The sequence below is a fragment of the Aulostomus chinensis genome, chromosome 13 (genome assembly GCF_037954235.1).
Source record: "Aulostomus chinensis isolate RoL2024-O1b breed Wild chromosome 13, RoL_Achi_v1.0, whole genome shotgun sequence".
Taxonomy (NCBI): domain Eukaryota; kingdom Metazoa; phylum Chordata; class Actinopteri; order Syngnathiformes; family Aulostomidae; genus Aulostomus; species Aulostomus chinensis.
In genome coordinates, this window is record NC_141332.1 from 10492979 (window position 1) to 10563115 (window position 70137).

The 70137-nt window shown below is 42.6% G+C and overlaps 6 protein-coding genes and 1 long non-coding RNA gene across 12 annotated transcripts in view; 3 read left to right on the top strand and 4 right to left on the bottom strand.

Annotated features, from left to right (window-relative positions):
* Positions 1–13009: 13009 nt before the first annotated feature.
* LOC147250817 (uncharacterized) lies at positions 13010–20816 on the bottom strand. 2 transcript variants are annotated; one of them, XR_015119133.1, is made up of 4 exons: positions 20777–20816; positions 19097–19274; positions 16805–16859; positions 13010–13300 (listed from the first exon to the last, which is right to left on the bottom strand). It is a non-coding gene; the product is annotated as an uncharacterized LOC147250817 (long non-coding RNA). The 2 variants fall into 2 exon arrangements; XR_015119132.1 differs by lacking the exon at positions 20777–20816 and having other exon boundaries at positions 19097–19351.
* clint1a (clathrin interactor 1a) lies at positions 20806–33489 on the top strand. 2 transcript variants are annotated; one of them, XM_086223115.1, is made up of 12 exons: positions 20806–21015; positions 26511–26615; positions 26940–27036; positions 27423–27531; positions 28011–28175; positions 28293–28476; positions 28631–28850; positions 28936–29023; positions 29677–29742; positions 30171–30472; positions 32041–32251; positions 32853–33489. In XM_086223115.1, exons 1-12 carry the CDS (start codon positions 20975–20977, stop codon positions 33143–33145), a joined length of 1881 nt encoding a protein of 626 aa, XP_086079241.1. In that variant the 5' UTR covers positions 20806–20974; the 3' UTR covers positions 33146–33489. The 2 variants fall into 2 exon arrangements, with proteins under 2 accessions (XP_086079241.1, XP_086079240.1); XM_086223114.1 differs by having other exon boundaries at positions 20807–21015; positions 30168–30472.
* Positions 33490–35820: 2331 nt separating this feature from the next.
* Positions 35821–38281, bottom strand: lsm11 (LSM11, U7 small nuclear RNA associated). Its single transcript, XM_086223116.1, has 4 exons — positions 37665–38281; positions 36819–36958; positions 36653–36736; positions 35821–36281 (listed from the first exon to the last, which is right to left on the bottom strand). The coding sequence occupies exons 1-4, from the start codon at positions 38116–38118 to the stop codon at positions 35982–35984; spliced, it is 978 nt and encodes a 325-aa protein (XP_086079242.1). The 5' UTR covers positions 38119–38281; the 3' UTR covers positions 35821–35981.
* An 841-nt stretch (positions 38282–39122) lies between these two features.
* Positions 39123–45574, top strand: thg1l (tRNA-histidine guanylyltransferase 1-like). 3 transcript variants are annotated; one of them, XM_086223117.1, is made up of 6 exons: positions 39123–39676; positions 39763–39939; positions 40023–40192; positions 40274–40362; positions 41696–41803; positions 44058–45574. In XM_086223117.1, the coding sequence occupies exons 1-6, from the start codon at positions 39495–39497 to the stop codon at positions 44214–44216; spliced, it is 885 nt and encodes a 294-aa protein (XP_086079243.1). In that variant the 5' UTR covers positions 39123–39494; the 3' UTR covers positions 44217–45574. The 3 variants fall into 3 exon arrangements, with proteins under 3 accessions (XP_086079243.1, XP_086079244.1, XP_086079246.1); XM_086223118.1 differs by having other exon boundaries at positions 41696–41838; positions 44058–44224; XM_086223120.1 differs by having other exon boundaries at positions 39558–39676; positions 44055–45574.
* A 30-nt stretch (positions 45575–45604) lies between these two features.
* adam19b (ADAM metallopeptidase domain 19b) lies at positions 45605–64521 on the top strand. The gene is made up of 23 exons (XM_086223121.1): positions 45605–46725; positions 46900–47003; positions 47125–47195; positions 53747–53825; positions 54018–54094; positions 56174–56369; positions 56451–56516; positions 56681–56752; positions 56842–57008; positions 57147–57231; positions 57791–57930; positions 58143–58320; positions 58393–58482; positions 58579–58774; positions 59951–60059; positions 60182–60398; positions 60566–60643; positions 61103–61211; positions 61289–61418; positions 62571–62673; positions 62757–63098; positions 63186–63280; positions 63353–64521. Exons 1-23 carry the CDS (start codon positions 46617–46619, stop codon positions 63390–63392), a joined length of 2853 nt encoding a protein of 950 aa, XP_086079247.1. The 5' UTR covers positions 45605–46616; the 3' UTR covers positions 63393–64521.
* Positions 64522–68103: 3582 nt separating this feature from the next.
* gpr151 (G protein-coupled receptor 151) lies at positions 68104–69417 on the bottom strand. Its single transcript, XM_086222460.1, has one exon. It carries the CDS (start codon positions 69415–69417, stop codon positions 68104–68106), a length of 1314 nt encoding a protein of 437 aa, XP_086078586.1.
* Positions 69418–69882: 465 nt separating this feature from the next.
* Positions 69883–70137, bottom strand: part of ppp2r2ba (protein phosphatase 2, regulatory subunit B, beta a) — a 53556-nt gene continuing 53301 nt past the window's right edge. Inside the window, exon 10 of one of the 2 annotated variants that reach the window (XM_086223122.1) lies at positions 69883–70137. This exon is cut by the window's right edge and continues 2482 nt beyond it. The gene's annotated coding sequence lies outside the window, so the exon portion shown is untranslated. The other variant, XM_086223123.1, reaches the window with a different exon arrangement.

Sequence of the window (70137 nt, forward strand, 5' to 3'; positions counted from 1 at the left end):
CCCTCCTCCCCTCTCTCCCTCTCCTTCCTGTAACAAAGGTTACATTGATCATGTTTCTAAAAGAGACTCTGTATTTCCACATGGCCCTGCCTCTGATATGTTTTTCTTGGCAGGTCCCACTTCTACTTTTGTCATTCACTCAGCATATTTTAACAAATTAGAAACATTAGAAACTAGGATCGTGGTAATGTTTTGGTTTAGTTTCGAAACTCTTACGGTCCCCACAATTATATTTCAAAACACGAGTGAATTGTTTGACAGCCGAGCGGAATAAAACCCTAAAACAACTTTTTCATTAGAAACACATGCTCTTGCAATTAGACTCTAGCATTATGATAATGTATGTTTGCCTTTGGTTCATTTGTTGTCGTGTGAACGGTGACGCTGTGTGAGCGCGTGCATGCGCTTGTATTTGTATCCATGTATTTGTCTGTGTGTGTGTGTGTGTGTGTGTTCAAGTGTGTGTGTGTGTGTGTGTGTGTGTGTGTGTGTGTGTGTGTGTGTGTGTGTGTGTGTGTGAGTGAGTGAGAGGGACAAAGGGACACAGTGCTCCACATAACAGCATTACAGATGGCTGTTGTGAGTGGTTGTGACAGTGGAAGCAAGTGAGTTCCCACTCCATACAGATGTACTCTGAGTGACCTTACAAACACAGTGGAACTAAAACAGGCCCCCTACCTCTCGCTCTCACTCTGGCACACACTGTCAATTCTCACTCAGCCCTTGCGGGGCACTAAAAGTTGTTTCCTGAGCCAGGAATACATCAAGAGCCAAGAATATATAAGCAGGGAGCAAGCGAGATGCATAGCTAGGGTCCAGGAAAGCATAACTTGGACTAAGTAAATATTGGAGCGAAGGATTAGTAGCTTTTGCCACCTATAAAAGCAAGACAGGTATGCCAGCCTGAGTTAACGACCGCACGCTCTGACTTTACCCTGGATTGTTTTACCAGGGAGCTGCGCTGGACAAAGAGGACATTTCAACAAGTTCACTTAATGGAGGAAAGGGGGCAAAACTAGAAATGGCTTGACTTAGCCGAACAATCGCCTCCTTCCTGTCGCTGACATGACTGTACGAAAATGATTAAGTGAGGAGGGGGCTGAACTGCACGTTTCATTGGATGAAAGCATTGATAATGTTCCACTTGGAACCTCCTCACGAGTAAGGGAAAAATGCATCTCTCTCTCATCATCTCAGAAATAACATTCAAGTACTAAATTAGTACAAATCAGAGAAGTTAAGTGCATTAAGAGCTGGAAGTCGGTCAGAGAGCTCTTCTAAGGAGGCTTTACCGATACAGGATATGAACTTAGCCCCAGTCGGAATCTGTTCATGCATTTTCTTCTTCATCATCATGTAATAAACCCTCTCATTAAAGCAATTTTGTCTGTCAATTACTCACAGATACATGTATCAAGTTCACGAAGAAGGTTCTTTCAACACTGCATCACTTCTTTGTGACGACAGAATGCAGAGAGAGCCGACTATGTATATTTAGCATGAAGCTGATGGCATCCCAAAGTCACTAACTTCAAAAAACAGCTGAACTGTCCAAAATTGTCCTTAAACTCTCCAACTCCTCCGTCTTTGACATTGATTTAAACTGAAATACAAAACAAATTCCAACCCTTCTGGTTCATGAATGAGTGAAAGAGTGCAATTAGCTTCAAGCTAAATATATGTGGCTTGCTCTTTCTGCATTCTGAGAAAGCTGATAGGGCAGTGAAAACATTTGTTTGTCAACTCAAGGCACCTTTTTAATAAGTAAACTAAATTCAAATATATAAAAAATGTTCATAAGTACCAGCCATAAAATTGAAAATACATATGGTTATATGGTTAATTTTAGCTAAGGAATTACTGCTAATAGCTTTATTCTGAAGCCAGTCTTCAGCCAACCAGTCTTCAGGATCCAGAATCTACAATTTGATCCAGCGCGCTTGTAAAAGATAATGATGGGCATCCTTTTAATACGATCTTTAATCCATTCTTTCTTAGATATCGTGTTCAGAAACAAACAAAAGGATACATGCAGGTGATCATGTGACCTCACTGCTTGCCCACTTGTAAAATCACCGTAACAAGATTGTTGTCCTCTGCATGCACATTTATGACTCCTGTATTACTCTGAAACCTTTTCATAAAATGCCGTGGTTAACCTCATCAGGGGAAAATAAAATGAAATATGAATCTCAGATAAGCAAGTGTTTGATGACCATTCCAGACTGATGAGCAGATAATGATAATACACAATCCTCCCCCTTATTCCAACTGAAATAATTTTACACAGTCCCTTATTACTCGTCTCTTCTTTTCAAACTACAAATACATTTTTCGTCTGCAGCATTCCTTCACTCTTTGTGATGCTGAAGCTGATTTTGATTTTTCTACTTGCTTGCTCATTCTTTCATTCCTCCACTGAGCCAGCTCTTTTCTGGTGGTAGATTGTGAAACAACAAGAATGTTTTTTATCCTCGTGTGGTCTGACCCACAACATTTGTTTCCAATTTGACAGATTTTGGAACAGGAATTCATGGGAGCGAATACGATGGTTCAGAAGTGAGTTCTTTACAAAAATCTTCCACTTCTCCCTCAAATCACCCCCCCTCCTCCCTCCTCTGCTCAGAGGCTCTCTCCTTTACTTCCTTCACCTCCACTCCTCTGTTGGTTTCAGTCCAAACAAAGTCACCTCATCGAGTATTGTGGGAGATTGTAAAGTTTTCATTGAGCCCATGTGGAAATGATTTGGCTGTAATCTCCAGTAATTGTGACTGTAACACAGAAACAGGCTGGAACAGATTGGCTTCATATTTTTCTTCAGGGTCACTGTGGGCTTATCTCAATATTTAGCGTCTTGCCTGATTGAGTTATCATATCACATTTGCTGTTAAGAGCTGAGTGATGTCAACAAATGTAACTAGAGAGCATGAAATGTTGCTTTAAATCACATAGAGGAAGGTCCCTGTTTGAAGAAAGCACACATCAATGTCAGTGTGACCCGCCGAGACCTGACTTTTTAAAATGCATGACATTTAAGACTGCTGTGGAGATGTAAGTCTAAAATGTTGTTAAAAAATTACAGTGACCCTTCTTAGAGCTGAACCCAGTTTCCTCCATTGGTCTCTCTCTCTCACACACACACACACACACACACACACAAACACACACACACACACACACACATATACATGTGCACGCACAAACACACTAACACACACACACACACACACACACACTCACTTGAACACACATACAGTAGAAGTCAAGAGCCCTCTTGCTGCTAAGGTGCAAATGGTTTGTCTCTACGCATCACTGACCCAACACTGCTCCCTCACCCCATCTCTCCTCTGTCTGCTCCTTCTTGACTCTGTCCATCAAAACACCACCTCCGTCACCTCTCTCTCCTTTGCACTTCTGTCCCAGCGCCCTCTTCCTCTCTTCCCATAATTTGTCTCTTTGTCCTCTGTTCATCATACTTTCCATTTTTCTGACTCCAAATGTGTTTCCTCTTTGCTCCCTTGGCCCTGTGGCCCTCTCTCTGTCTGTCTCTCTCTCTCTGTCTCTCTCATTCTCTCAGGTCCTGATGAATGACTAATCTTGTTGCATTCTACTCAGTCATCCTTGTCCATGTTTGATAATGGCTCATTTGATTCCTCCTACTCGAGCTCGGTGGATAGTGGAAACTGCGGGCGGAAAGCCATGCAGTTATCATAAAGAGCATGTCAACTGTGAAGCCACAAAGCCTACACGTGATTAAAACCCTTCAACTCAGGGTTACTTCATCACAATCATTAGTCTTTTCTTGTCCTACCTTCTGGCTGTAAAACCCACAGAGCCTCACCCGCCCCATCCGTTAATAATATTCACTCTGCCTCTGATACATTAGCCAGTGAATGATAGGGCAAAGCCCTGGCCTAATTGCTTTCTTCTTGTAAAGTCTCAATTCATTTTTGCTGAGGAGACACAGAGATGTGTGCCTATAGCGTGCACATACATGAACCGACACATACACACAACCTGACATGCACACTTTCGCACTTACATTTACACACAAACCCCACCTTCCCACTGCCGTTTTATGATGGATGGGGCTGAGGATGCTCAGGGGGGAGGAGAGGAGAGTGACTATAAGACTGCATGTATGTGTGGATGTGTGTGTGTGTGTGTGTGTGCATGCGCGCACTAAAGCGTGTGTGTTGTTGCGAAGAAAGAAAGAAAGAAAAAAGAGAGAGAGAGAGCAAGAGATAGAGAGAGGGGAGAGAGAGAAGCTGAGCTGAGGAGCTCTGATTAACGACACAGAGAAGGGGTCCCAGAGGAGCTGGGGGAAGAGCAAAACTATCTAGGGCCAGCTGAGAAAGAAGGAGATGGGGGGGGGGGGGCATAAAAACAGAGGGAGAAAGTGGGGTTGGTGGGGGGAGTCTGTTTTCTTTTCATATGTTATTAAAGGAGATTCACAAACACATGAAACTCCGTGGATCCATCATCATCATCATTTGCAAGTATGAGCTTTATCCTTGTTATCTACCCAGAATTCCTTCCCTACCGGATGTGACACCACCCCATTAAATCTCCTCACCTTACCTACCTTCTGGAGCCTCGGGCGTCTGTCCACACCTCTGTCAGAAGGGGGCACGAGGTGTGTGTTGCCAGAGAGCAGGCCATCACCTCTCTCTGATTGCACATGAGAGGAGAGGTAATGGGAGTGTAATAGCACCTTAAGTACCCTGCTCTCACTGACACTGGCTGGATAGCATTACCCCTCGGTCTGACTATGTGTGTCTCAATGTGTCTCGATGTGTGAATGAGGGGATGTATGCAAGTTTTTTTTGTGTCAGATCTCCGTTTGTCTGCTATAGATAAGTGCAACTGTGTGTGCGTGTGTGTGTGTGTGTGTGTGTGTGTGTGTGTGTGTGTGTGTGTAGTGTGTTTTCCCAGAGGGTCGTCTGAGCCGTAGCGATCAAAGAGAGAGATGGAGGTTAACTGACCAGACCTGAGAACCTCCACAGAAGGACCTGAGGGACTCGTCTCTGTTAGCCCAGGTACCAATCATCTGACACACACAAACACACACAATCAGTGGAGCGGTAGGTGTAGAAGGGGGCAGTTTGAGTGATCCAGGGGGGATTTAAAGATCTGGAAGGCCCAAACTAACTTTGTCACTTCGCTCATGAAGCCATAGCCTTTCACACAGTATCCATTACCTCAGATACGTTCTCGACAAAACATCAAATAGTTTTATCCCAGCTCCTACTTCAGTTCTGCCACAGAGAGATGCCTTCCACTGATATAGAAGTCCTGTAAAGTGAGTATAAGTTATATAGCGGGGGTCCCTGGAGAGAAACTCAATGAATAGTCTTGTAGTAGAAAGTTAGACTGTATTCCTGAGTAGCTCAAAGTAACGACTCCCGCTGAAGGACTGACAGTGGCGCACTTGTGCTGGGAGTTACGCTGGAAGTTATGTTGTCAAAAAGGGGGAGAGAGAGAGAGAAAAAGAGAAAGAGAGAGAGGAAGAAAAAAAGAACAAGCGTGTTCAAGTGTGTGAACGTGTGCAAGTGTGCCAACGTGCAAGTGCTGAGTTGCAGGAGTGGGTGTGCAAACATGCGTGGGTCTGAGCATGTGCGTTTGAAAATGAATGAGAGATAACCATCACAGGCAGCTGCCGCGGCGAAGAGAGACGACTAGCACCAGCTAGATGCTGCCAGGAAGTTTCCTGGAAAACAACACTGACTACTTGTTGATTCAGTTATTCCACTAATTCTTCTAAAAAATAAACCAATCCATGACAGTCCTGAATAGATAGAACCTCACACTACAGCAGAGAAGAACATTTATATAAGAAGTAGGAACAAAAGAGAATGTTCTGCATATAAAGAAGAAACACATTTGAAATCACGGAAGCCGAGAAAAATGAAAGCATGTGTTAAAAAAGAAAAACTTCTCCGTGTGTTACACATTATTACTGATTCAACCAATATGGTTGGCAATATTTGTCTTATTGTCATCAATAAGAGGTCGCGTGAGAAGTACCCAGAACTTACTACACAATGCATACAAGTCAAAATCCTGTTGACACTGGATGACACATTCCCTTCATGTAGTTTATGGAGTTAAAGTCAATTCTACCAAAGATGTGCACCACAAATGAATGTTTGGAGTACTTCAATGTTTGAGGACATTTTTGGGACAAAAAAATATTGAATCTACGGGTTAGGGTTAGGGAGTTGCTTTTAGAGATTTACATCTTCAGCGGGAAAGACATGGCTGAGTACTCTGATCAGCATGAGAGATCAGAAATCATAGCGAGATGGATAAATGCATCATTTTTGGTTTATGATTGAGTGACTTTCTGCCAACACAACAATGCTGTATTATGTTTCTTCTGACATATTGCTCAGGGCTCATGATTTCCAAAAGCTCCCACCCAGTATCATGGTAAGATGCCTCCAGTATCTTTCTCATGTCCTCACAGTCTCAACACAACATATGATCTAAATAGGGACTAGGAAGCACTCACAGAGTACATACCTCTGCCAAGGAGGCTGCATGAATACAGAATATCAATAAAAGTAAAAGATCTGTTCATAAATTTTCTGCCCAAACTCCAAAAACAGACTTTCGGGATCACTGATCCAGAATTGGATCGAAATGAGTTCCAGAAGTTAAAATGTTTTTTCAACCATTTCACAAGGAGAAAAGAATTCTGATTGATTGTACTGTATCATGTCAAGACAATACCACTAAGAGATGTCTCCTGACAATTGCCCAGAGCAGTCTCCAGGATTCAGGGTCTACAATGTGATCCAGATCCTCTTCAGTAGATCATCACTTGTTACCTACGAAAAGGACGTACAGTTTTGTTTGTTTCTTTAATTCTGAAAGTAAATTACACAAAAGCTATCGGGCTGATTTTCTTTGAAACATGGTAAAAGGATGGGACGTGGACCAAGGTAGAACCCTTTAGATTCTGGAGTGGATCTTAATAGAGCCAGGCTTTTTAGTCATAACTTTTGTTTTTGTATGTGTGTTTGGTTATAAGCAGGATATTTCCTATAAAATTTGGTGAAAGTTAAAGTAGGATGGCTCAGTCTTTTTTTTATTTTCCATCAATATATCGAGGCAAAAAGAGCCCCTGAATCAGAGGTGTCTTTTCACCACCTTGTGGAGCAGCAGTAAACGCTTACAGTTGCAGTTGCTAGCAGAAGGTAATATATATTTTTGATTGTGTGTACATTTACCTCTTTTACATACAGTTCAGGGATTTATAAGGCTAGTTTCCAAGTTCAAGTATAAGGGGAAGTTGTCGCACTTGTGCCAGGTGCAATTTTCATTTTGGCAAAACGTTTATAGGACCTCTACAATGAGTCAGTGTATGATTTGTATGAAATATCCAAAAAGCAACTTGTAATAAATTGTAAAATTGATTCAAAATTCCTGTAGAAATTCAGTACCAAAAATCACAAATCAATTGAATCAGCTTCCAAATCTCACAATAGTGTCAAATCAGGAGATGCTTATATTGGCCCAGCTCTGGTGGAAAGATAATTTAGGTCATATTAACAAAGATTGATTCAATTCTGAATGAGATCCAGATCACATAGTGGATCCTGGATCCTGAGGACTGTTCTTGACCATTGACAGGATATCCCTACTGTATTAGTGGTATTAGGTATACAGTTTCTGAGGGTTATGTATTATTATCATTCCACCAAATTTCATTGAAATTGATCCATTCATTTTTGACATCCTACGAACAAGCAAATGCAAACATGCAAGTAATCACATGACAATTATTCCTTCCTATAAGGTATTTTTTGTTGCGCTCATAAAAAAAATGATGTGTCATAAAGACTGCATCAAGTGAGCATGAGACATGTTCAAGCTTGATGTTTATCTCTCTTTTACCCTCAACTTTTACAATTTGTGCAAGAAGCCTGATGAGAAGTCTGAGATGTTTGTTTCAGAGGTTACAAAACTAATTGGCAGCAACACCAAAGATGGAAAGAGTGACAGAGACGCTGTTATACTATCCAACATGCACTATATTTGAAACATACAGGGACCCTTATAGCTTGTAGTCATGGTGGCGCTAGTTTTCACTTAGACAGCGTAATGAAGTTTAACAATAGTATTAATAATGCATATAAGCATAGATGTTACAATATTCTTTTCCCACCGTGGTCATCTTGTCTACTCGGCTACATTTCCCAAATGTGAGGAATGGTCAACTGTTGTTCCTCTGAATACAAAAAGTATATCCTCGTCTCTCAAGTTAAACATGACACTAACGATGACATTGAGGGCCAGGCTGCGTGAGTAGGTAATGGCAGTGTGTGTGTGTGTGTGTGTGTGTGTGTGTGTGTGTGTGTGTGTGTGTATGTGTGTGTGTGTATGTGTGTGTGTGTGCGCGAGTGTGTGTAGAGTGTGGGGGTGGGGCACAGGACCCTGCTGCTGGGTAACATCTCTGTCAGGATGGCTTTGCTCCATCACCACCCCACATCCACATCCACATCCACATTCGCACACACACACACACACACGCACACACACACGCACATGCCTCACACCCACACACACTCCATCAGCACCCGCTCAGGGCTCATCAGTCGCAACGGAGCACATGTGGCTGGAGTATTCTAAACAAAGCTTTTATAAAGAGCTCAGCTAAGACGGCCCAATGTGACAGTCAGGGTACTAATGATGCCTGGAGACCGCTAAAGACCCCCACTGACAGACCAACGGCCTGCATGCCATGCTCAAACACATCACACACAAGTTTTTACTCTGGCATGCACGGACAAACTCTCACAATCAGTGCGGAAGGGTGGAACACATGCTCGCTGTGGCAAACACACAGATGCACACAAATTCACACACACGCTCGCACGCACACACACACACACACACACACACACACACACACACACACACACACACACACACACACACACACACACACACACACCTTGTGCCCAAGGGCATCTGTCCACAGCCTAAAAGCTCCCAACTGTTGAGGAAAAACAGCTCAATTAGCTGCATGGAGGAACTAACGAAATACATCTATACATACACACACCACCCACACACATACACACACACTCAGAATCGCATTGATCCTTTCTCAGTCTGCAGCTCTAATTGGTGTGTTGATGATACTGTGAGAGTGTAGGATCCTTCAGGCAAACATAGAATGACTTTCAGCTCTTTATATCTCGTTTAAAGTTGAAATACACCCACAAATCCTCCCAGTCGCATGCAAAAACTCTGTTCTTCCTGATATTCCTTTTTGTGACTCTTGTCTTATGTATGGGTTTAATCATTTTTGGTATTTTAATGCCATACACCTGAGATCACTGCAACAAAAAAGCATACACCGCACCCTTAAAATCACAGCATTCCACTGCCATACATATCCAATGACTTGATGACTTTGTAGTTACCAGAAGACTAAACAAAGACCATCTATCCATTATGCACATGTCCATTAAACTTATGCGAGCAAATGTTCAATAAGCGCTGCCGATTCATATATACACACACCCTCCCACACACGCATATGCATGCACATTGTTAGAGCAAATTATTGAGAGCAAATGGGGTAGAGTTATTTCCATAAAGGGTCTCAGTGGGTCTCAAGGATCTCTACTACCGCCGACTGGGAGCGATTTAGTGAAGCACACACTGGTATATTAGTAACTGAAGATGTCTGGGGAAAAAAGCTGCTCTCTCTAAAATCCTATCCCTCCACTGTGACCTCTAGAACATGCACAAGTGGGACTACAGGAGGAGCTCTCCATCTTTTTGCATCTGCATCTCAGTTTGTTCTCCTTTCTTCGACTGACTTTTGGGTCTCTTTTGTCATTGTTTTTGAGAGGATAGTTTTTTTTACCTATACATATATATTATCTGTTTTCATCTTTCCTCATCCTTCTTTTTCTCAGTTCCACCCCATTCTACCCTATTTTTCCATATTTCTCTTATATCCATCCTCTGTCTCTCTCCCTCCCTCCTTCCCTCCACCCCCCCCCCCCCCCTTGGCCCCAGGGACGGACTGCTGATAGACTGTGTACACCAGCTGCCCAGGGGCTATTTTTAAGGAGCATTTGTCCTTCTCCTTTCCTCTGGAGACTGACTCAACCCAACAACATCTCGTCCACGCACACTCATCCGCGCATGCAAACACACACAGGCATTAACACATGCACTCATTAGCCCATGAGCATGCATGCCCCACACTTTCTCCCTCACACATACACACACATCCTCCGTCCAAGGGCATTCTGTAAATGTGGGGGCAGCTTGTAGGACTGTAGCCCACTGGTTAACTGCACAGGAGCCCAGGAGCTCAGTGGCCAGCCTCAGAGGGCTCATAAACCTACACTCCTCCCAGGCCCCTGTCTAATACACTTGCCTTGTTCTACCCCTGTCTCACAATAGTTTGTAAAACAATACTGTAAAACACTGTTGCCGAGTATTGCGTCAGGCTGCTTTCATCACTAAACCCACAGCAGCCAATAGGGGCCCTTGAATAATGCATACAGGAAGTAGGAAGATTGAAGTTGCGTGGCCCCCTGCTAACTGCAGCTTAACACTGTTGTCTTATTCAAATTTGCTCCGGCATCATGTTGTACAAATATAAAGAAGAATCCTAAAAATACAGAGGAAAAAGAACAAGATGGGAAAAAACAGAGACACTCACTGCTGTGAAAAAAAAATCCACAAATGTGACATTGTTCATTTGTAACCTTGGTTGTAATTGTAAGGGAAATTGTTAACAAGCTATTAAATTATGTTCAAAGCATTAAAAAAAATCTAGGCTGCGAACTTTACTTTGAGTTGTGTTCAACCGCTGCTACTCAAAGCAAATGTAAAATATAAAATGAATCCTCAAACAACTTCTCCAGCAACCTCGTTAAGACATTATTTACTTTCATCGTTAGCCAAGGAAGAGGACACTAAAAATCTGTCAGCAGCCTGAAAAGCCTGCTCAAGTGTCTGAGCGCTGTTTAATTGTGCCATTTATCAGCCTTCCAAAAAAAAAAAAAAAGAAGCCTTCACACTCATAAATAAACACAGTGCCTGTGCAAAGGAATTATAAAAATGTCACGGGTAATCCACAAGTAAGGTCGGTGTTGATGCATATTAAGCGATTTAGTCAGTGAAGGAGTGAAGCAAAAAATATGATGGTTAATTTAAGAGTCATTAAAATTGTATGAATGTGCATTGCACTGGCTTGGAGTGGGATTTTCTCTGATCAGTAAAGACGAGGGAGAAAGAGCAATACAAGCTGCCACACACTGTGGTCTATAACTCACTGATTGATCATGCTAGAGCCAAGCGAACCTGAGAGGGAGGCCCAATCAATGTTTCTGGAGATAATGCATGTGCGTGTGTGCATGCGCTGCTTGCATGTAAAATTTTGTTACACCCTTTGTGTGTTTCATGCATATTGAAGTGTATATGTGTGTGTGTGTGTGTGTGTGTGTGTGTGTGTGTGTGTGTGTGTGTGTGTGTGTCTCCCTCATTTGAGGAAAGACAATGTTCAACATTCCACAGGGGAACAGAATCATTACTGAAGCAGGAACTCAAGCCTGGAGGCCACGGCTCTGCATGTAGCGCAGATAGATAGAGCTAGTTTCTCACTGAGACGTGCTGCTGAACACACACTACGCCATTACCAGTGCCCTGCAGTTCAAACCTCACTTCCACCTTTATTCCAGCAGGGAAAAATAGGTAAAGATGGCAAAAACAAACAAGTTATCTCGCTGTGGCAGCGCTGAGATGAAGCGGTCATTGCTTTATGCACAAACACAGCCGCTTTGTCGATATTTTTTACATTAACTTTAAGTGAAGGTTGAGTGGACATGTGCAAGGCAGTATGTAGGGCTAGACAGTCTGAATTCTCCAGGAGTCCCTCTTATTTGTCTGCTCTGAAGCCCTCTGCTGCCCTCTGTTGGTGACTAAAGTTCTCCAACATTCCCACATGGTTCAGGTACTGACATATGGCAGCTGTCTATCACTAAATAACAGGTGTGCGAGTGATTCTTCCCTCTGTCACTCTGCCATACTCCTTTGTCAATTTCCCTCATGGCAAAAAACAGACAAACTATGGCTGGGTTAATTTCCCCTGTTGGTCACACACACACACACACACACACACACACACACACTTATACAGACACATGTCGTTAGCATGGCCCACAGGAAACTATTGTTCCGTCATAATAGATGGCAATCAGAGGTGTGGTCTGATAACACCTGCTGTCACCTGATGCTCCATCAGTGTGCATCTCACTTATCCACATGCAGCAGGGATGTACTTGCAGATCTACATTACATACACATTTGGAAGTATTTCTCTTCTCTTATAGCCACTAAATTAAGGATGACATATCTGGGTTGAGATAGCCCTATAAAAACAATAGTTCATGCTCTATACAGCACTGAATCTCCTTTGATACACACAAGGATATTTCTCAGACAGGATTTCTCAGACAGGATTCTTGCGATACACACATTCTTATGACTTCCTTCCACTCAGCTGATTTGCAGACCTTCTTCTGGGTCCAGATTTCTCTCTGCAGTTTCCCTCTAGTACCAACAGTTCTGGGTTTCCAAGGTCTGTAGTCATAACAAATATCTGATACTTCCAGTGTGGAACAATAGATTTTGATTGACACCACTGGCAATGTGTAACAAAAAATATGAATATTTACAGTATTAGTATTAGTCATGGTAAAAATTCCAGTCACATCACATACATACGCTTAAACCCCCCTTGATCTATAAACAGACTGCAATGAAGGGCCTTGATTGGCTGAGAGAATGACTGACAGCTGAACGAGTGGAACCTTTGAATGTGAAACTCAAAGGAAAGATGGGAAGCGTGTTTGTGCAGGTCCCAAGGGGGGAAAAGCCTGGGTTTCACACATGCACGCACGCACACACGCGCATGCACACACACACACACACACACACACACACACACACACACACACACACTAGGTTTTGCTCTACTTTGGGCTGTGCTCCACATGAAAGCATCCATGCTTCCTGCTGTTTGAGACGAGCTGTGTGTTGCACTGCAAAAGAACATACAGGTCTGTATACCCATGTAGAGGGACAGGTCTGTGAGGACACCAGAGCAGGTGAGATTGTGTCCATCCAGACTGGCCTTTGTGGAATACTTCTCTTTCTCCTCCTCTGCCTATGTTCCTCCTCCTCTCATCCTTCCTTTCTTTCTTGATTTCTTTTCTGTCTTCCCTTTCTCCTTTTTCTTAATCTTCTTTTCTTCCTTTTGTCCCTAGAGGTAGAATTGAGTGAGAATGAGTTTCATTCACATCCTGAACTTCACTCAGGTAACAGCAAAAGATAATTTCATCAGTTCAGTTTCCATTATGCATTTTTTTTAATTTACCATTCAAACATGAATGAACATTTCCACAGGAATTATCAAAGTACAAGCACAACAATGCTGCTTTTGTTTCATTATGATGTGGGCAGTAGTGGGTAGTAACGATGTTGAACTTCCCTCCATGACGCTTGCACTCAGAGCTTCCTGCACAATTGCCCAATCAAGTGAATCCACTGATGTGAAACTTATCATCAGAAGGACTGTTAGATCTAAACGTTGTACTTCAACATTGGTGCCTTCTACTTCCAAATCAAAAACAGCTGCCATGTTGAAGCTGAGGTTATCAGAGCAAAAGGGACATCTGTGAATTGAGTAGGGCTGCACAAATGTAATCTTAACCAGTTTGCATTTCAACAACACAGTGTGTGTTTGCTTTTGGCCACTTTTCTACCACTAAGTTTCACATTTGGCCCTCAAAGGGAAAACGTTTGGGCACCCCTCATAGAGAAAATGCAATGATTTGTTACAGAATGTTACAGCTGCCTGGAAATGACTTCAGAAGTAGTAGTGCATTCTGGTTGTTACAGGTTTTCTATCTGGAGCAAAGGGACACCTTTTCTATATTTTAAGGTAATGCAGTGCCAATTCTATGGTATTATAAGAAGTCCATCTTCCTAGCAGTTAAGTACTTCCTAAACTGAAGTCATATTTCCCTCAGTCAGCCTGCTCGTGACTCATCATGGCCTCCAAATATTTCATACAGAAACTGAACATACATCGTGTTCTACAAATGGCGCTCGACAAATGTGAAGGCGCTGTGCCCTTGACTATCCCCCTGCTGAAAGTAAGTCTTAGCCAATTAACAGCGGCTTCCACTAGGTCTACATGCACACACACAAACACACACACATGTGCACTCTCACACAGCCGAACCTCACAGCTCATGGGACTAAACCTCATTAACTGCTCTGAGACAGACACTCTCTCTTTAATCAATCCTTTTCTAAGACTGTGCGCACATGGAGGAACGGTGACAATACAACGCAAGCACATACACAAACACACACATACACACACACACACATACACACACACACACACACAGGAGAGGGAGAGAGGTTTAGATACATTCAGGTCTCCCAGAGAGAAAAACATGGTCATTTGCCAGGGTGATTCAACTCTAAAACACCCTAATTACATCGACAAAGCCACTTTGTTTTGGTGCTGGATAAAATGTGAATGATTTAGCATATTATTATTATGCCTCTGAAATATTAACCAACCCCGAGGGAGTTTATCTGCTCTTTTAAATATATGCAAATTATTTTATTTTGGTTTGGTTTGTTTCCAGTGACTTTTGTGAATTGTGTTTGGATAATTAAATGAGTGCGTGCAGATGTAGAATCGCATGCAGCGCCTATACGATGATGATCTACCAGATTAGCATACAAATTAGGAAGGCTGCACCCCGACTGCTAATCGACTAACTTTTGTTTTCTCCTCAACCTTGACCTATTTGAAACATCCACCCAGAGTATGGCCTTGGAGTTGAAATGTAAACAGTTCCCTGGCTTTTAATTGATAAGACTCATTTGATATTGTCCTTCATTCCGAACACATTCCTCTTGTGTCAGGCTCTTTCAATTATGATTGTCCTCCTCGCTCGCTGCATGCTTTTCAATACACCGCTGGACTGAAGTACAAGAGATCTACTCCAACAGGCCTTGTGCGTCTACATAGTCATCTTATGCTCTGCCAGATTATCAGCCGAAAAAGGCACCATTTTCTCCAAACCAAGGTTGACGAGTTCTTTCAACTGATGCAACAAGCCTGGACAGTTGATGTGTGGCGCGCCAATGATTCAGGTCTGTCTTATTTCACTGATTGTCATGTGAATCCCTGATGGGTTCCGCTTTGTATACAGTCATTTCCCTAACATGGGATAATTTGATTCTATTACTCTAACAACAGCGCAAACAAATTGCCTATGTAATTTATTGTGCCAATAATAGCAAAAACAGATGTGGTAATGGAACCATGGCTTTCCAGCTTCACGTTTTTATGGATTTAAACTGAATATAATCATTTAAATCCATTGTGAACACCCAGCTTCCCATAGATTTGAAACTTTTCTTTTGCCCAAACAAGCACAATTATGGTTGGCAATCTTGTTCTTGCACCCCTGTAGCTCCCATAACTCTTTTTTTCTCAACTTCCCCTCAGTTTTCCCATCCTCCATTTATCAGGGTGATTTCCTGTGTGGAAGTTTTGTGTGTCTTTTTACCGCTGTGTTACACTCACCTAGAGTGTCTTGTTGGCTCTTTCCTGTGCTCTTGCCTCTCTCCATTCACCAGTGCTGCATACGCCCTCTAAAGCCCTCTGCTCTGTCCCATTTCTCCCATTGCCTCCGGTCCTTTTTGACACCTCTGGCATGTTAATGGGCCAATCAGAGACACTGTCCTTGAGAATCTCACTTTGGCTCATTTTCATACGCCCCCCCCCCCCTTCTCTCTTTCACATAGATTTATAACCTCTACTGCTTACAGCTCCAGATGTTTTGCACTGCTTTTTACTCTCTGTAATTGCTAATTCAATCTGGTAGTAAAGCAGCAGATGCTCTCAAGACTTGAGCATACCTGTGTGGGTTTCTGTGTGTGCTTTCTTGTCTATGCACAAAGCAACAGGATTTACTGTAACACCCTGACTCATAAATATAAGCCTTCACAATTACACCAAGCTCGTTTCCTCGTGTAGGGAAATAAGACAACAGCACTTTTAACTTGCAAAGGATCGTACGCAGGCATCAACTTCCATTATACACTGAATTACTGTCACCCTTAAATCACTGCTGCTGAGGTTTGCTGGTTTACTTGCACTGACAGTTGACTTTGGAGAGCTAAACTGTGGTAGGAGCCTCTCTCATCAGCTTCCTTGCACTTTTCTTTATCATCTTCTGTGCTTTTTCTCACCAGGGAAAGTGGCAACCCAGTCCAGTTTAGAGAGAAAAATAAACAGACTGGTTATCCGCAGGAATGTGAATGCTACTTTAGTCCCATTAGGAACATCTGTGTGTGTGGTTTGAGATCATAGCGAGTTTTGTGTGCACAACTTTGAAAATGTGACAAGTGGACTCATTGTTTAAGCATATTCAATACCTACATGCGGTGCCAGATATGCTCTGTGTGATTGTGCACATATCTATGTGGTGCACACATAATGACTTACATGAAAGCTTATACACAAAGAAACACGCTCACATGCCCACACACACACATACACACACACACACACACACCACAGTGGACCTGTCATGTGTCATGGAGACAGGGGTCAGATACTGTGTGATGTGTGTGGGGGTTATATCGCTTGGGAAAAGGACTAAAGATCTTACCGAGGCTGCAAGAGGGCCAACAATAACAGCCTGAAATACAACAGCAGCGAAAGAACACTCACCCTGACAGCAGGAAAACTGAGCCTCGGCGAGCGACTCTGCACATCAGAACCTCCTCTGTGGGCACAAAAATGAGCAGGATCATTAATTCATAACTAATGTGCAAAACAAAGAACATTGTTTTCTAATGACATTGTACATCTGCAAGAAAAAAGTTTTGTTTAGAAGATTAGAAGCACATGTTTGAATGGAAAGAATAATAGCAGGATCTTTTATATGCACATTCCCAAGTCGAGATGATGTTCTGACCACATTTGTCATGGGAACTTCAGCCATGTAAAAACAAAGCCTCGACCTCCAGCCGACTGACACACACTCTTACATGTGCACATTAACTAAACACACTCCCTGCTGTGCAATACTCATCAGTACCAGAAAAGTAAGAGTGCCCCCTAGTGTTGCTCACAGAGTACAACTCCATCATGTTTATCAGTAAGTTTTGCATCTCTTGAAGCTCAGAAGATGTCTGTAGCAACAGAAATAATTATCGCATTAATAAAATGTGGTTGTCGAATAACAAAAATTAATAAAAAAAACTTTCAGTAAAAGTGAGTGTTTTGCATCTGTCTGTGTGAAAATTAAAATGAGAAGGGTTGGGGTGGTGTGGCTTAGGAGCCACAGTGGCTGTCTGGTAATCAAGATCGCTGGTTGGACTCATGTTGAAGGTTTCTTGAGGAAGACATGGAACCTCTAAATGCTGCTGGTCACCACCGTCTGTGGCAGCATCTATGTGGCATATATGAATAAGAATGAGGTGACATCATAAAGTGCTGTAAATATACTGTCCATTTGAGACTGTTAAAGATCAGATTTATATCATGACTCCTTTATTTTAGACACACGCACACACACACACACACACACTACCATTACCTCCTCACACAGCCTGGCCCTCAATGTCATTGTTAGTGTCATGTTTAACTTGAGAGACGAGGATATACTTTTTGTATTCCTCACATTTGAGAAATGTAGCCGCGTAGACAAGATGACCACGGTGGAAAAAGAATATTGTAACATCTATGCTTATATGCATTATTAATACTATTATTAAACTTCATTACGCTGTCTAAGGTCTGATTTCCTTATTAAGACATTCCCTTGACCTCCATTCACATGGATAGCCTCGACCAAGCCCTGGTCCTAATCCAAACCTCAATTCACACCTTAACTTTTACTTAAGTTAGAAACTCAGGCATCATCATCATGCTGCATTAGGGCCAGGCTTTGGTCATCATGAGGACTGGGCGGAGGTCCTGATAAAGTTAGTGTTTTTACCGGAAACAATAGCCAAGTGTGTACACACATGCACACACACACACACACACACACACACACACACACACACACACACACACACACACACACACACACACACATCCTATACATCACCACAGCTTTCTGATCTTTAAGGACACAAGGGCTTTCCAATCAAATCTTTGATTGAAAACTCTGCTATCCTCAGCACTCACACACTCGCAAACACACACTCTTTGTTGACAGAGAGTGTCTTGAGCAACATCATTTACCACTTAGGCCCCTCCCCGAGGACCGTGCCATGCTTAATGCGTGGCAGATAGGTTGATAGCTTCGGCTTCTGTCGTGAAGTGCTTGTCAATCAACAGCTCGTGTCAACGTCACAGAGGCAAAGTGTTCTTGAAAGATCTTTTTACTGAGTGCCTTTCTGTCCATCCTCAACTAACTCTCTCTCTCTCTCTCTCTCTCTCTCACACACACACACACACACACACAAAAACACATTCACACATGCACAAACACACAGCCATTTCCATCTCAGCAATCACTTCTCCTGGAGTTCTCCTCTTCGGACGTGTAACAGTAATTGAGGTTGCTCCCTTGGGTGCAGTGCATTCTGGGCTGTTAAGTGCTGTTTCTTGTTGTGTTTTTTTTTTTTCAAATAGGTTGTATTTTGACTATTGTGTTGTTTCCTCCAGCTTTCCTAAGCCATGGGCCATATCATTTGAGAATAGGGAGCCTGTTGGATCTAGGGCACCCGAGGGCTTATCTTGCCCATGGCAATATCAATCAATACAACAAAGAGTTTTCATGTGTTCTTGTACACACCCAGTCACATGAGAATCACAGGGATATTCAAAAAAAAAAATCAAAGGCCATTTCTTTCTTAATTTACAGATCATTTATTATGTCCTTCTGAGTCTACTCACAAAATCCCATGGTGTTTGTATTTAAGATGACACTCAAGTCAGTCAAGGGTGCTACACTGACCTCCCTGCTCACCACATCAGGCCTGGCTTTGGTACACCCTGTGACCTCACCGTGCGTTGTTGACGTTGTCCGTCCAGAAGAGGGAGTGATTGATCTGGATTGACACAAACAGCCAGTGCCCTCCCTGGCCTGTCACACAGCATCACTGGGTCACTGTAGCATGCCTGAATGCCAGATGAGGAGGGACTGAGTGTACACAGGGTGGTGACCTGCTCGCTGTGATGTTAGCTGCAGTTTTGGAGAAGCACATTTGGACAAAAATTGTTGGTTTTGGTTTAACAACGGTGTGTGAGAAGAAGGAAATCTTAAAAATACATAGAAAATCAGCAGGACATACACCGATCAGCCAAAGGCATTAAAACTCCTGACAAGTTTCATATTGAGTATAACACAACAGCCCTGCAACAAAAAAAAATCCCTTTCATGACATTATAATCATGAATTCTGATTGGAAGAGACTATTTTATTGTAATGGTTATTTTTAAGGATTAAGTTTGTGGTGCTGTTAAACTATACTGGGGTTTGATGATAGGTGTGTTGAATATTTTGTCCATCCAATTTATATGAATAAAGGTAAAATTATTCGGAACAGACCCCATTATAAGAATTCACCGCTACCACAAAATGAAAGCTACCAAAGTAACAATCAAAAATTATTAAAAATTTCTCTCCATCAGATTAAATTAACACTGAACATGATAATCTTAATAAAGGAGTATTTATTGCAGGGCTGTCGGATCAAATACAAATACGAAACTTCAGTGGTTTTAATTCTGTGATTGATTGGTGTATATCGCATCATCAAATGCTCAATGCCGATAGGAAAAATGAATAAGACTCAAAAGTAATTGCTTTTAACACTGATATACTGAGGCGGCACGGTGGTGCAGTGGTCAGCACTGTCGCCTCACAGCAAGAAGATCCCGGCTCTGGCACGGGATCTTTCTGTGTGGAGTCTGCATGTTCTCCCTGTTCCTGTGTGGGTTCTCTCTGGTACTCCAGCTTCCTCCCACAGTCCAAAGACATCAAGAGGGGACGAGGCTGATTGATACTCTAAATTGACTGTAGGTGTGACTGTGAGTGTGAATGATTGTCTGTCTCTATGTGTTGGCCTTGCAATGGACTGGCTTCCTGTCCAGGGGGGAACCCCGCCTCTCACCCTTAGATGCTGGGATAGACTCCACCCCCCCACCCCCCCCCCCCGGGACCCTCAATAGGAACAAGCGGAAGACAATGGCTGGACCAATATACTAAGTTTTGGTTGTTCACACTACAAATTTTATCTAGTACCGGAAAAAAGAAAGGCCTATATAATGCTGCTGGCCTTTTGTTGTTTTTGCATTTATTTATTTTTTGTTAGGTCATAGCCTCAAAGATCAATTCTATGATAATAACCCAGTTGATTGCAGAGTTTCTCTTCTAAAAATCACAAAACTTGGTCAGATTTACTCAACTCTATGGGCCCCAGATGAGAAATTTTCTCAATATTCCAGTTTAATCTCACTTTTCAGTTCAAGATTGGGTTCCTTTAATGATGGTAACTACCACTAATAACAACAAACTTTATTTGTATTGCACCTTTTATACAAATAACATATCACAGCTCAAAGTGATTCTGGTAATAATTGTGCTCCAAGCGCTCAAATACAAACTTAAAATGTACCATCAGTGTCAATTCGTACACCACAACACAACACAACACAACACAAAATTACATGGTGTTGCCTTACGCAATTTACGCACTCTACATTGACGATACAGGGAAATATCCCGTAACCTTTCCAGTCCGCTTACTGGTGCGTTTGCGCCTCCTGTCTTGAGAGAGAGGTGAAGAGGAGTTTACTTTTGGTAATTCAAGGTTTGGCTTTGGTTTTCGTTTCGAGTAAAGCCATTTACCGAAGCAGAAAGATTATTTTCACAGCGCCAAGATGCTGAACATGTGGAAGGTTCGGGAGTTGGTTGACAAAGCGTGAGTATCTACTCGCTATGTGTCGTGTTATTCGTGTGTGGAGTTTACCTGTTTGGAATAAGACACGTATCAAAAACTTTGACGTCACGTCACTCAAACAAGTTAGCTAGCATGTAGGCTACTCGCGATTTCTGTTTCTTCTTACTACGAGCACTCCTTTGTGTTCTTTCGGATGGTTTGAAATGTAATTTGTGTTGTTCTAACAGAGTTAAGCGCGTTGTTTGTTCCTTTCCGCCGACAGGTCAAGCTAACTCAGTTAGCAACAAGCTAATTGCCTAGCCTGTTGGCTAGATTGCTAGCCGACTAGGCTATCCAGCTAAGCTAGTTTGACAGCTTCAAGGCTGAATAATTTGTAGGGAGTGTTAATGGTCGTTAACTATACGTAAAAACGTGTAAGGCGCGGTCTTCATTTGATGACCATTCCTCGAAATTTCGTGATTAAGTGAAGTTTACTTATCTCCGTCAAGAATGTTGTGCCGCATGTAGCTAAGTTGCTCCCTACTGTAGCTACAGTACAGTTAAGTGTAGTACAGGTTGGTTAAACTTTACAGCACGGCGCTTCAGTCGTAGCTAAACGCAATGTCTGACCGTAACCAAAGGTTTTCTGCCGAGTGGAACACGTCATGCAAAATAAACCTAGATCTCAGAGTCCCTGCTGAAATATTACATTGTATAGAAGATTGTCCTCCTTGTCAAATGTCCACTAGCTAGGTTCATTGACTTATTTCAGGTACAACACACATCTGTCCCTATTTACTTATCCAAATTTTAGTTTTTTTTTTTAAATTTAATTTATGATAAGTATGGGTGAAAATTAGAACATGAGTAAAGGAAATTGCTAAAAAGTATGTGCGGAATGTTGTCTTCCAGTTCTTGGTACATGTACACACATAAATATGCATTGTTTCATGGCAGTTTCAGGTCAACTGGAAATTATGTGAAAGTATTTACCAGTCATTATATCTTTGAACTCTGGGGATGGTGCATTTTTTTGTTCTATTTTGGACTCCTGCTGACTGAATGTCAGTACACTGTCCTGTATTGTGGTGGTGGTGTGCACTGTTGCACAATATTTATTCCCCTCAAATGTTCTTGGGCTAATTTTGAAGACCTGAGACAATAGCCTGTTCTTACGTTGATCCAAGAATGCATTCCTGCTAAATGTCTTTGTCTCCTTGGAGTATTGCCTCGGGGTGAGAATGTTGTTTTGAACATGAAAGGGATAGGGAGCCATGGTCAGACACTTTTTTTACAATTAGATTTTTATTTCTATTCCTCACCTTTTTCATGATTTTTTTTTACCATGTATTCTATGAAATATATACTTATGAATAATAAACTAATATACAATTTAAATTGTTCTAGCCAGTATTAAGCCTCGGTCTGCACCAAAAATACTCTAACGTTCAGGTAATTGTGAAGTATATTTACACAACTTTAATTTACTTAAACTTTTCATGAATTTTCTTGTTCTTCCATGACCATATAAACCTGGGAAAGTGGGATCTTCAAATATTTAAAAAAGTGTGTTCACATGATTATTTTTTTTCTTTAACATCTTGGGTGATAAATGAGTGTGTGATTTTCTGTGATTTAAGCAGCTGTTTAGCCATGATGGCAAGTCATGTAGGCTGATGTTTGTCCTGTTTTTGAACATGAGTGAAATAGGCCTAGGTGATATCAATTCTTTCATACTTGGATACTTACATTTATTGGATTTTATGCTCTGTGACTCTGTTTGTGTTGAATAAAACAGCTGAAAATCAGTAAAAGCTGAGGTACAGGTGAAGGTGTTGAGCATGTATGACATTGTTTAGCCTTCAATACCATGTGTGCAAGCCCTTTAACCATGGATTCTTTTTAAAGGCTCTAGTGACACTTGTTACCACGGCAGAAACACAGCAGTGAGCTCATTCATTTCACTAGTTAACTGCTTATGTGGTTGGAGGACATAAACTCAAGACAACAGTACTGTCATATAATATTCAATTCTTGAACTAAGAGACCTACAGTATTGAGCTGAGATGAACATGCATTTATTTTGCAGCTAAATTCCTTATTGTAATAAATTGTTTTAGTCTTATAGTTTTATATTTTTATAGACGGAGGAACATTTATTGGGGCTTATACCCTCAGTTTATCAAAGTACCCAGTATATCCTTATACTCTGACACATAACATGATTTGAAGAATAAGATAGGATTGGATTAATGTGTACATGCAAAAGGAATTTTTGACTTACACAGCAGTCAAACGGAACTCTGCATGATATATTGTGTCACGTTGAGGTTTCGCAACTTCCGTTTGATCTGTCTGATATCTAGGACAGTGGCCTCTATGTGTGAAGATAAATGTTGCATCACTATATAATTTCCTGTTTTGTTTTTTTGTTTTTCATGCTAATTTGAAGCATTGTGCAATAGCTCCAAAACATAGCTACAGAGATAAAATATCTACAAGAACTGCTAAAAAAAACACAAAAAAAAGGACATGAATCTGAATACAGCCTGATTTATGATGGTATGGAAACTGTTACAAACGCATGTGTTTGACTGAGCTTTGTTCACTTTGAAAATTGTTCCCATCAGAAGATGTCTGTCTGTAGGATCTTGACAAAGAAAGTTAGTGCAATCTGTTTTTGTTTTAATCATATGGGGATGGGGTGGGGGGGCGGGGACACCTGTTGTGGTAGTGCTCAAATAATTTTGTTGGCATCAACTACATTTTGTTTTACAAAGAAGAACACTTTGTTCCCAAAGTTGTAACCATAGCCTGCAGCTTGAAGTAGTAATATAGCATGTCTTCAGAACCACAGAGAGGGTGTATCTCTGTTTAGCCTACTGTCAAATCAATGCTGCTCTTTCAGGCCCGGTGCATATTACTGCTGATGTGGCAGTGGTAAATGGTTGGAGGTGCAGGGTTCCAATGTTTTCACTCTCTGATTTGGCATTAGTTCTAATAGGAGTTCATTAAATTATCTGCATTAAGATGCCTGCTTGGTTATACAGAGAGGTGACAACATAAAGTGTCTTTAGTGAAGTGTTGGTCTGCCACAAACTGGACCTTGGCTAGGACTTTCAAGCACACATTCCCTCATCTGGTGTCGGCTGTCTAACACATCAGTCTAAAATCTCTCAAATGTATTCAAATGGGTTTAGATGTATCGACAGCATATGAGTCACATCATATTCATTAAACCTTTCAATTACCGCTCTCTCTAAGAGGGCAAGTGGACATGACAGCCACTGGATCCCCTCAGAAGGAGCCAAGACTCCAGCCTGCATTCTTCTCTTGGTGTATGCTACACCTTCAACCCCCCACAAGAGTCTTGTGAAGAAAGAAGCATCAGATCGTATGATTACTTTCAAATGAGGCTGCTCTGTGGTTTTCACATCATTGAAATCTTAAGTGTGCGCAAGTGTTCGCAATGATATATATATGATATATTGACTGTCAATCATTTGAGAAAAAGTTGGATATCACACTGATGTGCAAGCATCACTCCAATGTCCAACTTCAACCACAGTTTGCCACTCAATTCACTAACAACTTTCTCATATATTTAAATGTAGATAGCTTTTAGTCACAGTTCCGATTGAGACACCTGCTCTTTGAATATCTTAGTGACTGAAGCTTCTGCCGTCTCTGCCCCAACAATGAACCCTTACATTTTTTCCTCCCCTCACCTTGCTCCAAAATTGGCAGCAAGTGAACCTGCTCTACATTTTTTTATATCATGCCCAGAGCATGATTAGATGGGTTCATTATACAATTTCCTTTTGGCATCTGCAGTACTTTATGCATGAATTTTTTAAAATTTATCTGTAAATTACACTTTTGTAATCTTAATACACACTAAAATGCTTAGCTGCGAACAGCAACAAAAAAAATACAAATGTCATTGACCACTTTAAGTGCCTCTGAATTGTGTTATATTCACTGACTGAAAACAACTAGGCATTTTTGATACACTCAAACAGTAAATACACTCAAAGATTGGCAGGATAACCAAGTGTTCTTTGCTGAATAGTTAATCAATAACTACGTAACTGGAATAATCCTGACCAAACCGTTTTGATCATGAGAGGTTTTAAATCTCCTCCAAAAGATATTCATGCACCCTGCATGAAAAACAATGGCATTAAAACACACCCACATCCTTTGTTTCTACTTCCAGTGTTTTTCTCCTCAGATCTTATTTTTTGTAATTATTTATTGAAACATGAAACTTGATAACACCAAACATTCGCTTGTTACACATGTAGCAGGATTTTTTTTTTTTTTTTTTACTGTCTGACAGGTAAACTATAACTGTAAACTATGACTAAAATATATTTTGTTGAAAAACAAAATGTGAATTTCCATGACAAATATTTTATTCTTAGAAGTGATTTGAGACACTTTGTCTGAGACAGTATGCGTCTTTGGTAAATGAAAAAAATTTAAGATAAAACTTTTTAAACTTTTTTTGTAAAATAATTTTAAGTGTCACAGGCATAGCAAACATTTTCCTCAGGTTTTGACATTTCTGGTTTTAGTGAGTGTGTTTGCAATGGCTCTGCTTTAAAAGCACTGTGAATAAAAATAATTCATAAATGTATGCTTCATGAAGCCAATAAAAGTCCATGCAGATTATACAGAAATAGCAGTCCTTTATGACAGGACTAAATGAGTACTACAAATTAAACAATATGCTGGACACTTAAAAGGGGACATCTTGTATTCTGAGTTCTGATGAGGGTCTCTCTTTCTCTGTACACATATAAATTTCCTTTGTATTTAATCCTCCAACGGTCAAACCTCGACTCTCTTTGGTGGGGCAGAACTTCTCATCTGAGCACATGCTGAGAACGTGGGTGTGGGACTGATACGCAATGATAAGCATGTGTCTTTATCATCATGCTCACATTATTTTGAAGCGGAAGCTACTGGTTGTACACGCACAACTATTTTAGAATGACCAAAAATTAATATAGTTGAGTAGCTGGCTGGACGTGAAGTGAGTAGTCTGTTTTGCCAACCAGTGCTTATGGAAATCTCTAAAATTAAGAGAGCTATAATTTGTACTTTCCTTATTCTTTTAATTTAATTAAAATGTCAAGCAGCAGTATTTCTCACACAGTTGGCACAGACCTGAACTCCTCTCTTTGCCATTTAGGCCTCATGAGTTGGACGCAGATTTGCATTTGCTTGTGTAGGCCCTTGTATTTCGGTTTTTCAGTACTGGCTAGATCCAGAAGAGCACTCATACAAGCATGGTCCCTATTGTTCCCCTGTCCTTTTTTAGAGGCAGAATGGACAGGTGTGTGGCTGTGACTGTAATGAGAGCACCTTTCATGTATTAGTAACCATTTTGGTGGTTTCAGTGGGTGCTATATTTACTGAATTAAAATGTCAAATGTGTCTCAAAAGGTAGTACTTCACATGGACATTATTTCATGAGGACATGCTTTGTCAAGTAATTTTCTTTTTGTAATTTTTATCCTACTATATAGAACCAACGTGGTGATGAACTACTCAGAGGTGGAGTCTAAAGTCAGAGAAGCTACCAATGATGACCCCTGGGGACCTTCAGGACAGCTAATGAGTGAAATTTCAAGGTGAGGACAAATAGTGTCTTACAGGGGGCAGGAAGATCATATTTTCCCAAAATGATCAGCCATATTGCCCTGGCCTACTTTATTTTTCCTTTTTTTTTCCATCTCTTCAAACTGTCACTTTGGTGATATGGAATGTTTGCACTTCTTGACACACTGCGGAACCTGTTGTTCCTCATTTACATGCCAGAGTTCAAAAGATTACGTCATCAAAAGCAATAATGAGTTTATTGAAGGACAAACCATTAGAATTGTTCTTCCATTGTAGATCAAATCATTAACAAGAAAATGTGTTCCCCACTCTCCATCTTCTGTGCATGCGATCAGAGCTACCTTCATGTATGAGCAGTTCCCAGAGGTGATGAACATGCTGTGGGCCCGCATGCTGAGGGACAACAAGAAGAACTGGAGGAGGGTCTACAAGGTCTGCCAACATCCCACAAACAACATACATAACTCAGAAGTTCTGCGAAGGCCTCAGCACCGTGTTTAGTCTTGATTGACCATCTGCCATTCCTCGCCAAAATGTATTCATAACAAAATTACTTATTCTAGACAATTAAATGTATTTGGGCTTTGTGATTGAAAGTAGATTGGGGTTAATAATTTACTAACAAATGCTACTGACTTACTATGGAACAATTTATATGCCTCAAATTTTTAGCATTCCCATTGATGTCAGCTCAGACCACAGGAATGTTGAGAATTAATGCTTCAACAGATTGAATCCTTCAAGAATCATGTTAGGAATCAATGCAGGAGCACTTCATTTTTTTTCACTGCTGCAGTGTGTTTTACCCTCCCCGACAGTCCTTGCTCCTGCTGGCCCATCTAATCAGGAATGGATCGGAGAGGGTTGTCACCAGTTCCAGAGAACATCTCTATGATCTGAGATCGTTAGAGAGCTATCACTTTGTAGGTAAGGCTTTGTTCTGGGTATATCGTCTCTCTACTTCATGACACCTACGTTCATCTACATTTTGAAGGAGGAACACATAGGCAAGGGTGCCAGCCAACCACAATCCACTGTCACTTTGATTTCAAGTTTTCTGTTTTAATTAGGTGAGGCCTTCTCCTGGCAGAATGTTAATTAACAAAAGCTTCAAGTACCATTCATTACAGCTCACAGCTGTAATGAATGGATGAAGGACCTAAGCACTGCTTATTCCACAAATCCTAAAACCACACACATACACACTGCCCTAAAGCTGCTTTTGTTATTCTCAGCCATGTGTGCCTTTTTAAGGTGCTGTTTACAAGCAAGAACTTTCAGCATTTCCTGTGCATGGATGTTCATATTTATCATAATTTGTATGTGTACATGTGTCAACACTTCAAACAAGACATTTTAAAATTCACTTCAACAATGCTGATTTAATATCTGTGCATCTCTGGCAGATGAGAATGGGAAGGACCAAGGAGTGAATGTGCGTCAGAAGGTGAAGGAGTTGGTGGAGTTTGTTCAAGATGATGATAGGCTGAGAGAAGAAAGGAAAAAGGCAAAGAAGAACAAAGACAAATACATTGGAGTGTCCTCCGACAGTATGGGATACAGAAGTTATTGTAAGTTAACAGTGCAGTGAGAAATATAAACCGCACTAAACACTGAAGTTTGTTTACTCTCTTGACCTGCCTCATGCTCCTGTTTGCTTATGCCACCTTGATTTCTTCCCACTACAGCTGGGGACAGGTACGACTCCAGCGATAGCCGTGGAAAGTGGGATGATGACTGGGAGAGGAATAAAGGACAGTTTCCCTTCAGTGAGAAGTTGGGAGAGATAAGTGACAAAATCGGCAGTACCATTGACGATACCATCAGCAAGTTTAGGAAGAAGGATAGAGATGACTCACCAGACAGATTTAGGTTGGTTTAAATAAAGTTATACTTTACCACATATTAGCATTCCAAATATAAACAACTGTGTTTGTGCTCCTGGTGCCAATTGTTCCTTAACAAATATTGTATCCACTGGAGGAGTTTTTCTGGGTTCTCACCAAACTTTTTTTTTCCCGCACAGTGACAATGAGGAGGACAGAGGTAGCTCATCTCACAATGGGAAATCGGGTAAAGATTTCAAAGATGAAGAAGAAACTGTTACTACGAAGAGTGTACACATAGTCCAAGCAACAGAGACTACAGCAACAAGGAAGAGGGGAGGTGTCCCATCTAGGAAAGTGGACTTGGGGGCAGCAGCCCAATACACGGGAGACAAGAGTCCAGGCACCACCACCAAACAGGTACATGGATACATGTAAAATTACTCACAGCGTAGGTTCCATATGTACCTTTTCTTGATCTCTCTGTGCATGTTCTTCATTCTAGCCCCAGTCAGCAGCACCTCAGCCTGCCAGTAGTGGCCTAGTTGACCTACTAATGGTGGGCACAACACCGAGCCAGCCAGCTGCCACAGGTGAAATAATGGAATTAACTTTAGGAGATACTCACATTTTAGGATATTTTTTCTTAGCTGCCTTTCCAGGTATATGTTGAGAAGATGACTATTAATTGCATTTTGTGTTTTTCCTAAATAAGCTGATTCAAGATACATAAGAATTAGCTTGGCACAAAGAGTGAAATGTAGGGCTCCCCTGAATGTCAGTGATTCGAGTTATCAGGATAGACAGCGAATAGTTGAAGCATTATATTAAACAACCAACACTGAGTGCTGCCTTTCAAATATGTTTTATTTACATGTTGCATGATTGCCACAAGTAAATCCAGGAAGTACAGAGTTTAGACTGAAACCAGACAACTCCACTGTGACTACAGGACTTGAGTCAGTTTGCCGTTCCTGTGGCCAGCTGCTCATGCCAGCTTCAGTTTTTTTGGGGACAGCCAGGGGAGGGAGTTGATGTATAGGAACTAAGTGCACCAGATGTTTTTGGAGTAGTCCCGGGTGAATGCAGAGGGCGGGAGGATTGAACAGATGTTTGGTCTTCCACTGCCACCACCCCTCCTCTCTCTCCTACAAGCGTGACACTGAAGGAATGCTAACTATGTTAGCATGACACCTGCAACTCGCTTGTTTAAAATTTACATGTTTATGTCCTCTTCTCATGACAGACTTGATGGGAGGATTTGCTGACTTCTCCTCACCTGCTGCTTCTGTTGGCCTTTCCTCAGGAACTGGTAGGTTTCAGGGATTTTTAGTGTGTGCATATGTGTACTGCGCTGCTAGCCATACTGCTAGAATATTCAACGGGATGCTGGGAGGGAGCCCTTGCCATATGGAGCCTGCTACCTGCTCTGCATAACAAGAACAGACACACATCAACTCCTGTTATGGATGACAAGGAGACAGGGACAGAGGAAGACATCAGTGGGGGTGGAGGTAGTTGAGAGAGGGGTAGAGAAAAAACAAGCTGGACCAGTTCAATGAAATTTTAAAACGTGGTGCCAGTGGTCACTGAGAAATGTCCTCACCAAAGACTCAACTGTTTATTTTTAATTGCTATGACAGATTCAGTTTTGTATGTGGCATTTCTCATAATACAAACATCACTATTTGGACAACAGATACAGTCAGTCATGCAACTGTCCCCTTCTGCCTGCAGCAGCACCCAACTCAAGTAGCAATGGAGATTTTGGAGAGTGGAATGCCTTCCCAGGGGGCCAGATGCCGGTAACTGCTCAGTCAGTGGACACCAGTGGAAATGACCTTTTTGGAGCCATGACAGCAGGTCTTGCCACTGTTGCTGCCCCAGCCCCAGTCTCAGTTCCAGGAGCTGTTCCTTCCTCAGCAGACCTGTTTGACTTGATGGGGCCAACTCAGTCCCTCAACTCTTCCCAGAGCCTGAACTTTAGCATGAGCAGTACACAGAGCATGAGCACCACAGTCCTGCCCCAGTCTATGTCACAGGTATGCATGAGTGCGCACACACACACACACACACACACACACACACACACACACACACACACACACACACACACACACACACAGCCCCTTTTTAATAATTTGTTGAGATACATATTACTAGACAAGTTCATGCAAGACAGTCTGTTGGTGAATAGTTGCTTGAACTCATTGGAAAATATTGGGTTCATATGAGAGATCTGTAGGTCTTTCAGATATACCGTATTTAAAGTATAATATACAATTTAGAAAAGTACATTCCAGTATACATGCGTATCTCTAGTTGGCTATTCTGCTGCACTGTAACCTATGCGGTTGCGACAAGTGTACGGCACAGATGTCGGAGGTTTATGAAGATCTACAAATTTTCCTTCATTAACAGGGATCATAGTGACCTAAGAATGGCCTACATGTGACTGAATTTATCAGTTAAATTGATGAATTAATGATTTATCAGAGTAAAATGATATCAGTAAATACAAAAACACTGCTCTCTCTCTGCGTGCTATCAAGTTCAGCCTCCAAATATCAGTGTTGTCTGAGAAAATACATTTGGACTACTAACAGATGGTCCATCCATCCATCCATGCATCCATTTTCTACCACTTATCCTGTTAAGGGTCATGGGGGGCTGGAGCCTATCCCAGCAGCTTTTGGGTGAGAGGCGGGGTTCACCCTGGACAGGTCACCAGTCCATCACAGGACCAACACATAGAGACAGACAACCATTCACACTCACAGTCACACCTACAGTCAATTTAGAGTATCAATCAGCCTCGTCCTCTCTTGATGTCTTTGGACTGTGGGAGGAAGCTGGAGTACCAGAGAGAACTTCTTGCTGTGAGGCTACAGTGCTAACCACTGCACCACTGTGTCACCCCTGATGGTTTGTGTCATACATAAAATGATCCAATTTTAAGACATGAGATAAAATGTCAAGATTAAACCCGTTGTTGAAGAATGTTGCTGTTGATGTTACTCAGCCAAAATTACCAATGCTCACACGTTTACTCAACTCACTCCACATTTTGACCACTGTCACACTGACATGATAAAGACATGCCTCATAGATTGAAATATGGACAACTAGCATAATAGTAGAGGGTTAACATGCAGCCTCACCAGATGCTTGTTCCCCCCAGAGACCACCTACTCCTCCTCCTACACACAACGAGAAAAATCCACTTTTGAGACTCAAAAAATTAAAAACCCGACAAAAGCCTGTGGATGATGACTGTACCTCCACATTGGATGGTTTTTGATCTACTTTAACAAAAGAAGACACCCGCCACGCCCTCAATCAGAAGTTGGCAGTATCAGGGTTAACTGGGTCATTAACTGACACTCAATCTCCTCATCATCCATCCATTGTCGTCTTCCGCTTATTCCTTACTAGTAAGGGTCGCAGGGGGGCTGGAGCCTATCCCAGCACCAACGCTCGAGAGGCGGGGTTCACCCTGGACAGGTCGCCAGTTCTCCTCATCATGTATTTTGTTTATAAAACATGTTGTTATATTATTGTATATTATGTTCTCTGAATCTCAGTTTATGTGTGTATTTATCTTTGCCAGCCCCTCCAGACCATGGGGGGTCCTCTACAACCGCAGCCTTCCCAGCCCCTCCAGCCTATTCAGCAGGGAGTGGCTCCTCAGGGTGCTGTAGCCAAAGCGTCACTTCCCTCCACCTGGTCAGACCACTCTGTTAACATCAGCCTCGACTTCCTTGGCCCAGGTGCGCAGGCCCCCAAGCCAAGCCAGCCCAGTCTCAATACCCTCCAGCAAGGTGAGAGCTCAGTCACTAGACCTATGTTAAATGTTTTGATCTGTATTTAGTAGCAGCCTAGTCATACCCAAAAATCATGGTTTGGTGTGTGTGTGTATGTATATGTATGTATGTATATTGTTTTTTTTAAGTCACAATTTTTCATGTATTTTCTTTTTTTTATGGAATTTTCTCAGTTTGTCTCTCCAATAAGAAAATGTGTCTGTAGTTGCAACTACCTGCAGCTTGCTTTTGAAAAAGAAAAGTTTACAACTATGGAAATGAAAATGAAAAGGTTAAAGACTTTAGTCTGGTGTATGAGTGGCTGGCTGAAAAAGGGAACTTTTTTAGGGGCTTGATGACCCTCAATATGTGTTTAGCACCCATATTTTCAACAACGTATGGCTTCATATCCGCTGTTCTAAAAACACCTGTGGTGTTTGTTGTTGCTTCACTTCAGTGTGAATTGTTAGTAATGGGCTGTACACCATGGGGGGGGGGGGGGGGGGACTCCACTGTTGTTTCTTTGTACCATTGATGTTTGATGAGCAAATAAGTGCACAAGTACTAACCCTACACGCTGTTCCCTTAACTTATTCTGTATGTTCTGTTGTTGTTATAGGCAACCAGGCACCTGCTAACATGCTCTCCCAAGGATTCTCTGCAATGAGCTTGGGAACCACAGTCAGACCACCAGCAAACCTCATGATGCACCCTGGTGCTGGATTGGGGATGGTCCCGAACCAGGGCATGATGGGGATGGGGATGGGCATGAACATGGGGATGCCCCAGGGAGGTATGACCATGGGGATGCCTGGTGCTATGGGAATGGGGATGGGAATAGGAATGAACCCTGGTATGGTCCAACAGCCCAAACCTGATGCCTTTGCTGACTTCGGCAACTTTGGGAAGTGATGAGTGTGGCGAGCCAAGCTAACCTGGAGGAGCGGCATCAGTATCTCTCTCTACGTCCATCGGTGAAGGATTGTTATGAGCTGCAAACAAAGAGTACTTGAATAATGTAAACTACCATAATATCAACACCTTGCAATCTCCTTATTTTTAAAGTAATTCTGTATAGTAATATGGATCTAAATAAATGACTGTCTGTGTGTGCGCGTGTGTGTGCGTGCGTGCGTGTGTGTGTGTTGAAACCAATGATGGGTGTAGTCTGGGGTGGCAGTCAGATGGACGCACTGTTGTGTGCCTTGTTTGATCGTAAAGAAAGAAGCGTGTCCTGCAGAGAGAATGTCAGGGGATCTTTTATAACCTCAATCAAGTGAAATCAGAGTAGCAAAAATATATATATACATATATATCAGTAGCTGCATCATTTTTCGAGATGCCTTCTCTAACTTTACTGAATGAGTTTGGATAACATGATCAGCCATTTTAACTTTCTAATGTCAAGTTACCTCTTATGTGTCCTCACTCTTCCCTTTGGCCTGTAAATAGAAATGTAGAGCCCTTTTCAAATGAAGTACTTACACGAGAGGCGGCAACAATGTGACGAATCATACACACCAAATCTGATATGAATTCCGACCTTTAACAATGCACATTGGTGCTTTCTGTGTATGCGAGGGTCCATGCGCTTCAGCTGTCTGCTACAGTACGTGATGAATGAGTGAAGTGAAAGTTAATGATTAACGTGGAGTTTCTCCATTAACAGACCATCCTTAGTGGCTTTTCTTGTTTGATATAAATTTATCTATTTTACTTGTGAAGAGAAGTCAAAATGAGATAATCAGTAAAGCCTTATACAGGGTTGTGGGTTTATTTTTTTCTTCTAAATTACAGCCGAGTGCCTGGAAAATGTTTATCTGTTCTCTTCGGTTCACTTTCTGATGATGAGATGACTGTGCGGTGTTGAGGACGGCGACCACACCGTGTACAAATAAGTGTTTGTACTCATGTCTCCGGCCAACTCTTCAGAGTATCAGATGCAATTGTCGTTATTTCACGTTTTGTTTGTTCATCGGACATTTTTAACTTCCACTTTGGTGTTGAGCTCAGTTCAGCACCCGGCACACTGACTTTAAGGTGACATGGTGAGCCTATGTGTCTCAGTAAATACTGCTTCCTTGCCTATCATCTTGATGAACATGTTAAAGAGCAGTCATACAACCTTGCCAGTTCATGTCTTCAGGTCCAGATTAATGCAAGAAGCACTTTTTGGATGCTGTCTGTAGTCCGTGATGAACAGTTGCTCCTGGTGTGCCTATCTGATGTGTTCAGTGGTTCAAGTGCCTGCTGATGGTCGCCTCCTGACCCTTGTAATGAGCGATAGTAAGTCATTCTTGGATGCCTGACAAGTTCGGTATGTCAATGATGAGATAAATAATTCAACAACTAGAGGATTGTGCCGCCCCCCCTCCCTGAGAGAATTGAAGTTATGCTTTCTATCGCTCTCTACGGGCTCAAGGCTGTGCACACTGACCCACCGTAGCCTTGCTCCCAAGTCTGAAACATTCAAATGACCAAAATCTGTTGCTGTTTTTCTACAATATATATCAGTAGATTTGTTTTACGCTTTTTGTTTTCTACTTCAAATTTATTTTGAGCTTCTGTATGATGGGATTGTTACTGAAACACTAGTATATGCAAATGAAAGAATCCTTTATGAATTTTTTTTTGCATTATTCCCATGTTTGATTTGATTTACACATCAAGATTCTTTATCTACAACATTAAACAGTTGATTGAAATTTGTTAATGGTGTGTGTCATGTGGTGTGTTGTGCCATTAGCCTCATTCAAAAGAGCTTTGAGCAGCAGAAGTGCAGCCGTGCCAGCATGTTAACTTTAAAAAGACTAAACTTCTCATCTGCTGATGAATTACTGCTGATTTATAGCTCAACTGTTTGAACGTACGCGTTCTCCTATAAGAAGGTGAGACGGCTCGAGTGCTCTGGTTAAGCACACTTGAAAAATAGTGCGATCTAAATGTGTCTCATCTCTTCTTCTCTTGGAACAAACAACTAAAACATGCCTCACATTAAACAATTGACCCCATTTTCACTCTCTGGAGAGGGTGACTGTTAAGTGGGCTACACTAATATTCTGATACATTACATGAAGAGTAACATATAGCTTAACTGCCATTGATGGAGACTGTCCTACTTATGGCACAGATGGAAGGAAAGAGGGTCAGTTAAACTTTCTGCACTCTAGCAGTTGAATTAAAAGCAAAGACCCAGAAACAATAGAGAAATTATACAATCGCTCGGTGCTGCTCATCATCCAAAAGCAACCTGCCATTTAAAAAGAGGGGGAGAGCATCTTTACAACTTCCATGAGATGCAGTAAATTGTGCTTTTATGGTTAATGTGCCCATTAAAGAGTAAAAGCAATCGGAGACGTCAAGACAAATGACAGCTTTTGAGTGCCATCTGCAATCTCTAGCTTCACAAACTCAATAATTCATAATGCATTTATGAAGTCCGCCGAGACTGCGCTGTCATTCCTGTTCAAACTAGCGGGAAAAGCAACATAAAGGGACAAGCGCTTCAGACGTCAACAAGCATGCGAGATGCTGCTGGGTTGATGCTGCCACCTGCTGGGCGAAACCCAACAGACACAAAAAAAAAATCCTAAAAGAAAAAAGCTTTAATTCCTCAGTATCAAGGTAATAGAGAAAACATTCCATATCAATATGATATAAAAGTCCTGCTTTGATTCTTCATCAACAGGTTTTCACATCTGTTATTTCACAATTGTTCAAATAGATGTTTAACTTAACTGCTGCATCATTAGAGCGGCTCAGGGTTCACCAGGATAATGCTCTCGCCCCGGATGAAGAGTTGGCTGATGTGGCGAGTGTGGACCTTCCCGTACGTGCAGTCTGTCCTGGGCTTTTCCTGTTTGGGTTTATCAGGGTCCGACTGCTTGGACTCTGTCTCTACGTCTCCTCTCCTGCTGGTAGGGTGAGCCGATCGGCTTTTTGGACTCGTTTTTGCGCTTTCAGGCTGACGCTTGCTCTTGTCTCCCTGCTGCTCTGCTGCTGGTTCGTCACCTCTCGACCTTTCCTGGACTTTTAGCTTCTGGAAGAGCTGCAAAAAAGATATCAGTCACAGTGAAAATGCTGAGCTGTGAGCTCCTACCCGTTAGCTTTTCCAGCTGGAGCTGCAGTGCTGCTGCATGCTTTTAATTGAGGATTTGTAATTTCATTTCATTCTTTTTTTCCCCTCACTCAATAAAACCAAACACGGACCATCTTCTACCGCGTTGCAGGACATTCAGTATATATGTGAGAATAACAGCTATAATTGAACAGAAATGTACCTAAGAACGAGATGACGATCATTCATTTCATTTCATGGATTTTTGAATAAGGCAGGGAGCAGAGGGACAAGATCAGCAGCTGCAGACACTGAAATCTAGATGATTACAACTGGAGCGATTCATCAGAACGAGCATATACCCGTGTGACGGTCAGAGCTTTCTGGTGGTAGAATGCTTCTCCCAGTAGAGGCTCTCCGTACGTCTCGTCTACGTCCACCATCGCCTGACGGAGAGAGGCAGCACGGTCAGAGGCTAACACAAAGTCATCCAAGTCATGGCGACAGGTATGTGTTAGCGGGACTCACCATGTTCCAGAACTTGTCGAAGGCCACCACGAACCCAGAGCACACCCCTCTAAATCCCTTGAAGGTCCTGATGTGAACTCTGACCCTTACCCTCTCTTCCACGCAGCGATAGAGCTCACCCAAGGGACTGCCTTTGCATACTGCACAAGAGGTGAAAAACAAGTTACACGTCATGAAAAGAACAGCAGTTTCATTGGTTTTCAATTGAAAGATTCAAAGAAGGACTTAAATCTTTGAAAGTACGTGTAATAAAGACCCACTAAATTGTTTCGTGAGTTTTCACCATCTACAGACAGTGAGACGTGTAGGTGCCACAGCGCCCTCCTCCGTCATCATCAACACAACCTGATGTTTCATGTTTATCCAGAAACCGAGGCTGTTCTGGAAGCCCAAACTCTTAATAGGAGACTCATTTTAAATTTCTGTCCACAAATGTGCTGCAGTTTTAATTGAATGTCTTATCAAAGAAGTTGCTACGATTAGTTTCACTGCAGTTTGAGGACTTGTGTGTTGTTATGGACTTTAGTATCGACATTACATTACAAGTCATGCAAGATTAAAAAATAAGTTGCTTTTTAATCACGAGTAAAATCCACTGGGCGTCAATCATGTCGTATGTTTAGACGCTGCTGGACTTTCAACCCTGAATCCTCGTGTCACTGCGCGGAGACTTAACTGTTTGCTGCTCGTGAGACTAAATTCAAACTAAGACTGAGACAAAAATCCTGCAGTGCGTAAGAACATTTCATGAATGGTAACTCGAGAACGACTGAACCGTGAGTGTTTCCACGTGTCATGGGTGTCACAATAAACCGTTTTTCTGCGTGGATCACGCCGTGAACCTACGGGGCATCCTGGTCAGGACATTCTTCTGGACCTTCTGCTTCCTCCGCCGGGGTTTGCAGCTGCTCTCCCCCTCCTCTTCTTCGTTCGCCGGCTTCTTCACCATCAGCTTCTTTAGCCGCTCAATGCGCTCCGGGTCCGCCACCCCTTTCATCGCCTTTTGACGCCTTTTCTCCACGTTCTCCGGCTTGGCTCGACCCCGACCGCCCCTCTGAAAGCTCTCAAACTCCGCCACATTATTAAAACATTTGATGTTGGGGAAAGGAAGCGACACCGTGGGAGAGTACAATGCCAAGAGTGGGTCGAAGTTCTCCGAGCAGACGTCGGTTTTATCTGTATCATCGCCCCCTGAACTGCAGGCTGCGTCCTGTGCGGAGGAAGTACTGGGACCGGCGGCTTGTCCAGTCTCTTTACCGGCTAGTTTGTCACGCTGGCCCTGCCTCTCACCCTCCTCCATGTTTGAAATGATTCATATAAAAGTGATTACTGAACCGAATCACCCCATCTCTCTGCTTGTTGGAGCCATTCTATGGTTGGAGCTCTCAAGTTCCCGGAAAACACGGAGGAACTTCTTCTTTTTTTCTTTTTTTTTTAAAGTTAGCCAACAGCTTTCCTGCAAATCACCCCCATCTACCGACGCAGAGCGAGTCCTGCCTGTCAGCGCCCCATTCTTGATCAAGCACTCCTCTAAATTCTTGCTTGTGTTGTACGTCGCTTTGGGCAAAAGCGTCTGCCAAATGAAATTGCAGAGTTGTAGAATTTGAGACACTTTATGAATAAGAACTTCCCAGATGAGTCCAGCATTAATTCACACTCATAACAAAAAAAAAGTGCATCTTCTTTTTTCCGCCCCTTGCCAATTTCATTCCTTGTAATGAAAGGTAGGACATGTCTTTTTTCCTAAGACCATAGCTGCACTATTAGTTTGATTTAGAAAAATATCCTTCTTATAATTGCAAAACCCTCTTTTTTAACAACACCCCATCATCGGCACACACAGATCTCCCCATACCTTGTCCAAAAATAATAAAAATCATTAATCATTGTTGTAATTATGGAATTGTTGCATATATAATCATATAATAAAAAGCAAACGGATATCTGGGGAGAATTTAATTTCATGCTAATAGCGAATATCCATGCGGAACGACAATATATCTCCAAACAATCCTAAGTTGCATCCTCTTTTTTCACCACAGGAGGGCGCAAAATACAGAAAATTGCTATAGTGGTGAAATGTGACTGCTGTCAGGAAGTTTGTCCGTGTCGAGGAGTACAACAGTAAATCAATTCAGAATAATTATTTTTTTAAATTCAAGAGAGAAATAAATATATAACAAGAATATGTGTATTTAAATTATCAGCACTGTCATTCTTAATGTATTACTTTATGTTCTAATTTGTACTCCGGAACCTTTGGTAGTACCGCATGTGTTACCACTACAACAGAAATTAGTGACGGAACATACACAAACCAGCGTGTGGAAGATGACGTTTTTGTTGAGTGACAGTTTATTATTCAAGTGTTCAAATAGTTTCATGTAATCCTACATTTAATACTGATTTAATTATTTACTCGAACAGCAAGACAGCGTTTGAATGGGTCTCCGTAGAGTAATGTTAGCTCTTGCTAATCATTGTAGTTCATGACGACTAGCATCATTACGGAGTGACGTTTACTTGACATTAGCTAGTTAGTCAGATAAAAGTTGGGTACAGTATCAGGAGTATCTATAGTCGGTAGAATCGCTTTGGTTGGATCGATGTTTACTCAAGTTTAGCTTAATTTTGTTGGATAAACAGCTGTGTGTTTTTCACTCGTGGAGCCCCTTTATGATTAATATAAAGTATTGGAGGGTGAGTGGAGCTGTCAGGTCTTGTGTTTCCCGTCAGTTTACCTGCTCTAATAACATGGCCAAGAGCAAGTATGAGTACGTTCGCAACTTTGAAATAGACGACACCTGTCTGAGGAACTGCTACATAGTAGTTAGACTGGATGGACGCAACTTCCACAAGTGAGTTTCCTTTGTGTGCTTTTTGGGAAGACATTAGTGGTTATAAATGTTACAGGTGAGCTGTAATTGTTTGCATTTGATTTCAGGTTTGCGGAGCAGCACAAGTTCAGCAAGCCCAATGACAACAGAGCCCTGGGGCTGATGGCCCGAAGTGCCCATTCGGTAATGGAGAATCTGGAGGATATTATCATCGCCTATGGTCAGAGTGATGAGTTCAGTTTTGTTTTCAAGAAGACCTCCACCTGGTTCAAGAGGAGAGCCAGGTACTGATGCGCCACCTTTGACTTGTACTTGTACTTGTTAGTCATCGCTTTTTGTGTGTTTGACTTTGTTTTCCTCCTGACAGCAAGCTCATGACCCACGTGACCTCCCAGTTCTCCTCCTCATATGTCTTTTACTGGAAGGAGTTTTTTGGGGAGCAGCCCCTATTGTACCCCCCAGGCTTTGATGGACGTGCTGTCCTGTATCCTAGCAACCGCAACCTTAAAGACTACCTGAGCTGGAGGCAAGCAGACTGTGAGTATGACAACAGTTGAATAAATCTGACCTCCAGATGAGTTCGTCTGACCTCTCTGATGATGTTGTCGCCGCTTTCAGGTCACATCAATAATTTGTACAACACAGTGTTTTGGACGTTAATACAAAAGGGAGGACTCAGTTCCAAGGAGGCGGAGGATCGCTTGAAGGTGATTGCGACTTCATTTGTCTGTAATATATCACACAAACGATGGTGGACAATGAGGAGATTCGTTTATAGAGATTATATCAACATTTTCATTCATTTGCACCCCACTGTGCATTGCATCCAGAGGGACATCAGCCAGTTGATCCTTGATTGTCTTCTAATCTCATCCCAAACACATTAACATCCAAATTTGTAAACTCTTATCAATCAAACCAGTATTTCTCCTCAATCAAGAGGGATGTTCTCCATGTGAGAGAAGTTTGTCTCTATCTTGTCAGACCTGGATGTACCTGTATCCTGTCTGGCTCCAGCTCCCTGAGACCCTGTACAGTAGGGATAGTTGAGAATGACTGCCTGATGATTCTTATTCAAACTTAAATTCTGCTTCTGATAAGATTTGGTATGTCATGTTTTCTTAAAGTGTACAGTCACCAATTTTTGATATTCATCCGCAATAGCGGTTAGTTCATTAACATGCCACTTAATTTGTTTGATTTCAAAATTAACAAAGTAAGAAGATCAAACTCCTTCTAGGTACAACTTCAAAATATAAAAATGTAATGCTTTTTCTATTTAAAATCATTCCAAATGAACAATTTTGGCAAAATAAAACAGAAAGAATTTCAGGAAGTGATATTGTCTGGCGAGGCTTGATGGATTGTTGTTATTTGTAATGAAAAATTGAAACCGCTTGCACTTTTCCAGATAAAAAAGCCGTAAATGCTGGGTGAACGGAAGAAGCAGTCAACAAAAGTTATTTGAAGAATTCTGACGCTCTAAAAATGAGAGTTGAGGAATTTACAAAGAAGTTCACAACTACCTGTCCACTGAGAGTGCCTGAGTTTTTCATGGAGTTTAGATACCATTTTTGACATTTTGTAAGACCAAACCAATAACTGTTTAATAATAAAATAAAATAATAATAAAAGTGATCTTAAAGATCTTAAAAAGCAATAGACTGCTGAGTAATACACACCATCAATGAATTAGAGATTTACAATTACTACACACGCTTTGTACCGCTTAGCTGTACGAGGTGTAATACCTCTAACTGAACACAGGGTGCAGCATCTCCTCATGCAGTGTCACAATGTGAGGCCTCTGACTGAACCAGCTGTTGTCTGGAAGGATGTTAGGAAGGAAAGTTGGATGATGTGATGACAGCTGATCATTTTTGCCTCGCAGTCCATCAAACATCATTGTGAAAACATTTGCCTCCCATGTGAACAAATAAAGCACATTTCCCAAGCGGCACTGAAAGAAACAGCGTGTGGGGTGAAGATGTGTCTCTTCTCATGCAGATATGTGCCTACTGTGTTGTGTTTCTCCTGCAGGGAACTTTAGCTGCTGACAAAAACGAGATCCTATTCTCAGAGTTTGACATCAACTACAACTATGAATCGGCCCTGCACAGGAAAGGCACCACTCTCATCTGGGAGAAGGTGAGCTGCTCGGCCGTCATCACGGAGAACTCAAGGTCACGCGCTCGTTCTTTCAACTAGAAATGCCTCATTGTGGAGAAGTCAGGTGACAAAGTTGAAGGCATTTCCTAAAAGCATCCCAGGAGACATTAAAGCGAAATCTGAAGAAATTCTGTCGAGGTGTTCCAGGGATGTTGTGCTCATGTGAGGTGACGTTGACCTTGAACTTTGACCTCCGTTTTTCAGTTCATCCATCGTCTCATTTGTGCTAAAATTTGAAGAAATCTCCTCAATGCATTTTTGAGATATTGAGATTACAAGAGTTGGAGAAATGTCTTGTACAGTGACCTTGACCTTTAACTTTTGACCACCAATTTCTCCTCACTTCATCCTTAAGTCCCGTTGGACATTTGAGTCAAAAAAAAAAAATCCCTGCTTGACATGGTCGCGATATTAGATCAACAGGAATGAGACGGATTATAACGACTTCTGCCGGAGTGGAGGAATAAAAGTTAAGTGCTCCTTCGCTTCACTCACCTCCACCAGGACTGCTTCTCCTGGAGAGATTTCTCCTTTTTCACTAACCAGTGTGTTCAAGTGGACGGTGGCATTTGCCCTCTGATGCTTCTGTCATCACTTTACTCTACAGCAGGCTTGTTCCTGCTGGTTTGACAGATATCAGCTAGGATAGTTCAGTCTTCATCCAACTCCAGAACCCTTGACAGGGAGGTGAGAAGCCTTGACAGCCAGTCTTCATCTCTCCGCGTCTCTGGAATCTTTAGGAATCGCATGGTGTGACAAGAGACAGTGAACCACGGGGGGTGGGGGGGGGGGGGGGGGGGGGGGGGGGAGCAGCACCGTCACCTTTTCAGAATTCAGGCATCGATGGGGGACTGAAGTATCAGTTTTCATGGTATTTCTGTTCACTTGTTCTGCATTCGAAGGCTCGTCGTCCTGCCCGCCGCTGTTTTGAAGACGTGTCGCTTTTGCCATGTGATCATTTAAAACAGACGCCTGCCCTGTTTTGACTTGTAAAACTCTGGGTTTGTGTTTTTGTCTGGACAAGCAGAGACACTGACACACTTATGCACACACGCGTGCACACACGTTTGATGCCTGATTGAGTTGCATTAGTTCTATCATTCATTTATTATGACGTAAGTCACGTCATATCATCGCCACTTTCTCAACGGTTTGCGACCGAGCAACTGACCTCTTGCTTCCCTTTAAACTGGCATGTCTTGATCAATGCATTTCCTCTTAGTTTATTGTGAGTGATGTCACACATCAGCCTAATGTGATTGCGGGTTTATTTGGAAGCATAAACGTCACTGTTGGTAAATAGTTCCCGTCTTGCATTAGTTCCTAATGACAGATGTTAGGTCTCCTCCTCGTAGCCCTGATGTGCTCCTCTGCTTCACACCCGATGTCACACCAAAATAAATTCTGCCGTCAAACTGTCAGATCTTATTCATGTTAACATTATATTCTCTCAAAGCCCCAATACACTCGTCATTTTTCTCAAGTTTAATTATGGTGACTAGTAACATTTAATGACTAATTTCTGCATGAACAGGACTGCACACACACCTCAGGTACATATATTTATACTGTATACGTGTCATACACACGTGACGCTGTCATGCAGCTTCATTGATTGCAGCGGAGCGTCGTTTTGCGGCAGCTGCTCGATGGAACCAGGAGGACTGAGGCTGGGAGAGAATAGACAGGCTCAGTCTCCTCCAGAGAGTAGATGACAAATAAAGAATAGGCCGTTGACTCAAAATAATTGTTGAATCCACTGTGGATTTCAGTCACAGCTGTCCATGGATAAACTGTATCAGGGCAGGACATCAAAATTCTTCATCATCCTTTTTTTCCAGTTCACTTGTCCTGCTGCGGTTCTCCGACGGTACGGTCCAGAGTCGCCTTCTAGCGCCACCATGAGGTTGAAGCAGCTGTTTGGTGAATTGCCACCAAATCTGGATACAGACATTCACAAGACAACATTCATGATGTGACGTTTTATCAAATGTCACTGTCACCATCAGGCCAAAATGTAAATTTGTTCCAAACTTTGGTTTATGGCATAAACCTCAGTTGCCAAGATGCTGGATTTGACGAGCATCACAAACGCTATTGTTAGCATGTTAGCATCGCGATGACGCTCAAAGTCAAGCTTGCCTCGTACAGCCACTCGAGTGTCTGTTCAGCTGTTTTGAGATTTTTCTTGAATTTAACTGCAGCAATGTTCTTCCTTGATTTTTTCCAGCAGGTGGAAACTGTCACCAAACGAATGACACGACCAAATGAAGAGGAGAAGGATGTAGCCGTGACTCGCAGCAGGAGGCGGGTGCAGGCTTATCAATGTGACATCATTGGAGAACAGTTCTGGGAGGAGCACGCAGACATTCTGGAGGATGATGACTGCTAAGAGCTCCAGAGATAACAAAACTTGAATATTTCCTGACTCTTGACTGGAACATCATCTCTCCATTATGTATTTATCTGCCAAGATGTCAAAGCTTCTGTGGTGGTCAAAGGAAACAGATGAAGGATGCTGTCAGGTAGAAATGTGTTCACATTCATTTGTACATCCGCCTTCTCCTCTCGGGTCCAGCTAGTGCAGCTGGCTCTCCTAAGGTTGCTTTTCTGAAACGGCGCCTTCATTTGATATCAAGAACGGCCTTTAGAACGCCATCGTCAGGATTCCTGCTGCTCTAGCTGATGTAAACATCTGCTGAGTGCTCGGTTTTACTAAGAAAGCAATTCTGAGGTGGAAATGAGCCGAGTTATGCAGAAAGTCAAACCTCTGGCAGCACCGGGGGCCTTGTCTGGCTGCCAGGACCACATTTTGAGACCTGAACAGATCCGTGGGCTTTCACTGGTGCTAAGAATACCTCGCACACCCCAGCGTACACTCTATCCCTCTGACATGTGCTCTGTGTCATATTTATCATCGCACTTGTAAATGACCGGCTGAGTATGAATGGCTGCTGGAAGCCTACTGTATGTTACTGTAGCAGGCTCAGTTACCGGGCAGCATTTCAGCTGTATTTTTGGGTTGGTGACCTTGTTAAAAGCTACTGTACCGAACCTTTGAATAACCACCACTCAACTCCTAATCAGAGTTTTATACAGAAGTCTCATGTATTACCATTTTCTTTCCAAATGACAGAAATCAGCTGTGCTGTCACAGCGACTCACCTGGGCAACAGCCAGGCTCTAAACTGTCGGCGTGTGGCTTCACCGAGCAGAATACAGTTTGGCATGGGAAGGCAAGTGGTCGGGTTATTTAAAGACGGTGTGTGTTTACGTTCAAGGCCACTGGTTGAAACTTGTCGGAATGATTTCTTGACAAGCTCACTGAAATAGCAGTCGCAATTAAATAATCTGATCTTCCTGTCATGTCCAGACTGGCCGTCGATATAAAGGGACGTTGCAAATTTTAAACATAGCAGTCAAATTGTTGGAAGAGTGATAATTCATTGACTCGGTGTCAGTAGGAGCAATACCAAAAATGACCGCATCTGTGCGTGAACGATCAGCTCAACGTCGTCTCCTTATCTGCTCCAATCATTCACACATTAAAACTATCTTTTCTTTTAAGTGAAGGTCTTTCATTGACTCATTTAAACATGCAGCAGTTTAACTGTGTCATCAGTCACTGAAGCGAAGCAAATTTTTACCCTCTTGGAACTGAAAAAACAAAAACAACAAAAAAACAAAAACTGATGATGTCATCTGGTCTATGTTTTGTGCATAATCCTGCTTTGGGGGGTGTATGTGTGTGTTTTGGTTTGGGGGGGGGGGGGGGTCCAAATAAACAAAGAGTGTGTACAAGTTCATACAACAACAAAAAAACAAAGCCTCTCCAAGCATTTTTGTCTAGATCTTAGTTAATAAAAAAAGTCTCATTCTACTTCATATAAAACAACTTAATTGGAATTACATCTAATTAAAAAAAAACAACCTTATGAGATTTCTTCATCCTTTGATTAGTTCAAAGTTCAAGTGTAGAATCTAAAACTGAGGATTTGTCTGCTGCTTTGATGTTTTTCTTTCAACCAAATGAAGGCAACCTGCTCAGTGACTGTCCCATGAAGGGAAAAACACACCAGAAAGACAAACAATCACACAAATACACCACGGTGGGATGCATTCATGGTTTAACTATTCCATAAATTGTCATTGTTTTCAATTAGTGAAAATATTTACACTGGATGGACTAGGAAATACAGAGCCAACAGAAGGGGAAAAATGTGACTAGAAGTTCCAAAATTGTTGGTTTCTCCCACGCTTTGATGAATTTCTAATGAATTAACAAATTATTGTGAGAGCAATTCAACATCTCGGGCCTCAAATTAAGAACAGTTTTCATCGTGAGGCCGTTTTTCCAAATGTTATATAAGTTATGTCTTGGGGCCACAAATGAATCAAACTGACATGTTAGGATTTCTATATTTGTTTTCTTTTGTAAACTGTATATTTGTGAAATCTATAAAAGAAGTAGTCGAAAGACATGCATGATTAAAATCCGTCCGTCACATCCTGCCTTGCCTCACCTCATGCCCAGTGTGTGTGTGTGTGAGTGTGTGTGTGTGTGTGTATGAGAGAGAGAGAGAGAGACAGAGAGAGATGAAGGGGAGGGATTAGAGATGAGCGCTCTGCAAGCATCTCACATCTCATTCAGAGCGGCAGCACCGGCGGTAGCGGATTGTTATCGCGATGTCTCCCCCGCGGCGTTTTCTCCATCTCCTGTGAAACACCCCGGCGACTTCAGCACATTTATGTTTGTATCGATCAAACCCATTTGGATCCGTGTGTTGTTAGAATGCGTCCAGGAGCGCGCCCTCCTCCTCTCGACGCCGCGCAGTCCTCTCTCAGTCTGAGCCTCCTCTTCATCCTCATCCTCCGCTGCGCTCATCCCGCTGTTCACGATGGTGAGTCTCTGTGCATGACTGATTTTTTTTGTTGTTTTTTGTACGTACTGGAGCAGCTGCATCCAGTTTATAATGTGCGTGAGTGTATTGCATCTAGAGAATAAATATATAGCTTTCTGCGAATCACTTCCTTCCTGTGTCTCTATTTAAATTTAATTCAATTTTATTTTCTAGGAGAAAACGCACAGAGTAGCATCCTGGAACAAGTGCAGACATACGAGATTACTTATCCCATCTGGGTGCATCCTCACAGACACAGCAGGTCTACCTATGCAGAGGTAAGCCGGTCTCTCTGTCCATGTGGCCAGTGCGTTTATAGAAATAATGTCAGACATTTCAATATTGAGTTTTTTTCATGGCGGCTGTAACCAAATGTTCCCCCTGGTGTTTTCTGTACAGCATCCAGCCGAGGCTCAAGTTGTGATCTCAGTGGAGGGCCAGGAGCTGAACCTGCACCTGGAGAGAAATGAGTGAGTGATGGAAGAAAGGATTACCAACTTCTGCTGCAGTTTAAAGGAATGACTACAGGAGTGCAACAAGCCCAAATGTGTAAAAGAAGTTGCATGCATGTGATTGATTCAGTCACATACCAGGTGTCGTCGTCTGCAGACGTCTTGTCTGGCTCATTTATTTGACCAGATGTTCGCTGTCACGTCACGTGAATAAGGTCAGCGGGGAGGGGGACGAAGGGTTGGGGAGGACAGAGGGTTGACACCTGATCCCTAACAGGAAGTTTGATTGTGCCTTTGCACTTCCTGAAATCTGATAGAGCGGTTCCTGTCTGGTAACAACAGTGATGGCGATAGGAAGCAGAGCGTCTCCTTCATGGACAGGGGGAGCTGGGTTGGATGTTAGTGAGGACCAGAGATGTTGAGATGTGACAGCAGAGCTGAGGTTGATTTCTCCTGGAGGACAGCCAGCAGCACACAAGTGCTGCGGGAGGCTTTTATGATCATTAGAGGTGAATGTACATTTTCCCTGTCATTCATTCACTCACACACACACATTAACAGAGCATGACTCCGGTGTGTCTGACTGACTGTCCCCTGGAGGGTTTGCCCGCCCCCCCCCCCCCCCGCCCTCACTTCCCAGCAGGTGGTCACGCTCTTTAATGTCCCCCTGAGCAAGGATCATCAGTTACACCACTCTATGTGCTTTTGTTGATAAAAGAAAAAAAATAATTAATAAACATGAACAGTTGCTATGCTTTCCCACGCAACATAACTGATGAGGCTTTATCTAGAAAAGAGGAAATACAGTTTTGTATTCAATACGACTCAAGCAGGAAAAATAGATTTTGAAAACTTTTTATGCAACATCTGTTTCCTACAACAAGAAGCCGCTGAACATTTCAGTGCTGCCAGTCATGCCTGCTGTTCACGTCCACCCACAATGACAATGATTCCAACGCAGCCTATATTTGTATAAACAGTACAAGTATGTGAACAGGGACACTTACCTCTGCTTCTACATAAGCACTTCAACAGGTTCGGGTTTTACAGCCTGATGCTTGACCGTATCATGTATGTCATTTTCATAAAGCAGCCGGCTGTTTTTACAAAAGATAAGATAAAATAAGATCAATAACATTGTAAGCACTGAACATTAGACAAGGTTCTCCATCTACCAGCTTAAAGAGCTGATTATATCTCTTTCCCTCCCCTGATGGAGTCTGATAGATGAGCAGAAAACAGTTCACTGGGAAACCACCGTGAGTGTTGTGTTCACAGCCTGTTACTCCCACGGATAATCAGGTTTTATATGTTTGACAGAAATGAAACTAGACAAGTTTGTGTTGATCTTTGATTTATAGAACCAGACAGTTTGACTGACTTGGGAAAAACATGAATGGTCATTAGTGAGAGGCGTCTCATTTAGAGCTGGTGCCATCTCCTTGTCGCAAACAATTCTATCAAGTTTTTCTGAAAATCCTGTTTTAGGAAGTGATTAACAAATATGGCATCAGTCATTTCATAGGTTGTTTTTTTTTGTAAGTGGGGGTGTTTAGGTAAAAACTCAACCTTTTATTTCTATTTTGGTCTTTTTTTTTCAGCTGAACAAAGCTGTCTTCTGATGGTTCAAACGTGGATTGAGTGGAATGTTCAGTGTGAAGGACTCAATATTTAATGTTCACCATTAAATAAATATTGTACTAAGTTTTAAATAGCACAAAATTTTCTATTATTTATGCATGCTGAGTTGGGCGGAGTATTATTTCAAGATGTTGAAAGAGAGGTTCCTCTAACTCTAGCAGAGGAATCCAGTGAATACGGCAGAACTCTGATTTAGTTTAGATAGGTTGAGTTTATTGGTTCATTTTTAAGGAACAAGCACTTCAAACATCTAAGCTCATGTCCAACTCTCTGGCTGTGGCTGGTAATTGAGCTGCATCTGAATCCTTTTATTGAACACCCACATTAGGGCTGTAAACACCCAACTTCACACTTTCAGGGTCACCCTGCTTTTTCCATGATACACCTCCCCTGATGCTACACTTTCAGCTGTTCCTCTTATACACAGGAACCAAAATTGTACACAGGCAAGGAAACACGATGAAGCAACTGAAACACAGAAATGAAAAAAAAAGGTTCCGTTTTGTGCGAAACATGAATAAATATTTGCATTAAGAAATAAAATATGGAATGACAAAGTAACATTGTAGTGCAGGAATAAAATACATGTTGATAAGCAACAAGTATTATTAAGATAAGGAAAAAACAACTGTCATATGCACAGGTTACACAAAGACTGGGAGGGGTCTCTCTTAAGGGTGATAAGGTTTAGTCTCACCCAGATTATTTCAGTGTTTAAACCATTCAGAGATGATTTGTAGACCCTGTATTTAGTCTATAGCTTGCCCCCTCACCCCAGCCCCCCAGGAGTGGTCTCCCTTATCCCAAACCCAATGTAGTGATTGTCTCATGTTGGCCTGCTGTGTGTAGATATGTGAGACTGTGAAGCAGGCTGAGGTGGAGAGCATAGTAAGCGAAGCTCAATGTCAGATTTTTGGAGAGAAGCCAGAGCAAATGCTGGCAGCAGCATCCCAGGTCACAGCACCGTGTCTGCATCCTGGCTACCCCCTCATGTCCTTGTTGCCCACTGTAAACCGTTCCTCTGACACTCAGCAGATAAACCAAACTCGCTATGAGATGGTCCATGTATTCGCCTTCATCAGTTTTTCCACATCCCCTTGTTTCATTCTAACATATCTTGTTTGCCCTGGAAGCTTGGACGAAGACAGCTCTGAAGCTACGTGGACATTACTACTCCTGATGGCGGCAGTCCAGACTCAAACCATTTATGTCCTCCCTGGTCCTGCTTGTCAATGTGTGAGTGTGGCTGGATCTTTTTTTGGTTTGAAGTGTGCAGCCGCATGTGTGTGTGTGTGTGTGTGTGTGTGTGTGTGTGTGTGTGTGTGTGTGTGTGTGTGTGTGTGTGTGTGTGTGTGTGTCTGCTGGAGCTTTTATCCTAATGAAAGGCTGCGTTGCGCTTGTAGATGGTTGATTTGGTTAAGAGCCAGGCAGGCGGGCAGGCAGGGGCTGGTGTGCTGACTCAGAGATCAGGAAGAAGGATGTAAAAACAGGCAGAGGGGGAGGAAACGTGTAGGAAAGTGAATGATGGACCTAAGGAGAAGGGTTAGGGTGAGACAAGTCATGGAAAGAGGAAAGTGGAGACAGATGAGGTCAGTTTGGGTGGGAGTTACATGCATCTGGTTCAGGCAGGAATCGTGGATGATACTTCACTTTTCAGTGTCCTTCCTGCAGGCACGGAAGTCCTCGCCTGTGTGTCCCACTGTCCATCTCAGTCTTCCCTCACCTAGTCTGATATTCCCCAGTGTTCTAGTACAAATACACACCTCCCACAGCTCCTCTGTGGTCAGGGTTTGTGGCCACACACAGACACACTAAAGGCAGCGAGCTGATAGAAGGCAGGCCCACAGAGCAGAGAAGCCTTTGCTTCTCTGTTTCCCTTTTGTCTATGTTTCGTCTCACAGGTCTCGTCTGCTTAGAAGTCTTAATTTAAGCCTGTGTGTTGAGCAAACACACACACACACACACACACACACACACACAAGCATCACTCTTCCTATGCAATAATAGCCTCTTCATCAACCACTGCTGAGTGGTACTTTGACTTTGCATCAGCCGCTTCCCTCCCTTCACCAATGTGCGGTGATGTCATCTGATACTATGAGAGAATGCGACCCACTGACCCTAATGCATTACCCCCCTCCTCTTTCACTATCTCCCAAGTACATTAGCATTACACCCCCCCCACCCCCCGAAGTTGAACAGAGCCTTTGTCTCGGCCTCTCTGCCAACATCGCACTCCTCAATCACAGCATCTGTCTGGACGCTGGAGCGTCTCCAAACTCTGGCGAGCCCTCTGGCTATCACATCAAGTTTTTTTCATACAGTCTTGATTTGAAAGCTCTTGAAGCGTTTAGCAGAATATGATTAAACTGAAGGGTTTCGAATGTTTTAATGGTGCAACATTGAGACTGTTTGACTTCACTCCGAAGAACACAACCTGTCGGTAAAGCAACCATGTTCTAAGCTCCAGAAGTTTCACAAGTTGGAAATGGGTGTCAAAATGAGCATTTTGTAACCTTTTGTGTCTAAACACGGTCTTCGCCCCCCCCCCCCCCTTCACTGATCAGAAGCTGTTATTATGTTTAACAAGATGGTGTTTGAGTCACCGTTGGATTCTCGTTCCCCAAATCAACGGCTTTAGTTCAGTTAACCTTTCAGGTTAATTGCATTTGATTGAACATTTTGGGTACGATTCTGGCATTTTAAAGCCGTAGAAAATACTTCTGATGTTTCCATTGATATTCAGAAATAATTTTGATTGAATCATCTATAAACACACAGCATTTTTTTTTTGTAAATAACCTCCTAAAACTAAAGGTTTTTCTGAGAAACCTGCTAGAATTGTCGGTGTGCAACAAGAGCTTTATTTCTCCACCTCTGTAGCAGATAAATGCATAAAATAAATAAAACCTCAGACATTTGGCTTCAATGATAAATGACTTGATGTTGCCCCGCTGCTCATTCAATATTTAAAAAAAAAAATCAATAAACTAATTCATCGTTGAAGTAGCACTTGTGTAACTTTATGAATGGAATATTATGTGATGCACATCCTGAGGAATAGTAAGTCAGTACAGTTTACATCATATCTGCTTGCTGGCATGCTAAATAGTTTTAAGTGTAGCATTAATAAACCTCAATCGGTCATTGATTTTGCCTCTGAGTGGACAAAGTTACACACATAGGAGGAGAGCATGGCAGGAATCTTTGGGGAGTTACAGGAGCAGGGGATCTGGAGGAAGACTTGATATAAATGAGGTTAAAAGGTCAAGTCACACCACGATGAGGGTCACCCCGGTCAGGCTATCATTAGCCAGATCTGTTACCACTGAGAAACCATTTTGAAGTCCTTGCATAGGCTGCTGTGTGTGTGTGCGTGTGTGTGTGTGTGTGTGTGTGTGTGTGTGTGTGTGTGTGTGTGTGTTCTTGTACATGCTACATATTGAGACTAGAATACGTATTTAACCAACAGAGTGAGGACATTTTAGCCGGTCCTCACATCTTTAAAGGGCCGTTTGAAGGTCAAGACTTGGTTTTAGGGTCGAGGTTTGAATTAGGTTCCAGTTAGGTTTAGGGTCAAGGTTGGGGTCAGGCAGTGAGTTGAGATGTTTAGGTTTAGCGTGAGGGGCTAGGGAATGTATTACGTCAATGAAAGTCCTCACAAAGATAGAAGTACAAGGATGTGTGTGTGTGTGTGTGTGTGTGTGTGTGTGTGTGTGTGTGTGTGTGTGTGTGTGTGTGTGCACGTGCACGCACGCGCACAGTCCCTCTCAGCGCAGACTGGTATTCTGTCAAAGGATGAAGCAGCTGTTTTTTGGAAGGGTGATGACATCAACAGGCGGCCATTGTTAATAGTGGTTAGTCTCCTTCGGGGCATCTGATGGCAGGATAAAGAAAAATCCCCATCTTCCCTTCATTTGTCCTCTTCATTTTCAAGCAATGGTCTGACACTTGAGGTAAAAGGCTGATTCGTCAGGCATAAAAGCTGAAGATGTACAACGCTCCTGTGTTTGTACTGTAAAAGTGATTTTTCGAGATGCTGATTTTGGGGTTTTTGAGCCAGTGATGCTGCATTGCATGAATACCTCAACATTACATTATTCGTTTTCCGTAACTACTCTGACTTTCACTCAAAGCAGAAAAAGCAATAAAAGCACATTTTAAGATGTATAACCCTGGCCTAAAAAAACACAAGCTTCCTGCTATGGAAACACATGCACAGATGTGATAAATCACCAAATATAAAGACGAAGATCTGTCTACTCGAGAATTCAGAGAGATCTGCTGTTTTCGCCGGCATCAGCAAATGCTTGCAGATTTCTTGATCATTTGTTTTCATGTTCGCAGCCCGATTGATGGATGTGAGGAGGAAAAATAAAATAGGATTTAGAAAAAAACAGCTGCGAGGCAGACAATGAATGAAAACAGGAAGAATGGATGGAGTTGGAAGAGTAGAAAACAAACATCTGGACGAGATGTAAATATTGGGCCAGTAGGTTGGTAGATACAGAGTCCACAGACACTCAATCACTCGTGCTCAGAGATAGAGGCTAAAAGGGAGGATGTTATGTTTCACCACAATGCAATTAATTTGTCTCTCCATGTGTTATGTGATTTATCAGTCTGTGTTGTATACAGAGAAATAAATAAATGTAGTCCGGACATAACTCTCGTCATAGGGATGTCTCCTAAAATGATACATAGATTTTATTTCAACACTCCCACGCTACTCCTTTATTCTGTCTTCATCTCTGAGCCAGTCTGGTTTTACTCTTCCAGACTGAATGTTTTATGAGCGGCGGGCTGCTGCAGCATTTACACACTAAATCTTCATACATTGCTTTGCCATATTCTTTCAGTGCATTGAATATCAGGCGGTGAATATATTCTCCAGCAAACTGGCCTTGAATTGCATTGTTTGTCCCCAGGCAGCTGTTGGCCCCCGGATATCAGGAAATATGGTACACTCTGGATGGAAGCCGCAAGTCCTTGTCTCCTGTCACTACGGTGAGTCTGGGAGACACTTTGATGTTCTTAAACTGTAGTGAGGAGCTTAAACGATCACAGAAAAGAGATAGACAGTTGAAAATATTTACGGGGGGAAAATATGAGAATTTGAACCCCAGAGCATGTAAAAAATTAAGGTTTGTACTTTGGAATGCCTGCGTTTATCCTGCCTTGCTCGTTTGGGTCTTCTAGGGACACTGTTTCTACCACGGGGAGGTTCTTGGCTGGGAGGGCTCCAGCGTCTCTGTCAGCACATGCTCAGGAATCAGGTGAGAAAAATAATCCACCAAAGGTCACAGTAGTGAAACATGCTCCTAAAGAAACAAAAGAAGTTTAAAAGGAACTTCCAAGTAGCTGTATCGTTACGGGCAGTAACGATGATTGTGAGTTGCCTAATTGAATTTGCGTCTGCATTAATAGCTAATTTAACTGTCTCAGATATTGTCTGCGCCTGTTGAGTTGCACATTTCGGGCCAGCAACATAAAATATCTAGATATACAGCAATTTACCAAGTGTTGTCAAGAGTTATTGCCAATGTAATAAACCATCTTCTAAATATTTGTTCATTTTTCTGCTCTGAACAGCTGTAGTTTCCCTGTCTTACACATGCACACAAAGCAATTTGGAACTGTTTGCTTATTCAGAAACTCCATTTGTCACATAAAAACAGCTGACATTTAATCCAATCAAGTTTATTTAAGTACAACTGCACTATTTAGAAGGCTGAGAAAAAGGCCGTCAATCCTGATTGCAAGGCCCAAAATGTAAGATTCCCCCCAAAAAAACCTTCTTTTCTTGTCAACCACTGTAAAATCACACCTGTAAAACTTCTTGAGATTTCCACTGACCTCCTCATTTAAAGTGCTAAATCATTCCTCAATAACAACTGCTCACTAGGAGGTTAAAAGCTGTGACTATGTCAGATAGATAGATAGATAGATAGATAGATAGATAGATAGATAGATAGATAGATAGATAGATAGATAGATAGATAGATAGATAGATAGATAGATAGATAGATGGATAGATAGATAGATAGATAGATAGATAGATAGATAGATAGATAGATTGATAGATTGATAGATAATAGATAGATATCAACTATAGTTACAGCACTCTGTTACATTCAACCATCCCACTTATGACACACTACATGGCAAAGGGAGGGCGTGGTCAGCCCACCCTGGTGTACCAAACATGCACACAGGTTTGTTTGCCAGGGTTCAGATTCAATAGTAGTGACAACACTCTGTCACAGTACTATTAACAAGATACTGATAATCAGACCACCGGTGTGACATCCGTAGCTGTAACTGAAGCCTTCACAGCTGTTCAGCCTGTCATCAGAACAGCGTCGATTAGATGAAATGACAGACAACAGTTGTGTGACGAATGTCTTGCGCAGGCCATCAGGTTAGTAGGTCATCAGCTGGTTCATTGTGTGCAGCAGAGTGTTTTCTACTCCAGTGCAGCCAACAATACTTCCTGCTATGGAGGAAATGTAAGCAACCGAGTAGCATTGACAGAAACTGTAGCCATATGCGTGTTTCTCCTGGGTTCATTGCTCTGCATCTGGAGAGTAAATGAATTTGTCTGCCTTCTAATGTCCAATCTCCGGAGAACTGCAGAATCAGCATAGAGAGACACTGATATGTTCATGTCTGCCCTCTCCAGATGTTCTCTGCAGCTGTTCGACCTGCCGATGTGTGTTTGTGTTTAGGCGTTCATGAGGGGTTTTGTGACAAATCCCAATGTTTTGCTGACTGTCCCAGCTGATCTTCATGAGACAGCTTCAGTAAATAAACTATACCACATGTCCCTCTGCTCTACTCATAACCAGTAACCATAGGGTTCATCTAGTTCGACAATTAGTAATGGGGATGAGGTTTGATCTAATGTTAAAAGATACTCTCCACTTTAGGTTCCGGGTTCGAGTCCCGGCTCGGGCGCGGGATCTTTCTGTGTGAGTCTCCATGTTCTCCCTGTTCCTGTGTGGGTTCTCTCTGGTACTCCAGCTTCCTCCCACAGTCCAAAGACATCAAGAGGGGACGAGGCTGATTGATACTCTAAATTGACTGTAGGTGTGATTGTGAGTGTGAATGGTTGTTCGTCTGTAGGTGTTGGTCCTGTGATGGACTGGTGACCTGTCCAGGGTGAACCCCGCCTCTTGCCCGTAGCCGCTGGCATAGGGTCCAGCCCTCTGCGACCCTTAACAGTAATAAGTAGAGGAAAATGGATGGATGGATGGATGGATGGATGGATGGACTCAACTTCAGATATAGACCCACTGAGATGTCATTGATATCTTTGATTGGATGGAGCCACTAGCAGTGCCTTGTTTTCTCAGGGGACTGATTTCTCTGAACACAAGTGTCAGCTACTTAATCGAGCCTGTTCCTGCTTCCATGGATACACAGCAACACGCTCTTTTCAGAGCCGACAGCCTACTTCTACCCAGAGGTAGATGCCTGCATCACCATAACAACGAGGGGAAGAGGGAGGGGCTTGATGACTTCATCCAGGGAGTGATGTCCTTACACAGGGTAAGCCCATTTTAAATCCTTGACAAATTTTACACAACAGTATTGTCCCCAGTGATTCTGTAAGAAAGTCTTCTATTTTAGGAGCGAAGAGACCTGAGTCAGAATATGAAGTATGTGGAGCTGCTGCTGGTGGCTGACAAGGCTGAGGTGAGCACACTGGAACCAGATCATAACATATTCTCAGTGTGCATTTATATGTATTTATGCCATATAAAGTAGCAAGGGAGCTATTTCCTCCTAATATGTGATAAATCTGTAGAGTTCATGGGTGTGTCTGTGTCTGTTTCCTGTGTGGTTTGTGTGGCTTGCAGTTTGAGAAGCATGGGAGTAGTCTGGAGAAGACCAAACTGAAATTACTTGAAGCAGCTAACTTGGTTGACAAGGTAGCTTCTTATGTTAAATGAAAAAAACCCACAAACACACTCTCAGATCAGCCACACCTAATGTTTCTGTGTTTCCTGTGAATGAGCAGTACTATAAGTCATTGAACATCCGCGTGGCTCTGATTGGGTTGGAGGTGTGGACCAGCCAGGACTTGATCAGTGTGTCCGACAACCCCCACAGCACCCTTGCAGCATTCCTGTCCTGGAGACGCAAACAGCTCCGCACGCTCCCTAACGACAACGCTCAGCTCATCACGTTAGTATCTCTCACCTCACATGTTCTATGCTGTTGACCTCTCAACTGGTGGTTTAATCGCTGGCGAGTGAGACGATGAGTCCAGTAGACGGCTGTCCAGTTGTTGGAACTAATCAGCCGTGGCATTTGTGTCTCCAGGGGGAAGTCATTCCAGGGCACCACCATCGGCTTGGCACCTCTCAAAGCCATGTGCTCTGACTACCAGTCTGGTGGAGTAAACACAGTGAGTCTTAACAAATACACATCCTTACATCAGGAAAACAGTAGATGATTCTTTCCCATATTTGGGTGTCCATATCTGCAACCACATGTCACGACACTTAATTCATCTTAATTTATAAGCACAATGTGCAACATCCATCTACTTTCTATACTGCTTATTATCCGTGAAGGGTCACGGGGGGGCTGGAGCCTATCCCTGCTGAAATTGGGTGAGAGGCAGGGTGGATGGATTGCCGTCCGGCGCAGGGCCATCAGGAGCAATCAGGGGTTCAGTATCTTGTTCAAAGATACTTTGACATACTTTGACATGGTCACTGTGGAAAGTGGGGATTAAACTAGCAACCCTTCGATTGCTAGATGGCCACTCTACCTTTGAACCACGCCGCCCCCAATGTGCAACGTATGTAATAAATGAATTCTTTTTTCCTGCAAAAAAGACTAATTAAAGCAGGCTCTCAGGTGAGGTTGTAAATCGATCTCAGTATGACACTGTCTCCAACATCATTGGGATTCGCAGCTTCTTTTTATTCTCGATGTCTTATGACTCTCGTCTTCAATAGGACCACTCAGAGTCAGCTGTTGGTGTTGCTGCCACCATGGCGCACGAGATGGGCCACAACTTCGGTATGAGTCATGATAGTGCAGGCTGCTGCCAGGCCCAACCTGATGATGGGGGCTGCATCATGGCGGCTGCTACAGGGTATACACATACACACACACACACACACACACACACACACACACACACACACACACACACACACACACCTTTGACCTTTGTTGATGATCTCCTACTTTCAAAGTGCTAGATCATAGACAATATTAGATATAAAGTTCACTTTAAAACATTTTTGAACTTGTCTTTGAATGGAAAAAAACATTTATTCATTCAAATTCTCTGTCTGTCTCCAGACACCCATTTCCCCGGGTGTTTAACTCTTGTAATATGAAGGAGCTGAAGAGCTACCTGAGTTCCGGAGGAGGGAAGTGTCTCTTCAATCTACCCAACACCAGAGCCATGTATGGAGGTCAGCGCTGCGGCAACGGCTACCTGGAGGACGGAGAGGAGTGTGACTGCGGAGAGGAGGGGGTGGGTGTGTTTGTGTAGGTGCATGTTTGTCTGAATGTTGCTTCCAGGACTGACGATGCCTTCTTTGTGCAGGACTGTACCAGTCCCTGCTGTAATGCCAACAACTGCACTTTAAAGGCTGGAGCCGAGTGTGCCCACGGCGTCTGCTGTCATGACTGCAAGGTACAAATCAAGAACACTGCCTGGGAGGACAGAAGACCTCAGGAAAATCCTTTAGTGCTATAATGTCTAATCTCCTCTTCATCTCTCACTGTCAAGCTGAAGAGCCCGGGTGTCCTTTGCCGTGCTTCCTCTGGGCCGTGTGACCTACCAGAGTACTGCGATGGGAAGGCGGAGTCTTGTCCTGCTAACTTCTATTTGGTGGATGGTACGGCGTGTGCAGGGGGGCAGGCCTACTGTTACACCGGCATGTGTCTCACCTTGGAGCAGCAATGTCGCTCTCTCTGGGGACGAGGTGGGTGAAGTTGAATACAACCTCTATTTGTCATACATCCCACAGAAATTCACAATTCACTTTATGATTCTACTGCATGGATGAAATGTTTTTCTGTTGTGTAAAGCGAGATAGTAGAAATTGCACATCCACAGCCACATGCTGCGGTTATAGATTTGTAACTTCCCCTTTGTAAGAAGCTGTCATCCTCAGCTGGCAGCATTACATCAGACCCTTCTTGTGGTTTTATGGAGTACATATTTATGTATTTTCATTAAAAGATTTAGTCTCACAAGGTTTGACTGAGCAGAACGTTTTCATTCCTCAGTCTAAATGAGCTTTCAGGAGGTGGGATGTAAGGCCTGATCTTTTCTGAATGGAATTCAGCTTTTTGTGAGCAATATTTTATTTTTGGATGATTTTTGGTATTGCATATTTTTTGAGGTACGGTTTTGGTTTCAGTTCGATTTTTTTTTTTTTTCACATGCAGAAGAACAAATGACATGAAAAAAAAGATACTGCTAGACTGAGCTGAAAATAATAAATAAACAAAGTTGTTATTGCTGTCATGTAGGTCTCTAGTGTTTGTACTCTTCTCTGCACTTTCACAACGAGGGCGGAGTCATCCAGGTGAACGAGCTACGCGCAAAGCAGGCACAACCAACCTACTTTAACTTATGTTGCAGCATGCACCCCAAAAATTCTGGTTGACGAGTGCAAATTGCTTTATGTATTGAATGGTTTGGGTTTTTGTGGGTCAGTATAGGACAAATGTGAGAGAGCAAGACTTCACCCCAAAAAGTTGCTTTTGTCTCATTACGCGTGGCGACAATTTTGAATCTTGCGTGTAAAGCAATTGAACATCCTGTGCTGTCGCAGCATACTGAGTTAGAGATGAGTCCTTGTCCTTGTGGGTGGAGCTTTAGGGATTATTATTGGATGGTTTCCATATTCACATTGAGAAGGAGAATCCTGGAGAGGCTTTGTAGTACCACAGGAGCCGCACAGAACAGTGAGGGATGCCATCTGCTCTCCATCAGGTGGTCTCAGAACGCACTGTGCCTTCATTGTGTGTTATTGTTTTTGTGTGTGTGTGTGTGTGTGTGTGTGTGTGTGTGTGTGTGTGTGTGTGTGTGTGTGTGTGTGTGTGTGTGTGTGTGTGTGTGTGTGTGTGTGTGTGTGTGTGTGTTTTGGCAGATGGCCGTCAAGCCCCAGACCTGTGTTTTAAGGAGGTCAACAAAGCTGGGGACATGTATGGGAACTGTGGCAAAGATCTGTTTGGGAAATACAGGAGCTGTAAGGACAGGTGAGAACAGAAGGGTCAGCAGCACTTTGGGTGGTTGATTTTACTTCTCCATCAGTTGAAGAACTGCAGTTGAAATTCCAACAAACTGATGATGATGTTTTTTGTTTTTCAATTTACACCAGAGATGCTAAATGTGGGAAAATCCAGTGTTTGACTTCAGCTTCTCAGCCTATTGAGAACAACGCGGCTCGCATCGAGACCACAGTCATCATGGGCAACAAGAGGGTTCTGTGCATGGGAACTCACGTGTACAAGCCTGGGCAGGGGGACGAGGAGGTGCAGGGGGACACTCTGGACCCAGGCCTCGTCATGACGGGCACCAAGTGTGGCGATGATTCAGTGAGACTCATTTAAGATATACAAAGTTGAATTGCTGTCTTGAAAGATGAAAGATTTTATATCTCTTTATCCCACCATATAGCCAAATTTGATGGCTGTTTGTTTTTTGTTTTTTTGTTTTTTAAAATTTTGCTAACTCTCGTACAATTTCTCCAACACTCCTTCAGATTTGCTTTAACGGCGAATGCCGCAATGCCTCTTTTCTCCGAGCTGATGACTGCCATGCCAAGTGCAGTGGACGCGGGGTAGGTTTACATGCCGGAGGAAGGATGCTGGGGTGGTAGATTTCCTTTAAGTTTTGGGAAAAATTTGGCTGCTGGGCCAATTTTAAGTAAAGGTGGTAACCTTGGCAGTGGTTCGAGTATCCAGAGCAATAAAGAAATAGTGTAGAATTACCCCAGCAACAGTGAAAGGTACTCATTATGTAGCAGGATCTAATGAATCTTTATATGCAAAGTGGCTTTCGCTGTCAGATCAGTGTTGTGAAGAAGAATGTATCCTCTGAAACTTGGTGCTGATAGAGGCATAAAGAATCAGAGATCCCCAAAACTCGATCTTAAGTACATTAAAATTGTACAAGGGTAAATGTACCTCGACTCTTCTAACGTTCATCTGGAGGTGCATCTGTTGCCTGTACACCAGTGTTATTCAAACAAGTAATTCTATGATAGTTTTTGGTTGCAAGTGTACTTTTCTCTCACCAGCTATGTAACAACAACCATAACTGCCACTGCAACGCTGGCTGGGCCCCTCCTCTCTGTGACCAGAGGGGGTCCGGTGGGAGTGTGGACAGTGGACCTGTTATCAGCCACAGTGAGACGCTTTCTTCCTCTTACTCACAAGATTTATGTGGAATTGCCCTCCTTTCTGACTCCATTCTAATCCAACAGGCAGTCTCCTTCCAGTTCTGCTGGTCCTCCCTCTGCTTCTGTTGGTGGGTTTGGCTGCTGTTGGACTGTGGTGCTGTTACAGACATAAGCTCCGCCCACTGAAAACTTCTGCTTCACCTCCAGTACCCAGGTAATACTGCAGAGGTGTTAATGTCCAGTGCTGTAGGTCAAGTGCTATTTAGCAGCTAAGTAGGAGATTGCAGGCCCTCACCTCACCTTTAGCTTCACTTCACACTTGATACACATTTTTTTCAAATTCGGACCTTTAAGCACAGCAAAACTTAGATTATTTTCTGTATTAATACACGCTTTCTCATGTCAGTTTGCCAAACAACAAGCAAAATAGAGCCAGCTGGTGCAATTCTCCAAACTGCGGATTCAAGGCCATGGTTTCCATGGAGAAGTAACAAGAATTGCTGTATGAGTCAGTGATGAGCAGCGCTTCTTCTGACTTTAAATGGTCCTCTAATATCTGAAATTTGAAGCCTTATGTAGCATCCAGAATAAGGATATTTGTCCAGAGCAAGCCTCAGTCCGGCAAATCATCTTGGTTTGGGGTGAATAAGGTCCGGGATGTTAGGCACGGGTCCACGATATGTCTGCCTCTGATCACCATGTCGACTCAAGCTGTGGTCTCTAGGGGCTCAGGGCCCATGCAGCTCAGGTAGGTACCTATGCTGCCCCAGTGAATAACCACCTTCAAGACTTCTGTATTGAGGATACAGCTCGGATCTCCATCTGTGCTCTCCATCTTTGTTTTTGTGACTCAGCCTGCGTGACCTCAAATTCTGCTGCAGAATGATGGTCAGACGCCAGTTTCACTGATCAGCTCGTCTAAACATAAGACAGCTGTGCAAATGTATTCAGCATTAGACTTATTTGAGTGAAAAGAACTCTACTCTCGACTAACTTAAACAGATTAAATCAGTTACTTTAAGTAAAATATAAACAAGTGGCAAATGCAAAGATGTTGATTTGTCTGTTCTCGGCTAAATGTAAGCTCCCCGCTCCCTGTGTTGAAGAGTATAAAGGCTCTTTTGAGCAAACAGAAACACAACAATTCTTATTTTAAGTGATTATACAACAAATTGCAACACGGTTTGAATTTTATATTTTATTTCTGCCAAAAACTACCACGCTGCTCCTTAAAGTGCTATAAAATTAAAGTGCTATAATACAGAGCCTATTTACTCAACGCAAGATGACAGAAGCTTTGTCTGTGTTGTGTATTCGTCTAAATAATGGCTCTGTGCTCTTGTTTGTGTCCGTGTTTAACCCTCAGCTGTTCTGTCACGGTGGAAGCCAAGCCTCTGCATGCCAGCAGTCAGGTGAATGGTCATGCCAACCCAACATTCTTGCTGAAGAAACAGGAATCAGACCATCTGGTAAAGAATCACACTCTTGTACTGCAGGAACCTGGTGACATTAATGTCACATGTTATAGAATATTGTGATGGTTCCTTCACAGGGGAGGTCCTCTCCTCGTCCGAGCCCGTCTTGCTCAACTCGGTCTAGGCATTCTATTGTGCGTCCAGCTGTGAAGCCCCCTCCCATACCTGCCTATGCTGCTGAGCAGATCCAGCCTGAGGCAATCCCTCAGACCCGAACTTCACCTCACACCGGCGCTCCTTTTAAATCTGCACAGCTGACCGAGCAGAGACAAAACCAGGCACCTGCACCACCTTCGGGACCTTTACCCGTGTCCCCTCTGAACTCCAAATCCCACTCACTGTCTTCACCAGCACCTAAAAGCCGTCCAGACCCCCCGAGCAGACCTCCACCACCTTGTCCTGTCAGCAGACCACCAGTGGTAGTTTTTTTTTTTTTAATAAGTATTTATATTGGCATTTAGTTTATGAAATGCATGTGAGAAGATTTTCCTGTGACTATTGTTTAGGAACACCAACAAACTAAAGGCCTGGTCTGCACTAACGCCCTGCTGAAAGGAAAAGCTGCTTTGGCTCCATCTGCTGGACAGAAGAAGCCAAACAGGTATGTAATAGTTACATTTACTTGCTTCTATGCAAACTTCTCTTTGATTTCTTTTCTTTTCTTTTCTTTCAGATCCTCAACTAAGAGCTCAGGAAGATGTCAGGGACCGTGACCATCAGAGAATGGCTTGCCTCCAACTTTCTTTATAAATACAGCAGCTAACCAAGAAAAAGCAGCACTGTGGGATCCGGGAGGATAGTTGACACACTGGGCCTGTGAATTACAGTATATTTACGCCGCTGTGTATGAAGGGAAGCAGAATTATAACTGCAGAACATATCACAGTTCCAAGTGTTTAAATCAGCCCTGTGTATCTGCCTTTTCCACTTGAAATAGCCATTATTGTCCCAAATGTTGAAGGGAATATGAAATTGAATATTTATTCACAAAACAACAAATGTTTACAGTGTAGTCTATCTACTAAACATGGTGCCTCTTAAAGAGCATCAGCTGTAAAGGAATATCTTATATTAAGAAAAGATGCCAATAGCGAAGTGTGTATGCTTCTTATTTGTGAATTGTAATAATAACTGTAATGGGAGTTAGACTGGACAAAAAGGGACCAGTGAAAACCTTACGTGCATGCTGAAATTATATGATGGGAGACACTTGTCTTAATGTAGCAGAACTTTTTTTTAAATGATTTTTTTTTATCGTGCACTTTTTTATCACTCTTTCTCTCTCTCTTTCTCTCTCTCTGTCTATCTCTCTCTTTCACTCACTTTATATTCTAGGATTACATGTTTCAAATCCCCATTCAGGAGTCTCCTCTCAAATCCATGGGCAGGGAGCTTTTTTACCCTCCATAAAAATTATTCACCACCTGAACTTTTTTTTTTTTTTTTTTACTTCTTCACTGACAATCACTAAGTCAGTCACATCCCGTCATATTATAAACAATTTAATTTAACTGCACCGTGGATTTCATTTACAGACAAATGTTGAAATTTTACTGGAGGCCATGCATCAGTGAAACGACATTTTAAGGTACTGTAAAGACCCTGTGGTCCATTTGTAATGTGACTACTGGGAGAACCCTCTGGTTTTATCGGTGTTATTGAAAAGCAGCTGCCGTGTTTTATCTTTAATCTCATCACACCTATGCAATCTCAGGCACTGTGCAACGTGGAGTCTTCAACTGGAATTCAAATAAAGATATAAAATTAAATTACATTTCAACTTGTTGGGGTTTTTTTTTTTCTAATTGTATGTGCTCTTCATACCAAAGCCTAAAAGAAAGCTTTAACTCAGTATTTGTTTAATAACATATGACTGATTTAAGAAAAAGAAAAAAAGAAAAGGTTGCCAGCAGTAATTATGAAATGCACAAATGTACAATGACCTCTGAATTCTGGGGAGCTGCTGTTAAATCTGACTGTGACTCGTATCGGTTAGATGTTCGATCACCGCGCTGATGAAATGAGTTTTCGATAAAAAGTTATGTCACTGATCGCTTTCATACTGAGTTCATGGTGGTTTCCAACGAACCATAAACAGCGTGAAAAAACTGGAAAGCCTTTGAAAACTGAGAAATTAGCATTAAGTCAGTCATTTTTGAATTTGAAATGCACATAAATTTGGCATAGAATCAGTGTAAAATGAATCATTTTAATTTGACTGATATCACTCTTAAAGTAGCCTAAAATCAGTGTGAAATGAACCAATGAGTCAGTCAGTCTGATTCATGGTGTAGTATCTGGCAATAAAGTGTGGAAGTAACTTGGAAAAAGTTTCAAATAAGTCCCAGATCTCTTCGCACTCAGCACAGCTGAGTATGTGTTAAATCAATTTGAAACACGCGTGGAATATGTCCAGTAATGAATCTGTCGTGGATGAGTACGAAACCAGTGTCAAATCATTGTGAATCAGTAGGAATTCCAAGTGAAAACCCTGTGTGAGCAATCAGTCCAAAATCAGCCAGTTAGCTCAAATCCATGGCCCCATATGAGAAGGGGGGGGGGGGGTCATTGTTATTAACAGAGGCGTTTAGACTGAGTTCTGAGTTCATACTGCTCCTCAGTATGTGATCATTGTAGGAACAACGGAAATAGACGTCACATCTGTGTCCTTTGTGAGCAATCAGTTGGGATCGATACAGCAGCTATAGGTTTAAAGGGCACCTCTCTTAGAAGGGCCAGAAATGTTGACAGGTGCCTGCCCTTTAGGTCTCCACATCCTTTACAGAGATGAAAGCTCTCTGATTTATTCTAATCAAAAGACTGCTAAATACCAGGGCCAGACCCCCTGAACCAACCTTCCTCCGACACAAAAACAACCACACACACACACACACACACACACACACACACACACACACACACACACACACACACACACACACACACACACCTTCACTCGACTCTGTGGACTTAAGAGCCAGGTGATCATCCAGGACTAAAGGGAGGCGAAGGTAACTGTGACTGTGAGGGAGACATGGTGTTGGAAGGCAGAGGCTTTAGCATGTGGATTAATTGCAGTCTCTCCCGCTGAGCACAATTAGTGTTAACTAGCATGTCACTTCCTGTGGAGTTTCATCTATTAGAGATGATGATTGGCTGAGGGATGAAACGCAGGGGTGACACCCCTGCCTCCACTCGCAGTGGGAGGGGGCCACAGCCAGGGGGGCAGTAAAGAGAGGATCTCACCTGCTGAAAGCCCCCTCCCCGCCTCGTATAATGACCTCATTAAGCCACAGTTTTTCAGTAATGTTGATTACCTCAACCTTTTTACATACATTTTCCCTCAATCAGCCCTATTCTGCTCAGATCTGTCTTCATCCTGAGCCTCCTCATCACTACTTAACGCTGATGCAAGCACTTTTGGTGCCAAGTTGTTTGTGAAGGATGATGTTCTGTGGAAATACACTCTAAAAATCAGTCCCCAGAAGAAAAAAAAAGAACCTACTTCACCCGTACCTCTGAAGAAATTTTACTTCCTCTTGAGGTTTAGCAGTGTGAACTGATAAATTTAATGTTGTGAAAATACTCAATTATAATCCTGATATGTCCATTTTTACACCAACATTGAACTACAACTGGAGGCTTATAAAGGCGCTGCACAGACGCACAGCAGTTATTCTGAGATTACAGACAAAGTTCACAACGTTGAAAATGACATCATAACTGAGATGTATTACCTTGTTTTACTGCTGTTTCACTACAACCTTCATTGAATCTATTTATTACTCTCCTACATGTGGAAGAAATATGCCCTGTAATGCAAACTATTTCTTGTAGCAAGATTTTGATTATATAAAGTAAAAAAACAACAACATATGAGTAATTTGTACTAGGGAGATGTAAAATTTTGTGTATTATTTATCACAACTTGCAAGATAATTCTGTATGTGTGTAAAATGAAATGAAGACACCGTTTTATTTTCAAGCGTCATTTAACTCTCAGCGATGGTGAATAGCAAGCATGTCGTAAGCATGTCATTGTAATGAAATGTCTGTTGTGGCTACTTGACCTATTGCCAGGCAGTGACTAACACCTGCAGCGCTTCCTGCTGATGAAAACCAACAACTGCAGATGTGCCGGCTCGTGACTTTGCCAGTAAATGCCAGTAACAGAGGCGTTACATGGTTGTCATATTGCGTGTTTTAACATAATGAACCATCAAAGTCACATTTAGATTTGTTGCTGTTACCTTTTACCTGAGTTAGAAGTCCAGTCCATCAATGAGAGCGTTTATTCTTTCCTTCAGGGTGTAAGGCTGGGTCTCTACCCCAGGGACTGATGGTGGGTTGTATAGTTAAGGGTTGCTCCGACTGCCTTTGGCAATAGAAGGTCAACATAAATGATTAATGAGAGGAAAATGTCATAAAGACGAGAGGGAGCAAAAAGAGGCGGTAGGTAACTATAGGCTGCATTTTCTTTGCCTCTCTTATTCCATGTTTTACGACTGCCTATTAGATTTAACCCACGAATCGAATGTCCACGAAATTATTTACAAAGGTGAGTTTCTGTTGAGTCCGCCCGGGTTGCTGAGTCAGCAGGAAGGTGAATCAATCACAGAGCAGCTCAGGTACTGTTTCCTCACAGTGTTTATCAGGTTTTTGACCTGCCAAGTATAATCAGATCAATGTCTTCCTTCAGATTGCTAACAGATGAAGAGTGAGTCCGCTGAAATGAGTCCATCAAGGGAAGCCCTCTACCCCTAATTAGCAGCCCTAGCACTGCTAAAGACCACCTGCTGACAGCGGATCCTTCTCATCAAGAATGTGTGCATGTGGGTGTAAACACATGAAAGCTATACTGACAGTATTCTCCCATACTTTGACTTTGATTGACAGACTTATCCTCACAGTTGTTGGAGTTGTCTTTATTGTAAACACAGGTATTCACACAGGTTGCAAAATAACCTCCCACACAGAAAACTCTTTCACATTTACCTCGACATTTCAGCAACTAAAACTCATTCACTAGTTTAAAAATTATCTAAAATTGAGATTTAAATTTTTTTTTATCATTTTCAATTCAGAAGTATTTTTTTCTTTTCTTGTAGCATAATTTTCTGTGATAATAAATCTGCAGCCTACTGCGGTCTCTCTATAAGGTCAAGTTCTACTCCATGTTGCTTCTATTCACAGCAGCCAGAATCACTGATTATCGACAAGCTCCTCCACATGAATGAGAAACATTATTGCAACGTTTTGCCTACACAGACACTGCTCTATCGTAGCCACACATCTTGAATAATATCATACACAGAGAGACCCTGACTACCAATGATTTACTGTGCAGCCTCCAGCCTGTCCATTCAGCAGACATCTCATGGATGATTACAACGATGGATGTTTTGATGATCATACAGCTGCAAATTATTTTTTCTCCTCTTTCTCTTGGTGCTCCCACGGCACAGGATCATTTTCCTCCAAATGTGCACCTGTCTCCCTCTCGTGCCAGAACTGCTCCACATCAGGCAAGACAATCCCATCTTTGAGACTTCCCATGTCTGCTTCTCTGCCGGCTCCCTGCTCCGACCGGGCTTCTCTGCAAGGATCCTGACTAGAGGTTGATCGAGGGCTCCTCTCCCCCCTCAGCTGGCCTGAGGTCTCCGGTCTTGGGCAAGGAGACTGGAGACTGGTAGGGTTGTGAGGTCTGGGCTTTGGTTTGGGGGGAAGTTGCTTGCGCAGGGTGAGTCGTCTCCACAACCCACGGTAGCCCTCTCTGAACTCCTCTGAGAGGGAGAGCACGATGAGGGGGTTGATGAGGGACAGAGAGAAGGTGAGCAGTTGAGCAGAGAGGGTGAGGAGAAGAGGAGGGGATGGGAGTAAGCTTGGAGCTCCCTCAAATTCTCTTTCGGCTAAATGTCGCTCCCAAATCCACACGACCCACTGTGGGAGCCACAGGATAGCCAAGGCCACGGTCAGGCTGAAAAGCATCAAGGTGAGCCTCCTGGATCTGATCTGGGTACGCAGATTCTGAGTCTTACTGGAGCGTCGCTGGCACTGGCCGTATGCCTTCCAGAAGAACATGAGAGCAAAGCTGAGAGGTGCACAATAGACCCCCAGGGGGTATGCTTTGACGTACACAGACATGAAATCCCTTGCTTGAGGAGGAACCACCAGCACACACAGCAGCCCATGCATGCCTCGCTGCAGTGTGGCAAACAGCCAGTGAGGGATGGTCACGGAGCAGGCAGACAGCCAGATGAAGACCAGCACCACCAGGATGGAGCCCATGTGGATGCTCACCTGCTTGGTCGGGTTGGACACGTAACGGTAGCAGGTTTTGGCCATCACAGCCACAGTGAAGCTCTTTGCTGCCATGCAGGACTGGAGGAACCAGTCGGCTGTCTTGCACACCACCCAGCCCAGAGTCCAGCTTGCCTTGGAGTAGGAGGCGGCTCGGAACGGCACCGTGAACACCAGCACCAAGCCATCGGCAAACATCAGGTTGAAGATGAGGGAGTTGATGAGAGAGAGTTTGCCCTTGTGAGCACTAGAGAACAAGATGACCATTGCGGTGAGATTACAAGCAACACCCAAGACACAGATGACACCCAGAACAGCCGGCACCAGCACCCTCAGCTCCCCAGGGTCCAGGTGTTGGTAGGAGCCGCGATCATTGAAGGACCATTTTTGTAAGGAGCTGTTCACCACAGTCGCATTGTTCCCGCTCAGTTTGTCCATCTTCAGAGAGACGAGCTGATATGAAACAACAAAGTACAGATTTCCAAAAAGGTAGTTGCTTTAAAAACAATATCTTTAATCACCCTGTGAATCTAAACCTTTAAGAGTAATCGCATCAGACAAGACTATTGATTGACAATCAATGATCACAGTGGAGCTCCTGTCTGTCTCTGGATTTATCCTGAGACGTGATGATGCAGCTTCTGCAGTGGGTTATAAAGATGCTGTTTGATTGACAGCTGGTGTCCCAGCTGACAAACTGTGCGTAGACTCCAGCCTCACAGGGCCAATTAGGAAACAGTACGACACAGGAACGACTTCTAATGTGTGTAAATCATGAATTCGTTGGTATGACAGGAGAGGTTTTCTTCAAAATACATGCCACATTAGTTAAAATATACCATATATGATCTTTTGTTTTGGTGGTAAATCAGTGTACTTAGGGTAAAGGGAAAAATAGAGCTTTGATAGCAAAAAGGTGTTTTGAAAAAAATCATATTGCATGTAAGACAATAACCTTCAGCCATTCATTTTTTTAACTCCTCTTTTAATGCAATGTTAATGATCTCTTCCCAAGAGAAGAAATTTGCCTAATCAACCACCTACTGTGTCCAGTTACAGTAAGAAAATCAGGCTTCAGTGCTTGTTTGCCTTCACAAGATTTCCTCCACATGGGGGCGCTCTCACACCACGAGCTGCACCACAAAGGAAACATGAAAC

What these genes read in the sequence shown, in the direction of transcription:
- clint1a (XM_086223114.1), top strand. Translation starts at nt 20,975, where the DNA reads ATGCTGAACATGTGGAAGGTTCGGGAGTTGGTTGACAAAGC. An exon ending in AGAGAGCTATCACTTTGTAG is followed by an intron (nt 27,532 to 28,010) that starts GTAAGGCTTTGT and finishes CATCTCTGGCAG; the next exon opens with ATGAGAATGGGAAGGACCAA. An exon ending in TGGCCTTTCCTCAGGAACTG is followed by an intron (nt 29,743 to 30,167) that starts GTAGGTTTCAGG and finishes TTCTGCCTGCAG; the next exon opens with CAGCACCCAACTCAAGTAGC.
- gpr151 (XM_086222460.1), bottom strand. Translation starts at nt 69,417, where the DNA reads ATGGACAAACTGAGCGGGAACAATGCGACTGTGGTGAACAGCTCCTTA.
- adam19b (XM_086223121.1), top strand. Translation starts at nt 46,617, where the DNA reads ATGCGTCCAGGAGCGCGCCCTCCTCCTCTCGACGCCGCGCAGTCCTCT. An exon ending in TCTGCTGTCATGACTGCAAG is followed by an intron (nt 58,483 to 58,578) that starts GTACAAATCAAG and finishes CTCACTGTCAAG; the next exon opens with CTGAAGAGCCCGGGTGTCCT. An exon ending in GCTTCACCTCCAGTACCCAG is followed by an intron (nt 61,419 to 62,570) that starts GTAATACTGCAG and finishes TTTAACCCTCAG; the next exon opens with CTGTTCTGTCACGGTGGAAG.
- thg1l (XM_086223117.1), top strand. Translation starts at nt 39,495, where the DNA reads ATGATTAATATAAAGTATTGGAGGGTGAGTGGAGCTGTCAGGTCTTGT. An exon ending in GAGCTGGAGGCAAGCAGACT is followed by an intron (nt 40,193 to 40,273) that starts GTGAGTATGACA and finishes CGCCGCTTTCAG; the next exon opens with GTCACATCAATAATTTGTAC. An exon ending in CCACTCTCATCTGGGAGAAG is followed by an intron (nt 41,804 to 44,057) that starts GTGAGCTGCTCG and finishes TTTTTCCAGCAG; the next exon opens with GTGGAAACTGTCACCAAACG.
- lsm11 (XM_086223116.1), bottom strand. Translation starts at nt 38,118, where the DNA reads ATGGAGGAGGGTGAGAGGCAGGGCCAGCGTGACAAACTAGCCGGTAAA. An exon ending in TGTCCTGACCAGGATGCCCC is followed by an intron (nt 36,959 to 37,664) that starts GTAGGTTCACGG and finishes CCTCTTGTGCAG; the next exon opens with TATGCAAAGGCAGTCCCTTG. An exon ending in TCGACAAGTTCTGGAACATG is followed by an intron (nt 36,737 to 36,818) that starts GTGAGTCCCGCT and finishes TCTCTCCGTCAG; the next exon opens with GCGATGGTGGACGTAGACGA.